At 36.9% G+C, this 72,089-nt stretch overlaps 6 protein-coding genes and 1 pseudogene across 9 annotated transcripts; 2 read left to right on the forward strand and 5 right to left on the reverse strand.

Annotated features, from left to right (window-relative positions):
• Positions 1-1,085: 1,085 nt before the first annotated feature.
• Positions 1,086-5,057, forward strand: LOC143537603 (polyadenylate-binding protein 2-like). The gene is made up of 8 exons (XM_077031342.1): positions 1,086-1,630; positions 2,413-2,531; positions 2,623-3,357; positions 3,453-3,542; positions 3,931-4,068; positions 4,166-4,339; positions 4,426-4,596; positions 4,676-5,057. The coding sequence occupies exons 1-8, from the start codon at positions 1,384-1,386 to the stop codon at positions 4,910-4,912; spliced, it is 1,911 nt and encodes a 636-aa protein (XP_076887457.1). The 5' UTR covers positions 1,086-1,383; the 3' UTR covers positions 4,913-5,057.
• A 1,831-nt stretch (positions 5,058-6,888) lies between these two features.
• On the reverse strand, positions 6,889-14,149 carry LOC143537623 (putative E3 ubiquitin ligase SUD1). Its single transcript, XM_077031354.1, has 8 exons — positions 13,660-14,149; positions 11,842-12,465; positions 10,429-11,169; positions 9,519-9,730; positions 9,115-9,429; positions 8,712-8,872; positions 8,174-8,337; positions 6,889-7,723 (listed from the first exon to the last, which is right to left on the reverse strand). The coding sequence occupies exons 1-8, from the start codon at positions 13,930-13,932 to the stop codon at positions 7,175-7,177; spliced, it is 3,039 nt and encodes a 1,012-aa protein (XP_076887469.1). The 5' UTR covers positions 13,933-14,149; the 3' UTR covers positions 6,889-7,174.
• A 1,909-nt stretch (positions 14,150-16,058) lies between these two features.
• Positions 16,059-20,596, forward strand: LOC143536300 (filament-like plant protein 4). 3 transcript variants are annotated; one of them, XM_077030339.1, is made up of 7 exons: positions 16,059-16,227; positions 16,315-16,411; positions 17,854-17,960; positions 18,070-18,208; positions 18,317-19,088; positions 19,169-19,232; positions 20,115-20,596. In XM_077030339.1, exons 3-7 carry the CDS (start codon positions 17,862-17,864, stop codon positions 20,412-20,414), a joined length of 1,374 nt encoding a protein of 457 aa, XP_076886454.1. In that variant the 5' UTR covers positions 16,059-16,227; positions 16,315-16,411; positions 17,854-17,861; the 3' UTR covers positions 20,415-20,596. The 3 variants fall into 3 exon arrangements, with proteins under 3 accessions (XP_076886454.1, XP_076886443.1, XP_076886449.1); XM_077030328.1 differs by having other exon boundaries at positions 18,067-18,208; positions 20,115-20,595; XM_077030334.1 differs by lacking the exon at positions 16,315-16,411 and having other exon boundaries at positions 18,067-18,208; positions 20,115-20,595.
• A 1,620-nt stretch (positions 20,597-22,216) lies between these two features.
• Positions 22,217-22,949, reverse strand: LOC143536325 (small ribosomal subunit protein uS9). Its single transcript, XM_077030347.1, has one exon. The coding sequence runs from the start codon at positions 22,869-22,871 to the stop codon at positions 22,434-22,436; it is 438 nt and encodes a 145-aa protein (XP_076886462.1). The 5' UTR covers positions 22,872-22,949; the 3' UTR covers positions 22,217-22,433.
• A 2,001-nt stretch (positions 22,950-24,950) lies between these two features.
• LOC143536333 (uncharacterized) lies at positions 24,951-25,927 on the reverse strand. Its single transcript, XM_077030356.1, has one exon. The coding sequence runs from the start codon at positions 25,906-25,908 to the stop codon at positions 25,117-25,119; it is 792 nt and encodes a 263-aa protein (XP_076886471.1). The 5' UTR covers positions 25,909-25,927; the 3' UTR covers positions 24,951-25,116.
• Positions 25,928-36,854: 10,927 nt separating this feature from the next.
• LOC143536345 (caffeoyl-CoA O-methyltransferase 5-like) lies at positions 36,855-38,276 on the reverse strand. Its single transcript, XM_077030359.1, has 5 exons — positions 37,960-38,276; positions 37,754-37,833; positions 37,508-37,652; positions 37,264-37,395; positions 36,855-37,177 (listed from the first exon to the last, which is right to left on the reverse strand). Exons 1-5 carry the CDS (start codon positions 38,092-38,094, stop codon positions 36,884-36,886), a joined length of 786 nt encoding a protein of 261 aa, XP_076886474.1. The 5' UTR covers positions 38,095-38,276; the 3' UTR covers positions 36,855-36,883.
• Positions 38,277-43,769: 5,493 nt separating this feature from the next.
• LOC143535311 (uncharacterized) lies at positions 43,770-45,361 on the reverse strand (annotated as a pseudogene). The gene is made up of 3 exons (XR_013135693.1): positions 45,292-45,361; positions 43,847-45,114; positions 43,770-43,813 (listed from the first exon to the last, which is right to left on the reverse strand). The product of XR_013135693.1 is annotated as an uncharacterized LOC143535311 (transcript).
• Positions 45,362-72,089: the final 26,728 nt, after the last annotated feature.

Consider the following 72,089-nt stretch of genomic DNA (forward strand, 5'->3'; position numbering starts at 1 on the left):
TGCGGTGAGATAAAACTCGTTCAGTTGAATGATCAAATTAGTGAACAACACCTACTCGGCTATTCTCTCATCATCACTTTGTGCCGCCGAAACTAAATGATGTGAGCAAAAATTGAACCTGGGTCACATGAAACACGAAATTTTTTCCTCCCCCCCAAACAAATTTACTGGCAAACACATATACCGAATGCAACTTAATTCATGATTAAATTTATATCAAAACATAGATAAAAAGTATTAAAATTACATAAAAATTATACTAATAGTTATAAAGATAAATAATTTAACCACTAGCTTAGTCTAATTATAAAATTGTATACCTTACAATCAGATAGTTATATCTTATAGTCTTATCTAATACTTGAGGTGGAATTATGCACATTTATCCGAAACTCAACCCGAGAAAACCCGTACCCGAACTATCCCGACCTGAAACCCGAACACGAGAAAAGGCAAACTTGAACCTGAACCGAAGTAATACGGGTTGGTTATTGGGTTCAAATTCTAGGTTTCGAGTCAACCTGAATAAACTTTTAGTTTTAAAACCATATACATAAGATAAGTCTTAGTCGCTGATGTTGTCAAAATTTAGTCCAAACTGATTGTTCTAATTTCACCTATTATAAACTGATTGTTAGTTGTTTATTAATGTTTCAATTAATGACTAAAAACAACTATAATACAACACCCTAATCAAGACATACTGAAAATGATTATGTCGATCTTGTCTGTTATGGTTGAAGAATATGTTACATTTAAATTTAGCAATGTAGTTTTTTTTCATAGGATACTCGAAACCCGATTAATCCAACCCGAATAAACCTGAATTACCCAAATAAAAAGAAACCGTGAAAAATTTGAGTAGAATTTCAAGTCCGAATTTAAAACTTTGAAATCTGAAAAACCCAACTCGATAGGAAACCAAAAAAAACATCCATAGGTGGAAACAAAATTAGTTATTTGAAAAAAATAACTTGATATTAAAAAAAGAAAGAAATAGGAGCATGTACACAACACATGACAGCTCACATCAGTGCACGTGCCGTGCACACAGTTTCATTTCATATGTAATAACCCTAGTAATCACCACCACCGTCATCTCCACTTCATTCACCCACTTTATTTTTCCTCCTTCACCGCCGTCATCCACCGGCGATCCAGTCGGAGCTCCGACTACTCTATCCATCTATCCATCACTCTTCCTCTACTATCCAAATCCCCCCAAAAAAAACCCAAAAAAATCATCAACAAATCAAAAAAATCAAATCTTTTTTATAAAAACTCAAATCTTTGAATACCCATTTCGATTTATTATCAAAAACAAGAGAGAGAGGTTAAGAAACCCAAAAAAAGTTAAAAAATATTGAAAATTTATTATTATTGATGGCGGCGCAAGTTACTCAGGCTACTCCTCAGGCGGTTAACGGCGGTGGTGTTGGTGGTGGTGGGGCCCAGCAGTTTGTGCCGACGTCACTGTACGTTGGTGATTTGGAGTTTAACGTGACGGATGCTCAGCTGTTTGAGATGTTTAACCAGTTGGGTCAAGTGGTGTCGGTTAGGGTTTGTAGAGATTTGTCTACTAGAAGGTCTCTTGGTTATGGTTATGTCAACTACATGAACCCTCAAGATGGTTAGTTTAGTTACTTACTTGTGTTCAAATTATTATTATTATTATTATTTTAGTTGTTTTTTTTATGTTGGTTGATTTAATGTGCAAATAAGTTGTTTGAAACAAGATAGTATGCATTGCATCTATAAGGGATAAGACATTTTTTTTACCAAATAATGATTGGTAGATTTTCATGTTTTCGGTATTGGTACTATTTGATTTCAGTAATTTTAATGGTATTGACCCCTGTTTGCTACTGAACCGAAGAAATGAGTGCGGTAATTGGTATCGGTAATTGATTTTTGTGTTTTGGTATCGGTACCATTTGATTTTGGTATTTTTTCGGTTTTTTTGAGTCGAAAAAGTTGGTACCATATTTAGTATATGTTTTCTCTCGTTTTCAGTATTGGTATATTTTTTGGTACCGTACCGAACTTGTTCTTAGTATTTTTAATGCTTGTCTGCAAAGTATAACAAGGGCTTATAGTTGGAAAAACCAGTTGATATCTAGTTAGCTAAGTAATTTTTTATAGATATGTATGTTGATATTACTATTAGTAAATGTTTGTTATAGTTGAAAAAATTGTTTAAATTATTTGAAAGTTAGTATTAGGCTTTTTTTAGTAATTTGGCTGCATTTAGAGCGTTGCTTACAACAATGATGTGTAAATAAAAAGTTAGTCTTTTATGTGAATTGTGGTTGTTATTAACTTATTCTGTTATGACTTATAATCATTGAGTGATTTGATTATTTTGAGGTGCTTCTTACCTTTTTTTTGTTAATTAATAATTAATAATAACAGCTGCAAGGGCTATCGAGGTGCTGAATTTCACTCCTCTCAATGGAAAGGCAATCAGGATAATGTACTCTCATCGGGATCCTAGTGTGCGCAAAAGTGGCTCTGGAAATATCTTTATCAAGGTATAAAATAAACATTGATAAATCTTAATATCTTTATGCAAATACAATGTCTTTTTTACTAATTAATCTATTTGTGTTTTTAATAATGTAGAATTTGGATAAAGCAATTGACCAAAAAGCACTACACGACACTTTCTCCACATTCGGAAACATTCTCTCATGCAAGATAGCTACCGATTCTACCGGTCAATCCAAGGGCTACGGGTTCGTGCAGTACGACAGTGAGGAATCTGCACAACAAGCAATCGAGAAGCTCAACGGCATGCTTCTGAACGACAAACAAGTATACGTGGGCCCCTTCTTACGCAAGCAAGAACGAGACTTGGCTGTTGACAAGACCAGATTCACTAACGTCTTTGTTAAAAACTTGTCTGAGTCAACAACCGACGAGGATTTAAGCAAGGCGTTCGGTGAGTACGGAACCATCACTAGTGCTGTTGTAATGCGGGATGCGGAAGGTAACTCGAAATGTTTCGGATTTGTTAATTTCGAGAATGCGGAAGATGCTGCTAGAGCGGTTGAAGGGCTTAACGGTCAGAAGTTTGATGATAAAGAATGGTATGTTGGTAAAGCGCAGAAAAAGAGTGAGAGAGAGCAGGAGTTGAAACAAAAGTTTGAGCAGAGTATGAAAGAGGCGGTTGACAAATCACAGGGGCTAAATTTGTATATTAAGAATTTAGACGATTCGGTTTCCGATGATGGTCTGAGGGAGTATTTTGCACCTTTTGGTACCATAACTTCGTGCAAGGTGATGCGAGATCCTAATGGGACTAGCAAGGGATCGGGGTTTGTTGCATTTTCTACTGCTGAGGAAGCTTCTAGAGCTGTAAGTTGACATATTTTGCGTTGGTTTCGTTTACTGTGGTTACATTTTGATTATTATTTTGGTGTAAATGGACTGGCATGTTTTGGTTTTTATAGCTTATGGAGATGAATGGAAAGATGATTGCTGGAAAGCCTCTTTATGTTGCACTTGCGCAGCGTAAGGAAGATAGAAAGGCTCGTTTGCAGGTTGGTTAATAATTTTTTTTGTTTAGTAGGGACTTCCTTACTGGTGGTGGGCTTGTAAACAAACTGAACGAGCACGAACAGAGCGTGTTTGTATTTGTTTGTTCAACTGTAATCGAACAAACAATTGAACGCGAATGACTGAGTGGACGGGGTTCTCTTGTTCGTGTTCACTAGTTAAGAAAATGAACGCAAATGAGACATGTGTTTATGTTTGTTTGTTTAACTAAATGAACAAATTTTTTGATCATGTTTGTTTATTTAATAAACAATTGTTCAATGAATGTTTGGTTCGTTTACAGACTTATCTACACTGACAACTACTTTTATGTTATCACCAGTGACGTATAATACAAGAAAAGGTTGATATATTTGTATTTTAAACATGCAGGCGCAGTTTTCACAGATTCGGCCACTTGCAATGGCACCTACTGGAGCTCCTCGAATGCCAATGTTCCCTCCTAGTGGTCCCGGTCTCGGTCAACAAATGTTTTATGGTCAAGCTCAACCGACTTTCATTCCTCCTCAAGTAACCTTCCTTTCTATTCATGATCAAAGTTTTATCACTTTATAACCTTTTACATTATTATTTATTCATTTGTAAATTTATGGTTGTATATGTATAGCCTGGTTTTGGGTACCAGCAGCAGCTTGTTCCAGGTATGAGGCCAGGTGGTGGTCCATTACCAAACTTTTTTATGCCAATGGTTCCGCCAGGTCAGCAAGGACAGCGTCCAGGTGGCAGACATGGCCCCGGACAGCAGAACCAGCAACAGTCAGTTCCTCTTATGCAGCCACCGGTATGTTGTAGTGTTGTACTCTTCACTTGCTATGTTTGTACGGTTTTACAAAACGCTAACCGAGCTTGAATTTTTCAAATCAATAGATGATGCCACGTGGCAGAGTGTACCGTTACCCTCCTGGACGTGATGTTTCTGCTCCGTATGATATGGGTAATCCCATGCAGATGCGTGACACTGCTGCAATCTCGCAGCCGATTCCTATTGGTGCTTTGGCTTCTGCGCTTGCAAATGCTTCTCCAAGCGAGCAAAGAACCGTAAAGCTCTTTGCATATTGTTAAATATATAGAAAACGAGATATTTGATATATTGACTATATATGTGTAAATATTGTAGATGTTGGGTGAGAATTTGTACCCGTTAGTGGAACAGCTGGAAGGCGAGTCAGCAGCAAAGGTGACGGGAATGCTGTTGGAGATGGATCAGACGGAGGTTCTGCACTTGTTGGAGTCACCGGAAGCGCTTAAGGCGAAGGTTGCAGAGGCGATGGAGGTTTTGAGGAACGTTGCTCAGCAGCAGCAGCAGCAGCCTGCTGATCAACTTGCTGCATTGTCCTTGAATGACCTTAACTAATCAAGGTGCTTAGTTTTTGGATGGTTTTATGTTATGCTAGTTTGGATTGTTTGGTTGGTTTTTATGATGGTTGACTTTGTTTGACTGGTATCTTGTGTTTTGAGATCTTTACTTTTGGTTTTGATGATCGTTGACATTATTATAATTTTCCTTGTGTGTTTATTTGGTGGTGATATGGTTGGTATTCTGGGGATTGTTTTGCTAAAAGCTTTATCGAACCTCCAATTCCGTGGCGACAAATTTGGAATTTGGGCAGTCGCAACACCATTATTCATCTTTTTCATATTCGTAGCCTAATTCTAGGGATAGTTTTTCTACTTTTTTTGCAAGTCGCAATCCAGGCTTCTGGTCGCAAAATATAAACAAAGCAGTGAAAGAATTATGGGCGATGGGAAAGAAGCTATGGAACTTGCAGTCACATTGGGAGTACCAATCTTGGAGGCGATGGAGGCATGTACTCGGGAGAAAACAATCAACGCTGAAGCGTATACTCCCTCGTGTTGAAACGCTAAAGATGACGAAAGCTAACAATTTGTTGAAACTCTACAACACTAAAGACGACGAAAGCTAACAATTTGTTGAAACTCTATCCGCTGCACAAAATCATAAATAGTTAATCTTAAAGTTAGACATGGAAAATAATATAAACTGCAATTTGTTGAAACTCTAAAAACATGTATGTTGCTATTGAAATGGTGAAGCAAGACAGATATGTGGATCATGGTGAAAGTTGATGAATAATATAAATTGTAAGAATAAAATTTTGGTTTTTGATATATATATAATGAGATGAAAACAACAGTTCTAAATTGAAGTTAAAAATATAATGCATAGAAAGATGTTTGTCACCTACAATCATACAAAGAAAGATGCATGCCATAACCCAGGATTATTGTTGTGTACTATGTTTGCCGTCCCTTAGAAACTTGAATTATTGTTATACGTCATGGCTTTCATCTTCTTATACAAATCTGTGTGTGTACTATCTATTGACTACGGTAACCAAGAGTTTGCATTAGTTCCCTCAATCCGCATGGTCTACTTGGTTGATAATGTGTTTTAACTCATTCTACAAACCACAAAAGACCTAAAAGTTAACGAAAGTATACAATTTTTCATAGTTGTGAGAATGTTGCAAGTCGAAATAATATTGTACGTGTTCCTTTCGTATTGGATTCCTTACGAGTTGTGATCAAACATCAGTTCACAACATGAAATCAACACAATGTAGCATAAATATAAAAATACAAAAAAGGGAGCTTAGTGTCACGACCCGCCTAAATTCTGATCGCAGGACTTCAAGACTTAGAAAATCTAAATATTTTCTATGGAATAAGCCTAGATTTGGAAAAATCTGGTTACAAGAATCTAGAAATCTCCTTGTAAATATCTTAGATATTCCATGTAAAATATCCTAGGCATTTTGTAATATTTTAATAATGAAAGAACCTAGAATGGAAGGTCCTAGAAGTAGGAGGGGAGTAGTATAAATAGATGTAATCAGCCCATTTGTAAATCATCTTTCAAGTTGTAATACAAAGTACTCTTTGTAAAACACTATTGAGTTATCTAAGTTCCCTTAAACAATCTTGTGTTCCCTTTTCAAGTCACTGAATCATTGCTACGTTTTGTTGTTCAAGGCTGATCTTAAAAGGTGTCTAAGAGCCGCATGTGAGTTTAAGGGTTAACTTCGTGATATTAAGGAGATAAGATGAAAAGTGACGACTTATTTGACTTGGTGGTTTTCATTATACACAGGTGTTGAAAATGCTCACTCGTTGAATGTAATAAATTTGGATCCCAAATTACATGTCAAACATGAAGTCATATATATATATATTTAAAACGGAATTAACAACCTTTAACTGAATTAACCGAGTCAAACCAAAATCGACAATGTAATTTAAATTTTCTGAAAACCGAAAATCATTGGCCGCTTTTGGTTACGAGGTTTCCATCCCCACCATAAACAAACTGACATTTCACATTTGGTAAATTCACAAAACCTGTTTTAAGTTGGAGGGACTTTCGATTACTGAATCAATCTATAAACCTAGACCCGATAAACTTCCTGATCAAAGTGTTACAACAACAACCAAAGGATATCATTAACCAACCAAACATTTTTCATAGTTCCAGGATCATTTCACAGTCACGTTTACACGAACTTTTAGATGAACTATAAGTTTCAATTGTAATACCGTTTTAACCGCCTGCTATCCAACACTACACATAATATTTACACATTTAAGAATCACCATACTACTCATCAGTATTATTATTGTTATTATTATTGTTATCCCCAAAGTTATGAAGCCTTCTGCCAATCAAATACCGGTCGTCTCTTATCGAGTTGTGAAGCTCGTTGAACCACACATAACACCTCTTTCCACAAAACCAAGCCATGCTAAAACTGAGACACCCGACCCATGCGAACCTGTAAACAGCCGAGTTAACTATTAACGGGTACCCAAATGCCGGAAATACCCCTCTGGCTAACACGTACGGGAAGCATAGAGCCGTTAGCAGCTTCATGCCAATAGGAACAATAATCTCTTTTAGCACCCAAAACCCTTGCAGCCTCGAGAACCCATCGTTTCTCACTCTCTCAAACTTCAATCGCCAACTATCGTCCACGAGAGGCGTCATCTGCTCCAGCATTACCAGTTGAGTCCAAAGCTTGAGGAAAATAAGCCCAAAAGCCCAATCCTGATACAAGAGAAATACCGGGCTTTCATCCACCGGGACCCGCATTGGTACAATTACTAAATGTTCAAACAGTAGTCCGATCAACAGTGGGATTGCGAAAATCTGCACACAAAACACGACTTTAAATGAAGCAATGAAAGAGGGAACAAATTATATATATATATATACTGTATTAGAATGCATATCAAGAGAATAAAAATGTAATTTTACATAATCTTTAGATATAAGTAATTACAACTTTTAAAACATATGGTACAGCCTTTAAAACATGTTGTTTACTTTTAAACCAACTTCCTCTGACGGATTTTAAACGGCCATAACTTTTTTATATGTGAATAATCTTTTATAAAAAGAGTTACACCTAAAAAACCAAGCATTTTATTCTCTTTAACTTAAGTAAGGTATTGCTATAGTTATTTTTTTATTCAAAAAAACATTAACATGTTACTTGATTTCTCGTGTCTGTGTTCCCCACCACATCCGTGGGCACCCTCTAGTGTGTGTGTATGTGTGTATATTTTAAAAAACAAGCAATGAGACATGATATCTTACCCATATTGACAATAATAAAGAACTCTTCACAATAATCGAACACCATTTCCAAATTTGGCCAAATAGAACCGTTGCTCGCTCGGTTTTGATTTGGTCAATGGAATATCTAACACCAGCCAGCAAAGTTGAGATGATATAACTTCCAATAATGAAGGCATATAGATCTGTAAAAAAATAATAAAATTTAGATAAGATGTGTTTACTGTCAAATTACCAATTTGACCTGAGCTTGTTTTGATATGTTACACAGCCCGACTAGGCCAGTAAATAGACCGAACGTTCAGTTAACCGTTCAGCCTGTTCAATTATGTTCGTGAACTGTTCGTTTATACTATTAACAAACAGACATCACGAACACGAACGTCTACATTTTCTTAACAAATGAACACGGACAAGAAAACTTTGCTACTTTAATGGTTTGTGTTCGATCATTTGTTTGGTTATAGTTAAACAAACAACATAAGAATAAGTTTCAAGTTTCAACATTCATGAAAACAAGTTTCAAAAAAGCAAACATAAGAATAATAAAACTTCTTACCATTGTTTTTCATGCCATGTGTGATTGGGTGAAATGGGGTTGCGTTAAACAACGCCCTTCCAAGCGAGACAGGCCCCACAATTAACGCAGAGTTTATAACGAGAAGTGTTATCCAAGCCGCCAACGGAAGCAAAACAATGCAAAACACAAATCCATACCTCCTAAAATAATATAAATATACTATAACATGTACCATAAAAGATCATCATCGTACTCAGTATATCCTGCCAATAGCAAAGCTATGGTAGGGTCTGAGGGGGGTAAGATGTAGACAGCCTTACCTCTACCCCATAGGGATAGAGAGGCTGCTTCCGGTGAGACCCCCGGCTCGATAGTAGTTTTGCATCAAGCCTTGTACCATAAAAGATAATTAGTTTAAATAAAATTTTATCACAAGTCTTACTCGGAATCAGATTGTTCATCACCATCAGCTTCTGCATTAATATCTTCGGGACCCACAAATCCATCTTGCTCCCCTAGTACAGCATGTAGCCGATCCTGCCTCACCAAATCCCGGTTTCCGTTTTCTTGTTCAACAGCATCCTCAGGCCGGGGCAACAAGAAATCAGTTAAACCAAGCGCCCAACCAACTGCAACAAACCAGCAATACAACAGTGACTTGATTGTGGCCCGCAATTTAAAGTGCTCGATAGCAAACGGGATGCATATTTGAAACAGAAGCATGTTGGCGGGGATCTCTGTAAACGGGTCAGATAATCTGCAATATACCAAATCATGAATCCATAAGCAAAAGAATCATCAAAAAGTGAAAACGTAAAAATAATAAGTTTTAAAAAAGAATCTTACGAGATATCAATAGGGAAAATGGATGGGGCGATTCGCATAGCAAGCTTAACAGGCAGAAATACAAGCATTACTATTAAGCTCCCGTACACAGCAACTGACAGCAGAACCCTACGGGCGTGTTTGTGCACAGGGTCATCGATTAGATCCCGAAAAGGATTGTAGTTAGGATCCGCTGGGTCCCGCAAGAAGTATAAAACACCCTTACGCAAAACCTGCAAGATGAAAAGTAATTCATGAATTAAGCAGCATGGTAATTAGAATATCAAAAATTCAAAACGTAAAGGTATCAATTTCAACCCAACCTATATAAAAAACCAAACCCATATAAAAACAGACGGCTTGGTTTTATATTCTCGTAATATTCGAACTATCGATTCGGTTTCGGTTTTGTACTCAATTAAAACTGGCAAAAACAAAACCAAACAGAATTTATAGATTTTTAGTTTTTATTTTGAAGTTTAAGTAACTTAAAAAAATTTAATAAATAGCGTCACACACATAAATTAGCCCAAATGTATAATAATCAATTAACTATTATTTGCTTAACATGTAACAAGATTTAGCCCAAATTCATTATTTTGGGCTAATAAAATTTTCGGCCAAAAATGTTAGACCGGAATCGCAATTTAAAAAAACAAAAACCGAACCGAAACTGAGAAAACCGAAACCAAACGGTTTCCAAAAACTGAAAAACTGAATTATCAGATTTTGGTTCGGTCTGAGCCCAAATAACTTGCTCTATAAGAATGCGTATTAGCGTGTTAATGATATAGCTTCTTAATCATCATAAATACATTAAAGAACTAAAAAGAGATGGATAAAATGGTTTGACCCGAACCACTATCCATTCTCACCCACTCATTTTGCCCCCTCTAGTAAAACGAAAGACTTAACATATGCATATACATACCCCTCTAAGAAGGCTGACAAATATGGATATTTGCAACATGTAAACAATCCCAATAGCCCAATGGATCAACGAGCTCGCCAACGGAGACACCGAAAAAAAGTCAACCCTTTGACCAATCGACTTCCCAAACATCCTTATAGTACAAATATCAAGCCACCATCCACACATAAGAGGAAAGACCCCTAATTCAACGACCAAAAGAAACGCAACTTTAATCATTGTCACTAAATGTTTCATAGCTGTCACAAACTGCTTAAAAAGAGACGGAATCGTTTCAGCAATTGAAGCAATGCCATAAAACCGTCCCAAAATCGGCTCTCCTTTCGTGTACCTAATAACTGTAATGGTTCCAAAGTAGAAAATCACAACCAAAAAGATGAGCATGTAGCCAACAGCAAGAGTTGTAGTATCCGACACCCATGATGCACCAATGGTAGATTCAATAATATTGTTAGATGACTCAATAAGTTCGGTAACGTTCGGTTTTAAAGCTTCTGAAGCATGGTCAACCATAGAGTTATCTGGGTTGTGTTCAGATGTCAGATTTGCAACAGCAGTCAACGTGTTTTTCAGTGTGATATTGGCTAGAGAAAGCGCGTGCTCTGTAAGTGGTACCATAGTTGATAACATAGGGTTTGTTGTTGAAGATAACAGCCATGATAAATGATGGAGTATAAACCGTCCAAGGTGAAATGGTACGAGTATAATAACGCCAATAAATATCATGTTGCTAGCAAGAACCTGCGGGATGGAAAAAAGTATAATAATTAGAAAAGGAAACACACACATGAACCTACATTGCATGAAGTATAATAGAGGTGTGCACGAAATTAAAATAACCGAGCTGCAACCGAAATAGCCAACGTAACCTAGCCAAAACGAACCTAAATAAAAAAACAACGAATTTAATATATGTTTTTTAAAAAACGATTTTTTGGTTGGATTTTGGTTTTGTAACCAATAACCGAAAAACCGAACCGATACCAAACACGCACACCCGAACCGATTAAAATTTTTTGGCCCAAATTGGTAATCATTAACATTTAATTGACAAACTGAACCCCAAAAAACTCATTACAAATGGTAAAACCAAAAAAACCAAATGACTAAAAGCTTTCAAGGCGAAATGGTAGAACCAAAAAAAACTGAAACCCAAACCAAACCCATTGTGAAATCCTTAACAAGATGTATGCCCAAACTCATTATTTTGGGCCCTTTTTTTTGGCTAAAAGCTTTCAAGCCCAAATGGTAAAACCAAGAAAACTGAAACCCAAACCAAACCCATTGTGAAATCCGAAAAGACCGAAACCGAATAGTATTCAAAATCCAAAAACCAATTTTTCGATTTTCCTTAGCTTGAGCCCAAAACCCACCCATGCACACCCCTGAAATAAAGGGTTCAGTGGTACTCACAGTAACCGCATTTTCCACCAAATGGAAAAGCGGGCCCTGCATGCCAACAAGCTCATCAAACGGGACATCCTCTGCACCATCACCACCATCCAACCCATCAAATATCTGTTCAACATGAGCTTCAAGACGAGCTGCTTGCATCTCCAACCTGGCTGCAACATCTTCTGCGTTTCTTCTAATAATATTCCCACCATTCTCACCACCATTTCTGTTCGCTGGTCTTCTGGCAACACGAGCACCATTTCTATCACCTTCCGCCCCCTCAACTTCTCTTAAATGATGTAAATAGTCCCTCAATGAAGTAGCTCCAAGAAATATGAACACAATGCTTGCAGATAGTAAGAACCCGTGAAGACAGTCGGTTAGAATAAGTGTAGAGGTGATGGGGCTCAGAAACAGTTTATGAGCTTCACTAAAACTCCTGATAAATGATAACCGCCATATCCAGAAAGTAATAAATGGTATGATTACAAGCCAAACTGAAAGTACAAAAGTGAGGCGAAGAATAAATTGCAACACGTGATAAGCTTTCAATGATATCCCGACTACAAACTCCTGAAATGGAAGCTTTGCAGGAGCGTTTTCCGCATACACAGGAGAAAATGAAAATGGATGCTTGCAAACCTGCAAATCATGTATTTCAGTTATTCAAGTTATCCAAGAATACTCCCATTTGCTAAACTAAAACTTTATTCATATGGCAATTCTAATAATTGAATCTGGGGTTGCAAACAAGCTGAGCCACTCGAGATCGGGTCAATAAAAAGCTCAAAACGAGCCAAGCCCGAGCCTCAAATAAAGTTTGTGTAGCTGTAGAACCCGAGCTTGAGCCTCAAATAAAGCTTGTTTAGTTATCAAGCCTGAGCTCAAGCCTTTTCAAGCAGAGTCAAGCCCGATTCTCAAATAAAGTTTGTTTAGTTATTGAACCCAAGCTCGAGCCTCAAATAAAACTTGTTTAGTTATCGAGCCTTAACAAGCCTTGTGTATTTTTAAGTTTCACCTCTTTTGAACTTCTATGTATTAGTTTCACACTTCACAGCTGAGCGTAAGCTCCTTTAGGGTACTACACGAACTCGAATCGAGCTCATGTTTAAGGTTTTTCTCAAAATATATAAAAATAACCAACAACATATAAAAAAACAATTAATATATAGCTTTATGGAAAGATAAAAAAACGAGCCAAGCTTGAGCTCTCGTAAGTCAAAATGAACCGAGCTCGTGCTCAGCTTCGTTTACACCCCTAACTGAATCAAAACACAATGAAGCCCTAAACAATAACCTCTCACTAATCAGGAGATCTATATCAGTAATAAGTTAATCATAAAGCTATGCAATAGTTAGCAGAAGGTTTCCTGATCATATCATAATCCACAACTAGACCTATAAACTATCTAATTAGGAATTATCAATCGCACATCAATTATAACCAATTAAACAAAAACCTAATATGAACCTAATAAAAATAATAATAATAATAAACAACCTCGCAGACAAAATGAGCTCAAAACGGCCGAGCTTGAGCTCTCATAAGTCAAAATGAGCCGAGCCTAATTGAATCAAAACACAATGTAGCCCTAAAAAATGGCCTCTCAATAATCAGAAGATCTATATCAATTAATCATATATAGTTATAACTTATAAGAGGTTTTCCTATCACAATCCACAATTAGACCTATAAACTATCAATTACATATCAAAGCTAACCAATTCATCAAAAACCTAATATAAACCTAATAGAGAATAATAATAATAATAATAATAATAATAATAATAATAATAATAATAATAATAATAATAATAATAATAAAGCAGTAGTACCTCACAGTTTCTGGCGTTGCTGTGATTAAGCCACTGAAGAAGACAATCCTGGTGAACAAACTTAATACTACCGCTACAAGCACACGGATACCGTAACGGATTATCCTCATCACCTGGATTCCGGCAGATCCGGCAAACGTCACCTTCGTCATCATTATCGTCATCATACACGCTCGTACTCGACATATTATTATTATTATTATCAGCCGAAGATGATGACGGCGCATTGACGGCGGCGGCGGCCAGAAGCGGTTGTTCGTTGTCGTTCACCATGTGTTGCGGCCGGAGATTGATTCCGTCAATCGGAATATTCTCCTCCGGTGGTGGTGGTGGACAATTGGAGATCGGTAAGAGAAGGTTACGAGGAAATTGTGTGCTAATTGTTAATTGTAAATTGATTGATTAAAGAGGGGCTTATCTTTGCATTTATGTACGATTCTGGTACCTTCTTTATTCGGTAGATATTTCTATCGTCTTTATGCGAGTCGGGTATGGGTTCGAGCTGATTGCACGACTCTATTTATTGCAGTGAAGTTTTAAATGTAAGTTAAATTGTCACGTCATTGTCATACAGACTCTGTGAGGTTTTAACTAACACATCTTGTTTCTTTTTATCGTCTGTTAACAAAATGCCATATACCCATTTACCGCCTGAGCCTTAACCACATCATTTTGTCGCCCTCATCTACTGCCCTACAACTAGTGGTCTTATTGTGGTTTATTGGTTTTTATTTCTTAGACAATAAATGTAACATAAAGTGTTGGAAAACTTGTATTATAATTAGTGCAGAACTGAAATAATAATAATAATCATTATGATACGCAGGCTCGGGTTTTCGGAGTTGCATTCGTGTCCGCGGGACGTGCGGCACGAGTTCGATGGATTTCTTGTCCTGAAACCCAAGTAATAGGTTTTTGGTTTGTGGCATAGCCACATGGGAGTTGTCACAGATTGGTTTGGACTAAAACAGGAAAGGAAAATTCCCATAATCCACTTTTTTTACAATATGTTTAAAAGGCTTTAGCTTTTTCATGATTAGGATATGTGGGTGCCGAATTGTTGCCGCTTAGACTCTATGTGTGTCGGAGCAAGGGCACTTAGGTTATGTGGGTGTCAGATTGCCAGCACGTACGTTATGTGAGTACCGGATCACCAATTTTAGGACGATGGTTTGTTCCACGTTGGTTTTTGTAAGTTATACTATTACGGCTTAAAAGGAATAGTTTGTTGAACTTATTGATGGGTCAGGATGAAATTTGCTGTTTTTGAATATGATTATCTTTTAGAAGTAAAAACTGTTTTACTATTTAGTAACTTTTTTTCAAACATGACTATTTTGGAAATCTTCTCAAATAAAAATATACGCGGATGTTTCTAAATGTTGTCTACTGTTAAATGTTTAGAGTGTGACGAGAGTACACCATTTTGAATTGATTTTACTATATGTTTAATCATATCCTTCGTTGTAAAACAAATATATGCTCGTATCTTTACTTTTAATATGTTCTAACATTTATACTCATATCAAAGTCTAGTAATCTGACAGACTCTTACTATGACAAGACTAACAATACATTATCCGTACATATACATCAAATTGTGCTGAACTAGAAACCACTACCCTTTGTGTGGGTCCGTTCGTGCCTAAAGAACTAGCCAAAATCCATAAGGACAAATGAGCTTACGGACACGATGTGGACTCCTTTAACTTTGTTTTCTTTTTTATGAACTTTGGATGTTCCTATTTCTATAGGTATATATAAAATCATTATTATTTTACAAAATAAACTTATAAATGCATATCTATAAATTCCAAGTTATGTTCACTTTTCAATAAAGTTTTGAATAAATATACACTTTTAAATTCTCAACGTATCCTCCATTGAAAATATCAAATTAAGGAGTACCTTTTGTGTCTTTTATTAAAGTGAAAATAATATAGAACATCATTAATGCACCAAGTTGAAGTAAAAAAGTAAAAGGACCTTTTAACCTTTATATACCATTAGTTTTTTTTAACATTATTTAAAATCACCCTTAAATAATATCCAAATGAGTCTTTTTAAGACGGGTTATATCCATAATTCTCTTGACGCTCAAAGTCTGACTCATATCATAAAGAAAAACCCACCAGGGTCAGGTTTAAAACCTAAATCCTCAAATATTTAGACACAGTTAGCTAAAGGCAATAATAAATATTTATGACATGATGAGATGTATTATTGTTTTGTTTGGTAATAATAAATTAGTACTACATGAGTACATGTTCGCACACGACAACAAGTCATTTGATACTGGCCAGTCGGTTCTGTCCCTTTCCATAATAATATCTGACATGATGCTCCCCAAATTCTATCACACTCACTCACCATCTCAACTTCAATGCCTTTATCTGCTTCTCTTTACCACTTTTCATTATCTGTCTTCAATACTATCACGCCCACCATGACCTGTTCAATATAACTCCTCAACCAACTTCTAGCTTAATTAATCATCTCATACTGATTCATACATTATGCTAGAGAGTGATAGAGATGATCAAAACCAATGGGTTTGTTTAATCTGAGGTGGGTTTCATTAGTTTTCACAGGTTACTTTGTATCTTCTTGTTTTCTGGCTTATTAATATTGTTTCACATGTTCTTTAATTCTCAGGTGATTTTTGAGTGACCACTAAGCTTTGTTTGCTTTGCTTTTTGGATGGATGTCAGTTCATCACTGATTCATATTAAGTTTTTGAGGTGATTTGAAGGTAAAGATGTTAATTTGGTTAAACTGGTAAAAATGTAACTAACTTCATGGGGGCAAAAGAGTTAAAAAAACATGACGCGTTTAACCTATTCGAGTGAAAAAGTCAACTATAACCCAAGCACTTAAAAGCACGACCCATTTAACCTATTTATCTAAACCCTGTCACTGGCGCGTGAATAGGTTTCAACCTCGTCTTGTTTTCCTCATCTAATTGGTCAATACTAGGGGTGGCAATTGTGACCGGTTGAATGTGTTGTATCAAAATGTATATGATGGGTCAGAAATCAGAATGGGTCAAACTAAAAAAAATTATTGAAACGGGTCAAAACGGGTTGACATTTCTCGGGTTTTTTTTTTGATGGAACGAGAAAAACGGGGGAAATTTTTTAGTATTTTACTTTTTAAGTTTTTTATTTATATTTCGAGTTATAAATTTTTAATTTTTTTTTTTGAATTTTTTGGTGAGGGGCTTTGAATGGGTCAAAATGGGTTGAGATTTCATAAACCCCTCACCAAAAATTCAAAAAAAATAATTAAAAAATTATAACTCGAAATATAAATTAAAATTTAAAAAGTAAAAATATTAAAAAGTTTCCTCTGTTTTTCTCGTTCCATAAAAAAAACCCAGAAATGTCAACTCGTTTTGACCCGTTTCAATCATTTTCCTTTTTTAGTTTGACCAATTCTGACCCATCATATACATTTTGATACAACCCATGGGTCACAATTGCCACCCCTAGTCAAAACATTGTTCATACATGACGTGCGATGTACTTCCCGTATCGAAGAAGACATACTGGGATCTGTAATGACCAATTAATGCCGTGATAATCAATGGGTATTTCATAAATGGACCCCCTTTAATTCTTGGAAAAACCACTAGCTCACTCTTCCATTCATCATACTCAACTTCTTGTCTCTTGTACCCGCAGAGTTTTCTTCCTTGGATCATATGAACATTTAAGTCTTTCACCTGCTTTTTTGGCGGGCCAGAATTAACCTGTGCGAGTGGTTTGCGGGACCCCTGCCTAACATATTTCAGCAAATGTTCTAGTTTTCTTCAATGTTGTTGGTTAATAATCGAGTGATAAACCTGGTGGATTATAAAAAACGAGTTAACGGTTCATAAACGGGTTAGTTTGTGATCTGTTTAATTAAACGGGTTAAACAATTTTTTTCTGTAACAATACAATATTTATTTATCAAGATTCAAAGAATTAGAGAAAAAAAATATTGGGTCAACCCGACCCGTTTTAATCAAATAAATCACAGTCCTTTTTGTAACAGACCTTAGATGTTGATCATGAAGAAACTTTAGTAGACAATCTTTGATAGTGTGGTGATCATGAAGAGTTCTTTATTGATTTAATTCCGTTCTTTTGTGCAGCGGAAGATGTTTTTTTTTCTTTTTTCGTTTGCTTAAACTTATCATGTGTTGGCCAGAATAAAATATGGACCAGAAAACACGGGTTCTAGGAAAAAGATCTCCAAATAAATCAAATGCTGTGAACGGTGAAGCTGAAATGTATATAAAAGGAACTAAAGAAGAGGTAGATTGAAAATTTCTTGTTCTTGGTTGTAATTACTGATTAGGAAAGTATTTGATCACTTACCTTGATGAATAAAATAGTAATTTCCCGTGCGTTTATCGTGCAGAAGGTTTCATATGGGAAACAGGTAGCTTTAGAGGAAACCGTAAAGAACCTCCATGAACAAGTAGCTTGTCTTCTCTGTGAATGCAATGCAAAAGATAGATTAATGGCTGAACATGCAAAAGCAGCACAAGAAGCCAACTCAGGTGACATATTATTATACTTATTATTAATCTTGCTAGTTTCTACCATTGTGTTTTCGTTTACGCCATCGTTTCTAAAGGGTATTTATGTCCTTTTTAAAATTCATTTAGGGCGAGAAAGAGCTGAAGCATTAGCCGCTATACAAAAGCAACAACTTGAAAACGTTCTACAACAAAAAGTAGCTGCAATCAAGAGACTGATACACATAAACGCTGCGCTAAAGAATTGCAAGCGGGAATTAAGTTCTAACAAAATATATCAAGATCAAAAGGCAACACTCGAGAAATCACACAAGAAACTAGAATCAAAGTACGTAGAAGCAAAGAAGAAACTTGCAAATCTAGCGGTTGAGAACGCTCGACTCACTAAATCCCTCGTTAACAAAGAGCAAATAATCAAAGATGTAAATAGTCAAATTTCCAAAGCAAGAGAGTTCAAGATCAAAAGCCGACACGCTGTCATGACAAACAAACAACAGTTGGAAACCGAACGTCAAAAGCTAAGGTTGTTAGTTAAGAAGAGGGCCCCAAGGAACCATTCCAAAGGTGTGGATAGACGAATGAGTTTAGTAATAAAACAGTTAAGTGAAGTGGAAGAAGAAAACCAGATGCTTAAAGAAAGCGCGTCTAAAAGAGAGATTGAAATTCAAAATCTGAAAGCGGAACTTAATAATGGGAACTCGGCTGTGAATGAAATGAGTGATCATTTTGAGAATTTGAAGTTAATTAACTATGATCTTGATCAACAACTTTCAGCTGCTAAAGTTGAGTTAAAAGAAGCTGTTCATAACATATCTTTTTTGGAAATGGAGTTGGAGGATAAGAATCATCATTGTAATGGACTAGAAGCAACATGTCTTGAGTTACAACTCCAACTAAGCAGGTTACCTTAAACTTTTATGTGTATTCTTATCCTAGTACTTTCTGAAATCAAAATGCTGTCTGATCTTATGTTGTGTGCAGTGTTTCCGGTAAAGATGTGGTAACCAAAGATCTTGAGGAAGAAGAAGAAAAGATGCTTCAGAATGTAAGTTAGTTACTATAATCAGGGATTTGCATGGGTCGGTTTGCATCGGTTTGAGTTTTTTTCGCTTTTTTGGTTTTCACTGTGTGTGTGGTTCGGTCTAGTTTTTTCGGTTTACTGTTTGGTCTTGAAAGTTTTTGCCTGAAAAAAAAGGCCCAAAATAATGAATTTGAATTAAATTTGTAAGTGAGGTCATTGTGTGTTTATAATTTATATGTTTACTATTTTTTGAACCAAGGGTATATTGGTCATTCACTTAATAGAAAAGTTTATGGCCATCCATTTAAGGGACCACTTGTGTTACATTCTGACAAACCGTTGGTCTATAGTTAAAATTTTTGAAACTTGGGGACCAAAGTTGGAATATGACCAAACCCCACATACTATCCACTTAATTAACTCTTTAATAAACAAACATGAATACGACTCGTTTAACTACTTTATTTCTCATGTCTATAATATAGTTGTATGTTTCATGTACCAAGGAGAAATGATGGAATCTAGACTAGTACGTTTCATATTTAAAAAATGAAGAATTACATAGTATACTTTTTATTAAACAGGTTAATCGTGTCTTAAACAAGTCAAAAATTGCCAGTTCTCGGGCATTTATTAACTTATTATAAATAACTTAAAATTGTCTTCCTGTTTTTTTTTTTTTGGTTCCAGTCGGTTCGGTTTTTTTCGATATTTGGTTGATAGCATAACTGAATCTGAACCAACAATTGTTTTTTTAACATTAATCCAAACCGTCATTTATTCCGGTTACGGTTTTGTTATTTCGGTTTTGTGCGAACTATAATCAATGGCTAATTACTTGTACCTTGAAGCCGTAAGTGTTCAACTTTGCAATGCTTAAATCGTTATAAACACATAATGTTGCAGGGAAAGAAGATTACAGAAGAGTTGACCGATAACAAGTTGACCCGTCATTCTTCTTTAAATGATCTTATGGCAGCAGATACTGGTGTTGACTGGGAGGTTGTTCTTAACCCTCCAAGGATCAAAGAGATCATAACCGCTACAGAAACCGAAGAACCGTACATACTTGTACCTCGTGCTTTATCTATCGTACCGGTTAAGAACCGAGGGAAACGCGCTGGATTATTAAAGAGTCTTCTGTTTAGAGGGAAGAAAGGAGGCAACAGGAAGAAGCTGCTTTGCTTTGCTGCATACAAGGTTTAGTAACAAACATATATGGGCTTTTAGGTTAGTTTTGTAACTGTTGTTATAGTTAGTTAAGATTACAATAACAATATTATTATTACAGTAACGGTTAGACACGAACATAATGCATGTACTATAAGTTATTATAGATCCGGCAAGCACTTTATAAGCCGATTTTGTATGATAGGAAAGTTTATGTAGAAAGTTTTTTCTTTTTGTGATTTCGTTATCGGACAAGCATTCATCTTATGGCCTTATGTGTGAATGTGTGATAAGATTCATCAGAACAGTAGGTTTTAAGAAAACAGAACATACAGCTTCTTTACAATGCTTCACTTGCCTCTAACCACATGCGGCACACGGACACAATTAAAGAAAGTTGAAATACTTGTTTAGAAAAATAGACCTATAGACGGAGGAGAAACGAGAAACCTTTCAAACTTATCATAGTATATACTATATACATATCAAATGTACTCTCCGGTATTTTTATTATTTCAAATTTTGTATGTGAAAGTACAGCATAAAGTTTAGACTTACATTTGCCATATGTTAATTTAACATAACTAGAGTGTAAAAACACAGGTTAATCTTGATTGTGTTTTGGTTAAAAACACACAATTTTAGTATAAACGCATAATTTGTGTAAATTTCAATTCTCAATATACGTGCCATAAAATGTTTGAAATTAATATACTCGATAAGAAATGATGAGAAAGCGATTTCGTCTTACAAAAACACACTTTTAATATACTTTGCATTGTCATGTAAACTACGAAGACCAGTTCACTAGTCCAGCCAAGCCAGGTTGTCTCAAGTACAACTTGATTTTTAAACAAGCCAACACTCTATAACACACAAGCTGAAATTTCAAAAGTACACGTGCAAATTATTAAGTCTTGTCCGATCGAAAAAATTAGATAACACATCATATTTAAGAACAAACTGGTTAAACATATAATTTAAAAAAATTTTGTAAAAAGCAGCAGCTTGGTCAGGGTGTGTTCGGAAAAAAGTCAGTAGCGAGTAGGCAGTTGCCGGTTGCTGTTCCAATTGTTGGTGAGGAATTGTGGTGGACAGCGGTCTGAAAAGCAAGGAGGTTACTGATACGTATAAGGTATACAAACTAAGATAGCGATAATACAGTGCTTCACTACGCTTTCGCAATAGCGCTAGCTATGAGCGTTTTCAACAACTATGATCAGTAAACCAAACATCTCTAATCTTACAAATGAGAACCCAATTTCTTTTCCAAGGCTAAACACACTCTATTCTTACAAGTAAATGAGTACCACATTTTTTAAACACACATTTCTAATATTGCACCATTAAAACTTGAACCATTTCACACATCCTGATAAAACTAGGCCTGTGTGAGACTTGGGATTGATCACCAATCACAGTAGTACCTAGGGCTGTTCACAAGTCAAGCCCGAGTCGAGCCAGAAAGGTTTCAAACTCGAGCTAGGCTTGAGCTCAATTTTGAATTTAGATAAGCCTAAGATCGAGCCAATGAGCCAAGCCATGTCCTAAACCATGGTCGATTTTGACGTGGTAACAAAAAAGAACTCAAGTTTCAAATCAAGTTTTTAGCTAGATTAATTTGAGCATTAATTGAGCAAGCCACAATCCCAAACTTCGAGCCGCGAGCTTTTTACACAGCCCTAATACCTACACTTAAACTAGTTTAATAATCAACTTTCATTATCTAAAACCAAGCATAATTCACCTAATGTGTAACAAAACCTATTCAAAATTTAACTATATGCAGCACATAAACATGTTTCATGAACCTTGCATCCCTAATTCCAAAAACTTAATTGAACCAAAAATAAACACATATCATAACAAACTCGCATTGTCACAAACTAAATTTTCTTCGTCCAAACCCGCAACATTAAACCGATACCAATTATAACAAAACTAAACAGCAACAAGCAAAATCAAGTCACATTACTCAAAACACCTATCAAAATCCAACAATAACACCAAAACATAAAAACACCGATAACCAAAAACCAACCGAACCCGAACCGCTTAACGATACGACTTCTGGAACCTGGCACGCGCACCACGCCCACCAAACTTCTTCGGCTCACACCTTCTCGGATCAGCCACCAGCAGAGTCCTATCATACCTCACAAGCACATCCTTAATCTCCTTCTTCTGCTCTTCATCCACAAACTTCTGGTAATAAGCAACCAACGCCTTTGATATACTCTGACGAATAGCGTACACCTGAGACGTGTGGCCTCCGCCTTTAACCCGGATCCGCATATCCACACCCGCGAACTTGTGGCGGCCGAGAAGGAGGATGGGTTCGAATACTTTGTACCGGAGGATTTCGGGCTGGACGAGTTCGATTGGGACGCCGTTGATTTTGATTAGGCCGCGGCCGGCTTTGCAGTGGGTTACGGCCACTGCGGTTTTCTTGCGGCCGAAGCATTGGACGGAGTTTGGGGGTGGTGTTGCCATGGTGGTTGTTGTTAGGGTTATTAGGGTTTTGCGTGAGTGAATGATGGTGGAAATGAGGCGGCTGGTTGTTGATTGATATACAGATGGTGTGGTTTTAGGGTTTTGAAGGTTATATGTAAATATGGTGTTTTTATGGGCCGGTTTTAGTGTGTTAGTTTGTGCTGATATGGCCTGGTTTTTGTTTGTCTCATGGTACTCACTAGTCACTACTGGTGGTGCAAATATCGGTTAACTGGTTTACGGGTAATGGGCTATCGGTTACTAACCAAACCGGGTTTTGGTTAAAGGGTGAAAACTGGTTATTAAGTTTACGTTAGTAATTGGATACTAACTTTTACCAACCTATTCGAATTAACTGGTTTGTGTTAATTGGTTTGTAATTGGTTTTAAACTGTATAACATGTCCCTAACCAGTCATCCTTATTGTTCACTGACCACCCACAACGGTTGTTATGTTGTCGGTTTAATCCTCTAAACATGACATGGTGGACGAACCAACCGCTTGCTGCAAACGAGCAGATGGCAACCCCAATCTCTCTCACACACACATATATAGTGGCGTACCCAGAAAATGTGTTCTTTGGTGAAGCGAAATTTTATTGGGGTTGGGTCATATTTTAAAAAAGTAATAAAAATAAATCATTATATATAACAAATTAAAAGTTTGGTGTTGTTGGATCTTGAATCTTGATTGATCCATGAGGCACCAATCCCGTGTGACCACTTCAGTGGTTTTTTCTATTTTTTAGTTTTGGTCTGTTACAACGTAACAAAAACGACCAAATGTCAATTGTTGTTTTGTTTTTGTTCTGGTATAGTAACGAACGTGAAGAAAACCGACCGAATTCGCATAGACTGACAACGTTTTGTTTTGAATACCAGTATCGTAACGATCGTGACGAAAACCAACGAATGCCGACTTTTTTAGTTACGGTACTTTAACGAACGTGACAAAAACCGACCGAATTTGCATAGACGTCGGGTTTTACCAACGCCCGCGTTTTACCGACCGACGCCCACACCATTGGTCCACCTCAATTTTATAATTTTTTGTTTTAGTTATGGTAGAATAACGCACGTAACCGAAATGACCGAATTCTCATCAACTTACTATCTCAACGCTTGAGTTTTACCACCATTCGGGTTTTACTGACCTGCCTCGGGGCCTTGCGCTGGGTAAAACTACTAGTTTTATATAATTAGCAAAAGTATGTCACACGTCATTAAAAGGAAAACAACTCAAGGACTTGATGACAAAAATAGAAAAGCCATGTGTGCTGAAAATGTGAAGGTAAAAAAAACAAAAGTTTATTAGTGAGTACCAAGATTTTCACCAAATCATATGAACTAAAACCGTAATTAACTCTAAAAGAAATTTTGACAATGGATTATGAATCCTCAATTTTGGTCACCTGTAAAAAAATGCATCTTGAAACCATCTGCATCATTCTGGAAGACCGTGCGTGCAGGAACTAAAGAAAGGCTATTTTGAGGAAATGTAGAAACTAAATTTAATTGCCAGGTGTAGAACATGTGTAGAATTCTTCATCAGAACAAGTGATGAAGTGATTGCAAGTATTATATGCAACCCTTTCTGAATTCCATCTGCACAACCACTTAATCAACAAGTTACACCAGCTCTAGCTGCTTCAAGGTGTTGCTTTTGATCCCTGAAGACATTTACAAAATACATTCTGTGCAAATTTTTGGGCTTTTAAAACAAATTATCATGTCATATATGATTAATCTTACATTTTCAAAATTTAAGTCTGTTATTCTACTGGTTTGTTTGTTTTTTTGAACGATGATCATCTTTGGTTAAATTCGACTATTCACGTTTTCACCAGATCAGCTTGTGCAACTGTTAACACTTTATCGAGCCAATCACATGACCAGAATATGTATTTAAACCAACTTACGCCCCAAAACTACTCACAAACAAATCATCTTTGCCAATTCATGAACAAAAAATGTTTGATCGTAAAACACAAAACCAACCAACAATACAACCAAGCTATTAGTAGAGTCTTTGAATATTATAATGAGAGCAAAGTTTTCCTGTATCCTACAACATAGAGAGACTAACAAATCTTTTCTTGTCGTATAAATTAGTATCCGAATAACATAAAACGTGACTTAATGAAACAAAACTAGAATGTTCAATATCACACTAACAAATCTACACACCAAGATCATAGTAACACAAAACTAAGGCTAACAAATACAAGTTTCAAGTTTCTTGGATTCAATCCCCAAACACAATACTCATAACCGAGCGAAAAACGTGACCTCTTTTACCCTTCAAGACCTCTCTAAACCCGTCTTTATCCGGCACAAATCCCATCTCTTTCATCTTCATTACAAGCTCTCTCCCTTCATCCTCTTTCCCACCCGTCACAAGCCCTTCAAAAACCGCCACACACGTCCCCACATTCGGCCTAATGTTCCGCCTCATCATCTCGACAAAACACCTCGTCCCTTCCCTAACCAACTTCTCATCCCCGGACCCCGCCAACGCCTTAATTAATATCGAATAAGTATACGCATTCGGCAGCACACCGGAGGCCAGCACCCGCGTGTACACCTTCAACGCCTCTTTCGGTTTGCCCGCGTCCGCGTACGCTTCAATGACAGCGGTGTGGGCCACCACATCGGGCATGTGGGCTTTGTCTTTGATCTGGGAAAAGAGTTCCAAGGCCTCGTGGGTGAGGCCGTCTTGGGATAAAGCGGTTAACATCTTGACTGCGTTGTTATGAAGGCCGTCTGTGCGGATGTTGTGGAAAACTTGTTGAAGGTTTGTGGGGTCGGTGGGGTGGGTGGTGGTTACTGGGGTTTTGTTGAATGGGTTGTAAGGTGGTGGTGGGTTTGGAGTGACTGGTGGTGGTGGGGCTGATTCGGAATCGGAATCGGAATCGGGTGTTGAGAAATTGACCTTGGTGTTGCGGGTTGGGGTAGGTGGAGTAGTGGTGCGGCTGCTGAAGAGTCGGAAAGGCCTGAGTTTGCAGGTGGAGAAGATGATGGAAGTGATTTTGGCCATGTGGGTATGAAAATGAAAAGGGTAACCGAGTTACTCAACTGAGATACTAAAATGGAGTTAAAACCCGGAAAGATCAACAAGAAAGTTCGCGATTCGGTTTTAAACTGTGAAACCAGTTAAACTAGTTGTTGGTTTGGTTTCGTGATTGGTTTTTGTTTTTAACTTTTGGTCGGTCAGTTTGAAAATTTTCAACCCGTAATAAACGGTTTGATTTACAGTTTATACAAAAAACTGTTCGAATAAACTGGACCGCACCATAAGATTTGATAATATATTTTAGGTTTAATTATATATTTCATAATACATATTTTTAGTTATCTATATTTAATATTTGATGATTTGATTAATTATTATGAACATAAGCTAAATCTATTTTTAGGCTTTAAGTGCATAGCAGACCACAATCTATAGTTATAAACTTAAGGTATGTGCTTTTAATTTATTTTATGAGATAGTTGTTTTTATATTTTATTTCTTTGAGTTAATAGCAATTTTCGTCCATGTGGTTTGCTACTTTCGCAACTTCAGTCCAAAATTTACAATTTTATCAATTTAGTCCTCATAGTTTTAAATATTAGCCAATTACGTCTCATTCGTCTAACGGCATCCAGCTATGTCGTTAATTTAAGGGTATTTTTGTCTTTCTCCATTTTATTTTGAGTTAATGGTCATTTTAGTCATTGTGGTTTGATATTTTTGCCACTTTAGTCCAAAGTTTGAAAATTTGTCAATTTAATGTTCGGTTTAATTCATTTTATTTTTTTATTTATTTTTTTTGTCTGTAACTCTGAAGAGCATAATCCAAACCCAAAACCATCGAGCAACCTCCAATACAGGTATGCATTTACTCTGTTGACAACTGTAATCGTACCCCCCTCGTATTTAGTTCCAGACATTTCCAAAACTATCCCCTATGGTGGAATTCAATGGTAAAGTGGTCAAGATAGATCCCTGAAACCGAGTTGTACAGAAAAAACTAAAAAACGTTTCTTTGATTAATGTATAATAGTTGATTTCGACCCAGATTTTCGTTACGATATGTTAGTCTCTAAACCCTAAGTATTATACATTTATCAAAGAAATGATTTTTAGTTTTTTCTGTACAATTCGGTTTCAGGGAATTGTTTTGACCACTTTACCATTGAATTCCACCATGAGTGAGAATTTATGAACCGTCTGGAAACTAAATACGAGGGGAGGGGACATGATTAATGTCTTCGACAGAGTAAATGCAGACCTGTTTAAGTTTATGCTCGATTGTTTTGGGCTTGGATTATGCTCTTCAGGGTTATAAACAAAAAAAAAAGAATTAAATTGAATATTAAATTGACAAATTTTCAAACTTTAGACTGAAGTGGCGAAAGTATCAAACCATAGGGACGAAAATGACCATTAACTCAAAATAAAAAGGAGAAAGTCAAAAATACCCTTAAACTAACGGCATAGCTGGATGCCGTTAGACAGATGGGACGTAATTGGCTAATATTTAAAACTATGAGGACTAAATTAACAAAATTGTAAATTTTGGACTGAAGTCGCGAAAGTAGCAAACCAAAGGGACGAAAATGACCATTAACTCTATTTCTTTTATTTTAATAATGTGATTCATATAATTATAAACTGGTAGTATGTTCATATAACAAGATTCTTCTATGCATTTTGGTTAATGCTTTATTTTATCTTTTGTGGGTTTTTATTATAAAGACATAACAAGTTTAAACCGTGAAACCGAACCGGACCAAACCGTAAGTAACGGTTAGGTTTGGTTCGGTTTTGATTGTTGACGGATCGGTTTCGGTTTTCAATTATCAAAAACCGTTACTAACGGTTTGGTTACGATTTAACTCAAAAACAGTTCAAACCGGATCGTGAACACCCCTAGTTGATATGAATTAGAAACGTTGGTTCGGTTTTGGACTAAGGACCAAGGGGTGTTAGGGATTCCTTATTTTACATTCTAATAACTTTTTAATAAGTTAAAAATGTATAACTACTTCCTAACCATTAGTTACTAACTGGTTTCTAGTTTAGCAGTTAATAACCGGTTCAGTTTTGGTAACCGGTTATGATTTGTACCTTTACTCACTGCTAGAGGTGCGAATATGGTTAACGGGTTTTTGTAATATCGGCTACTAACCGAAATTGGCTATTGGCCAAACGGTCAAAATTGGTTATGGCTATTAACCGATTTTTGAGTGGAAAACCTCTAATCTATGTAACCGGTTCCGTTGATAAGTAGTTAAACTTATTAACCTATTGAAATTAACCTTATTAATAAATCTATTACTGGTTACCCACATAATAGTTTTTGTGTGAAAATCGGTCTCTAACGTACGGTTAATATCGGTTACAAATCGGTTTATACTATACGGTTAGGATTTGTGCCTCTACTCATTGATCACTACCATTGGATTTTCTAAGTGTTTTAGGCTTTAACGTTCTTCTTGGTATGTTCTTAAACGTCTTTCGTATTTGAGTCTCACATTGAAACCATGTTTCAATATCTAAACTACAAAAGAACGAATTGATTAGTTCCTCGGGGACTCGGCATCATTATCACATCCCATGCCCTTACACCCTAACAAGTGTTAGACATGTATGTTAAAAAAACAACATATGATGATATGATCTCACCCTAAGCAATGTTAATTAATTAGGCGAGAGATTTGGACATATTTTGGATGTTGATATGTAATGTAACTCATTCAGATGTTGATATGTAATGTAACTCATTCACGTTGATTTATGTAAACACATGTGCGGAATTTCTGTGCAAAAATAATATTAATTTTTCTTTTGACAACTCGGTAGCAAAGTTAGGCTTCTAATGAACAAATATTTGATGGGTTTTTTAAATTACTATTAAAGCATAGGGATGAACAAAATAAATACGGGTATCGATTTGGTACCATGACGGTATTGGTATCAAGTTTTGAGCTTTGTATCGGTATGGTACCGGTATTCCTCAAATTTTGCATGAAATACCGGTATCAAATATTTTCAAATTTTGGGATCGGGATTGGTACCGGTATCATCCCAAGCTCACCCCTACATATGCTGTTTCTATAGTTTTCCAAAATAGACCAAATTAACGTTTGGGAAGAAAAAAAGTGATAAGTTCAGTGGCAGATTCAATTTTTTTTTTAACGGGTTCACTATTTAGATGCTCCGGTATATAAGTTTAATAATGAATGTTAAGTATAGATACCTAGCATTAACACAACAAAAGGTGAGATTGTAGATTGAGTAAAATCATCTTGTGACTAAAACTCCAAGGTTTAGTTTGTTTGGGATGTCTTGTTATAATGTATCAAAAACGTATGATGGGTTATGGGAATGCATAATCATTCACAAGAACGCATACATATCCCATTAAGTATGATCAATCCATACACCTTCTATCAAAACTAAACAACTACTTGCGTGAGCATATATTTAAACTGCTCACACTGATAAAAATTATGAATAATATCATGTCACCGATGTAATGATAACAAGCCAATGTACTACGGTACCTCATAGGTAGGGAATTTCGAGTATCATAGTCAAAATAGAATATAGGGGTGTTCTTCGGGTTCGTTTTTCGGGTTTTTCGGGTCGGGTTCTTCGGGTTTCAAAGTTATAAATCTTGACCCGAGACCCAACCCAAATCTTTCACATATAGTCTTATAACTTTGAAAGATTTGTTTTATCCGAACCCGAAACTAAATCTTTCACATATAGTTTTATCGGGTTCGGGTAATTCGGGTTCGAGTTTTTTCGGGTTGGGTTAATTTAAGACTACAATGCTAAAATTATAATAACATATTATTCTTTGCTCGTAACTCAAATAATCAAATAATAAACAAACATAACTTGATAAAACAATTCAAAAGAAGAGTAAAACTAACTCGAACCATAACCGTCTTTAATCGAGCGTGATTTGGTTGCTCAATTACGGTTACTATTAGTAATAAACGGAAAACATAAATTAACAATAACCAATCGATTCATAATAGTTGTAATGACAACAGTCAATTAGGACCGGATTCTAATAACTTTAGTGGCTAAGACTAAGCCATTATACCTAAAAATGTATTTAATTTTAAAACTAAAAGTTTATTCGGGTTGACCTAAAACTTATAAATCGAAGCCGAGAACCAACCCGAATTACTTCGGTTCGGGTTAGCCTTTTCTCGGGTTTGGGTTTTTTAGGTCGGGTTAGTTCGGGTTCGGGTACGAGTTTTCTCGGGTTGGGTTTCGGGTAAAAGTGACAGCCCTAATAGAATACCATACAAAGTTAGATACAAACTATATAATATATAACACTATCTTCCAAATAAGCTTCTAATCACATACTGCTAAATACTAACCTATTCGAATTAACTGGTTTGTGTTAATTGATTTGTAATTGGTTTTAGTTTTAAAATGTATATGAAACACCCATAATTTCAATTTGTGAAATATTAAAAAAAATACACCTTGCGGAAAATTGGCCCAGATTTTTTTAAAAAAACTCGCTAGACATGTATAATTTATATTGTTTTAACTTCTGTTTTCTATAAAATTTTGACTTGACCCATTCGTATAAAACTAATCCTTATGGAAAAGGATACCTGTTTAATCTCAAAATAATCATTTACCAAACATATACTTGACTTACAAATTTGTGACTCACGATCATTTAGGTGAAACATTACTGAAGGTATACTCCAAAACACGTTACATAAAAAAGCTCAACTTCATAAAGATAACTACATATTTGATGAGCATAAATGTTATATAGCGCCATTTCATTGACCCGCTCCCAAGACTTGATCACGCGTGCTAACTAATGGACCTCATTATTCCACATGACTTGACCGCTCTAATCATTAGTCTTGATAGTATTATCACGTACTTGCATGTTACCATCACAAAAAATTAGCAAAAGCTAAGTGAGAGCCCATTAACATGCATATTATTAACAAACAAAAAGGTAAGTATAGTCTACGAGGCATCACAGCTAGCCCCAAGCATCAATCCTGCTAACTTCAATACATGAAAGCCGAACACATAAGAATACACCTCGATGTATACGTCAATCACTTAGCATACACAAAGCGTAGCAATCGGTGTATTACAAACCCGATGGCACATAGCACACACCTTGCACAACTGACAATTTTTCCATCCTTTAACCAACCGCTTTCGATCCATTTCTCTTTATTAGCCTTGGGTAATGAAAGTCGTAAAGACTGGAAAAAAAACACTATTAGTATCTTATAAACATACTCGATCAAAATCACGTACACGAGGATTAATCATTCACAAGAACCATATGACAAAACCCACGTGGATTAATCATTCACAAGAACCATATGACGATTGACGAAACCCATGTATTCACGCATACGAGTATAATTTCTATATATTCTTTACTTTATAAAATTTTCATATGCATAACCGAGTTATACTTGCGACCATGGTTTACAAACACTAAACATAGACACTTTTAGATTTACAACGGTTCTTAGTCAATTTCCCTTCAACTTGTAATTACTATTAAGGTTTCTTTTTTTTTTAAAAAAAAACAAAAAACAGGTTTACGCAGCTGTAGTACATCACTGTTCTCCCCCAATTACAGTGGGTGTTTTACTTCAAAATAAAAATCCGAGAAAACTAGACTCGTAGAGCTTTCCGTCAATGTATTATACGCTCTGATCGGAGCTTCCATTGATTTACTATGAATTTTTAAACAGCGCTCAAAACAAAAGTAACTATAATTTAGAACTACTTACTATTTTTAACAAAACATGTTTAGAGTCTCTCACCTTTGCCCGTAGGAGCGTTGTCACCTTGTTATTTGTTTGACCAGTTGTCTTCCAAGCTATACCATGCCTATCTCAACAAGTCACTTTCTAAATCGATTAGGACACCAACTAGGTATATGATAATCTCACGCCCACTAGTATACTCTTAAAAGTTAAAACTAATTATGGCACACAAGTAATAGTTACATCTCATACGCGCTTCACTATTTAGTAATCTAGACATTTCATCAAACGCCTGTGGGCATGAACTACAATCCACCAATTTTAACATATATATAACTTCTATTATCAATTGTGTTTACTCTCTTTATTCACAAAGCAATTACTTAAAATCACACCTTCTTAGTCACTTTATCAAGTCCAAATTCATCATGTAAGAGTTGATTCACAAAAAATCCTAACATGGCTCATTCATGTATCCAGACCTTAATTCATATAATAACATCTAGTCCATAACATGCAATTAAACGTATCACTCAAAAGTTACATTCAATCAATTTAGCATAAGGTTTTAGGGCTTTCTACACAAGATCAAGCATCAATTTCCTCAAAATCCCATATTTTTAGAACCATAAACTCATGAATCCTAATCCATGAATTTGCTAACTCGAAAACTTGGGGGGTGTTTGGGATTGCTTATTTTCACCAACTTATAACTTATAAACTTTTTGAGAAATAATAAGGTGTTTGGGATTGCTTATGTTGTGAGAGGAAAAGTTTAACTTATTAACTTAATAAAAAGTGGGATTGCTTAGTTATAAAAGTGTAACTTATTAAGTTAATAAAAAGTTATAAGAAAGTAAAATAAGGAATCCCAAACAGGCAAACACCCCTTTAAACTTACTTACCAGGAACCTTAGAATACCCATTTTTACACTTGATCTTTGTAATTAATCAGGTTTAGTCCCTCCATAGTTCCATTGTAACACCATATATTTCTCAAACAAATTTTAATCCCAAACTTTCAATCTCACTGTAAATATTATGCTCTATTATTTCGTTAAACAGTGTCTCGCTTTGGAGTGTATATTTTTATAAAATAAAACATATATATTTTAAATCTCATTAATAGGGATGTTAAAGTATAACAAGTCCCTAACCATCTGTGACTAACTAGTTTCTAGTATAGTGGTTAATAACCGGTTCGGTTTTGGTAATCAGTTACGATTTGCACCGCTACTCACTAATAGAGGTGCAAATACAGTTCGACGGTTTTTTGTAACCGAAATCGGTTATTGGCCAAACGGTCAAAATCGATTTTTGCTAATAATCGATTTTTGGATGAAAAACCTCTAGCGTAACCGGTTAAACTTATTAACCTATTGAAATTAACCTTACTAACCTATTGTTGGTTAAAATAAAATGTTGAGGCTTAGGTGTCAAACCTACATTCATTCCTAGCATAATTTTCCCTCCTAATTCATAATCTCTCATCTCATTTATCCTAGATATCCATAAGTCATGTGTTAAAACCATTTTATCAATTGGGTTATAACATAGTTGGGTGGATTTAATTCATTATTCAAATGTGTGTAAATGACACCTTTATAATCATCCTTGAATAAATGTTGATGCTAAATAGAACCAATTATTGGGTTGGTGGTGGTTTTTCAACATTGCAAAAAATATATATTTAGTACATGGGGTAAAATTTGAAAAAGAAACATTTTATAAGTCATGAAACATGAAAAAAAAATATACAATTTATAATTCGCTTTCTTTGTTTAATACATTAATTTAAATACTAAATGAGACCTTAAAATGATGAGTTATAAATTTGAAAATACTTATTTGTATCAACATTTGTATCACATGTTGCGTTTATTGTTAAGACACATTTCGTACCTGCAATACTATTAACAGATTGTGTCTATCACATTTTAGGACTACAATTGCATCATTTGTTTCGTTTTGATCGAATACGTGTGGATCATTTTAAAAAATGGTGACTCTGGTTCAGGTCAAAACTACTTTATAAAAACTGATATAACTCACAACGGGTTATTTTATAAAGTTCCTAATGGGTCAAAATGGTTCGCGTCGGTAAGACAAAATTTAAAAAATGGTTCGATCCGGTTAACATGTTGGTTCATATTTTGACCTAACATAATTATCAGATCTGAATGGATGATTTTAAAAACTAATCTTGGTCCATGTCAAAACAAAACTAATAAAAATTTACACGAGTCACAACAGGCCGTTATCTAAGCTGGTAAAGTGTCAAAATGGTTTGAGTAAAAATAATAAATTTTAAAAATGGTTCAACCCGTTTAACACGTTTAAATGTTTATGATGTAAATGACTGGAGATTTAGATTTTTGGGGGAAATGAACGAATAACGCATTTTGAATAAAATGAGTGTTAACCACGTTTAATGCTTCTGACACAAACACATTCACCAACAGAGATATGCATTAGGGGTGAGCAATAACCGAATTGTTAACCGAAACCGAACCGAAAACCGACGAAACCGAACCGATATAACCGAAAACTGAATTAACCGAAATTAACCGAACCGAACTCTTCATTTTTTAATATTTTCAAGCCTTTTCCCCATTTATTTCATGTATTATATGTATTAATAGTTTAATACTATCATTTTCATGTATTTATATCTACATTTCATATACTAATATCTCAATTTCATGTCATGTGGTTATGCATTCATTTCATGTATTTAAACATTCATTTCATGTATTTTTAAGCAAAATTTTAACCCAAGTTTGAAACTGGTTATTTTTAAAAATTAGCCGAACCGAACCGATAACCGATCGGTTAGGTTGGGTTATTGCTAATAACCGAACCGAACCGTGCACACCCCTAATATGCATATTGAGATACGAGCTTTATCCTTTTAGAAAATTGACTTACTACAACATTCTTCTTAATTGTTCCTATAATACTTCTATTGAAATGGTTACTGATTACAAAATAGCTATGATTAAATAATCAACTATTAAAGATAAGTGTTGTAATAATAATGTTTGAAATATCTATATATATTATCATAATAGCACATGCAGTTAAATTTCTAATACTTAGAGGTCTACATATGAAAAACTATCTTTGATTTAAAATGCATATGGGTCAACCCCATTTGATTAATATTTATTATTGATTATGTTCACCTATTGTTTTCTTTTATACAGTAATGTGATAATTGTCTTCATAGATATCATTGTGATGGTTTAGATTCCCTCCAACAAGTACTCTAGCCCTAAAATTGGGATGTATGTTAGGTAAAAGCCTTGCATAGCTTTATCTACTTTTTAAAATTGAAATATTTAAAGTTTTAGGAGTATGAATATATACATATATTTAAATGTAGTGCACTTTTCTTTTATATGTTTATTCACAAGATATATAACTTGGGGAGAAAAATTGTCTCAAAGACCTGTAGAAGACCTTGCATTTGTAGTAATTCGGTTTTATCATTGTCAAAGAAGTTTATGGTTTTATTATATGGTATGCTAAGTTACACGTAAGTACAATCATAAGAAGTATATCAAGAATCACAACTGAAACAACGGACATTGTTCATTTAATTTATTCTTCATGACCTATAATTTCGTTCCTTTATTACAAATAACGAACATTATTTATTTTTATCATTTGACAAATACTGTGTAATACACGAATTCAAAAGCTAGTGATTTATATGTGAAAATCTCTAACCAGACCCTAACCTACTGTTAATGATTTTTTACTCTCGTATGAGATAATCATATAAAAGAAACAATTATAGTGTGATTTGTGTGTGGGTACTGGCGTGACATCAAAGCTAAAAAAGTGAGATGTTCCCATTAATTGTAAAGATATTGATATGCTTTTATAAATTTAATTCTAATGACTTTTTGTACATTCGTATGAAAATAATCAGATAAAAGAAACAGTTGAAGTGTGATTTGAGTGTGAGTATGGGTGTGACATTATTAAAGCAAAAAAAGTGAGACGTGCCCATTAATTATAAAGATATTGATATGATTTTATAAATTTAATGCTAATGATATTTTACATTCATATGAAAATAATCATATAAAAGGAACAATTATAGTGTGATTTGCGTGTAAGTATTGGCGTGACATCGAAGCTAAAAAAGTGAGATGTTACCATTAATTATAAAGATAATGATATGATTTTATAAATTTAATGCTAATGATTTTTATATTCGTATGAAAATAATCTTATGAAAGAAACAATTATAGTGTGATTACTGATTTGTGTGAGCATTGGCGTGACACAAAGCTATAAAGTGACACATTCCCATTAATTGTAAAGATATTGATATTATAAATTTAATGCTAACGAGCTTTTACATTCGTATGAAAATAATAATATAAAAGAAGCAATTATAGTATGATTTGTGTGAGTATTGTCGTGACATTCAAGCTAAACAAGTGAAACGGCCCGATTGATTGGATTAGTGTTTGTTTTTTTAATGTTTCAGGATAAGAATGATGATATAATATATTAAATTTTAGTCTAAAGAACTTTAGCATCTAGCATAAGTGCATTATTGCATAAATCCACTTATTTATGACTTTATTTTATCCTTAAGGTTCTAGAATGAAAACAAGAGACAGACAATATATTGATGTATAAATGATGTGTTTGAACTTTGAACTATAAATTGAAATTAGAAAGTGAGCAGATAAGTGTCCGACATAACTACATAAGTGGGTGAGCTAACATCATAACATGGTAGGATGGTTGTTAACCGATAAAAAAAAGTTATACTAACGAAATGAAAAAGAGTGATTATTTTTTTAGTGTTAACGAGGCCTTAACAGGTGTTATCTTATTTAAGCATTAGTAAAGGTAGGATGTCCATATAATAAGGATAACATTCAGTGCTTTCTTTAACATCAAACTTTTTATACTTTAGTTTTGTCTATGAGTAATTAGAAACTATTTTACATGTGAAATTACTCTCAAAAGCATATGAACATAACTAAAATCACTTTCATACAACATGTGACTCGACTGAACGGAAAATTCTATAGTCGAATGACTCATTCAAGTACCAAATATTAGCGAACCCACTATAAAAAGGTCATGGCTCCGACACGAAGCATAACAAGTTAATAATATATGCTACAATAGGACAACATTATAATTCATTTTATAAATATTATATCAAAAGCATAACATTAAAAAGAAACACATATTTCAATATGTAAAAATCACTTGATTCGACGACAGAGGGTGATTCCGTCACCAACAGGAAGCATGCATATTTCAATCCTTGGATCGGCAGATAAGGCTTTGTTAAACTCTAGCACGAAATCTCTGTAGTACCTAACATACTTTCTCATTGGCGCGTCTGGTGGGGCAGCCACGGAGCCATTCCACAGGGTGTTATCGTACCCGATTAACCCACCTACCTTAACCAAATCTATTATCCGTTTGTGGTAGTTGATATAATTGTCCTTATCCGCATCAACAAATATGAAATCAAATGACCCATGATATTTTTCCTAAATATTCATGAACATAACATATATGAGTATCAAATACAAGAAAATGATTGAAATGCAATCCGGATTAAATAATTTTATCTTACATCCGCAATCATTTGGTCGAGTATAGGCAAGGCAGGGCCTTCTTTAAACTCTATTTTGTGGGCAACTCCGGCCTTCTCGATGATAGGAAGTCCCAATTCATAGTTTTCGCGGTTTATATCCATAGCTAAGATCTACAACAACAATAAACTTAAAAGTTACCTATGTAATATGATTTTAGAGACAAACAAACCGTTATTTTTTAAACTAATGATAATGTATATAAATAAAAAGTCGTTACTATACCTTCCCATCATCGGGAAGAGCAAGAGCGGTAGCGAGAAGAGAGTAACCGGTGAAAACACCGATCTCCATGGTGTTCTTAGCATTCACTAGCTTCAATAACATGTTCAAAAACTGTCCTTCATCGGCCGTTGTTGTCATAATATTCCTTAACATATGAATTAGAGTAAACATAGATATAAGTGAAATGAGCTATGATAATCATGAAGGTCCAAATAACTTGTTTAAACGTGTCGAATAATAATATACCATGGATGTTTCGCGGTGACCTCTCTAAGCTCCTTCATGGGTTCGGGTTCTCTTGGATACACACTTGTTTCAAGTATATACTGCCAAACAACAAAAATTTATATCGGTTTGGTATATTATTTTCATAACGTCACGATATTTTTTTATATTGAAAGGCCCTTTTTAGATACTTTTTAGATAGTAAAACCAAGTCTTTTAATACATACCTGATAAAGAGCATCACTCTGCAAAAGACTCTTGTGACCAACCTCTTGATGCCCGCTCGCTTGCTCTTTGTTGGTTGACTCGGTTTTCGTCTCTGAGTTCGTCGACTCGGTTTTCGTTTCCGCAGTTACTACCATTTTCGGCTCCTTTTTTCCGTTAACTGAAAAGCGTTACGTTTGTTGGATGGGTTGAAAGTTGTCCAACCACTAATATGAGTTTTCAAGGCAAAGTAAAGTGGATATATATGTATGTGGATGTCCGGTTTAACCCGGTTGGACTAGACCGGCTAACAACCCGGTTGGGGGTTGGTAAGTTCTTGGTGGACCAACGTCTGGGACCCATTCAATCAATCGAAGAAACCATGTATTGGACGGTGCTTTTGAGTTTTTCTTTTTGGTACTTTAATTAATTACTTTTATTAATTTTCTTATTATGATTTGTATTTAAGTTAATACTTAATATAAAGAATGATTTAAATTTTGTTCAATTATTGCATGAGAGCTTGTCAACACGTGTTTATCCCCTTCGCCTTTGACACTTTTGGTTTCTTAGCTTCGGATGCCGTGGACCTTTTGAATAAGGTTCAGAAAGTTGTGTATAGTAACGTATCAGCCCATAAGAATCAAAACTTTGTTTTTAGTCGGATTGGGGTTGCTATCCAAAAGGGGGTTGCGGCGCAGCTTGTTGCCCGCTTACCTGCCACTTCATTGTAAATCGTTTGGATGTTTCTATGAAATACAAAATTATTGCTTTAAGTATATAACTTTTCTTAGCAGAGTTTAGGTAACGAGACCCGGCTAAGACAACATAGTCTGACAAAGTGAGACAACGGTGCTTTTCAAATTAAAAAAGACAATAGTCTAAATATAAAAAGAAAGTCGTTTCTAAAAAATAGCATGTTATTCCCTCCATCTCTCATGCAACAACTTAATATTTCTAATAAAAATAAATTTATTTTGTTATACATAATTTGCAACTTATCTACTGAATAATAAAAAAATTAATTATTTAAAATCATATTTGCTCCTTCCTACAAACATTTAGCGTGTTTCATGAATATAACTTTTGTTTCAGAACCAATAATATGTCGTAACGTGCCTTGTAAGTTTATTGAAACGTTTTCATGTGATGATATGAATTATAGAAATATAATCATAGTGTTTTGTACTTTTTTATGTTTAGTGTGACTTCAAAGCTAAAAATAAAGACGTGTCCGCAAGAATATGTGCTTTACTTGATTGAAGTTTTTTAATTTTTAGTTTGATTCAAAATATGAATGATGATATAATATATTATGTTTCATTTTAGAAGTCTTTCGAAGCTAACAATAGTACCATAAATGTTTTTTTAAAAGCTAGCATAACGGCATAATTGAATAATTAGAAATTCACAAGATAATTATCAGATTTTAGGATAAACTTTCTTTAAAAAGATATATTTTCTTTCAAATAATGATAAGGTTTATTTAATGAACAAAATTAAAACATGATAGCAGGTATTATATATTATTAATGAATATTAAAGTTAATTGCATCATGTTTTTCTCTAATACAGGCCCACTTTATAAAGCTACTCATGCAATGTAAAAATAGTTAAAATATTGTATTAACTTTAATTAGAAAAGATGATTGTTTAAAGTAGAATAGTCCGAAATAAATTATTTTAGTTTACAGTTTATCTTTATAATCATTTTAAAATTAAAATGATTAAAATCATATTTGGTTCGTCCTACAAACATTTGGTACGCTCCATAAACATTTGTGACCAATTTTGATCGTTTATCTTAGTTTAATATTGATTAATTATTTTTTGTGATATTTACGATTGAACTGCGATCAACGCTAGCTGGTTGGAACTTTTGCAATCGATTTGCAACCGCTATGTTTAATTAACTAATTAATTTTTGTGATATTTGCGACAGAATAACGACTAAAACTAGGTAGTCACCAGTTTTGTGACCGGTTCCTTCTCACTTCTCAGTTGCTAAATTTATGGCCGCTATGATTCCAGTCGCAAATCTCATCCGCAGTTGTCTAGTTTTCTAGCATTGATAATTGTGTCGGTGTCATAAACATTCGCTTATGTGTCATGTAGGTTCGACAAATTCTCAACTATACATCACACTTGTACCCGTGTAAGAGACATTTGGTTATACTTGTGATAGTTGTCACGTAAATTTTGTCCATAGCCATAAGTTATTACTGTACCTGAACAACAAACATCTACCAGAAGGTCAAAAATGTTGGTTTCAGAACTCACAAGTTAACATTCACGAGCAAAATATTGTACAAACATACCAAATGATCCAAAATGTTGGGGTCAGAAGGTAACAGTCACAAGCAAAATATTGTACAAGGAACTAACAAAAAGCCAAAGAAACAATAACCATGTAATTGAAGGGGAATATTTAAAAAATTCAGGACATGGGGCATGTAAAAAAATAAGCTCTAAAATACAAACCCAAAAACTCATATATATAATTTGCATGATTATGATAACAATAATCTGAAGAAATTATTTTAATAAAATAAATAGTTAAAGGAACCGTGAAGCTTTTCTAGTATTTTTAGCAAAATAATCGATGCTAATAACATGATCATCTTCTTCATAAACATGTACAGTTTCTTAACATTAGACCTTTCACCTTTGAGGTTGTTTTTGATAAAAAAAAAATATGTATCTTTACATTCTTCTCGATTTAAAACTTTTTTTAACTCTTATTTTGTTTTTCTCTTTTTATTTACGTTTTTGACCACCCGCTAGGTATTTAAGAGGCATAATTTTTGAAAATTAACATAGAAATTTTAAATTGAAACATGAAATTGAAAATAAAAATATGTGACATCAACAACCAGACAAATGCAATAGTCCTCAAAATCAAACAATCCTAAACGTGAAAGTTTAATACCTAGCTGATATAATAACCTACCTACACATATATATGTTATATACGTAGAATTTCATTAGAAATGAGTGCAAACATTACATTTATACAATTTTCTTTTATTCTTTTATTATTAAATCTTAAAAATAAAAGAAAACTAATGGTTAATTTTGTTTTGTGTGGTCTTGTAAAATACCATATTCTGATGAATCGCATATATGTAATGTTTGCACTCATGCATGATAAATTGAAACACAAATAATCAAATATTTATTAATCATGAAAAGCTATCTTATCCACATCTAAATATATATGTTTATATTATCTGTATACACGTAATTCAGTCATATGTGATTATGCATCATGCATGAGTGCACTATCTATAGATATGAATATATAAGTTAAAATAGTTGTTGACTAGTTGTTTAACTGATATCAGTATAGCTAATCTATAAAATTATTTTAATATAATCAGATATCAGTGACGTAGAAAAGACGCAAAAAGATTAACAAGTTGAAAGAAAGAAGGTTGAAGCGTTTGAGCTTTTGTAGTTCAACAGATGGAATAAGTGGAGCCCCAGTTCCACTACCACATACAAAATGTCATGATATGGTGGCCCGGGTCAAGTAGGAGTTGGTAAACTACACCATGAGCCACATATATAATAATAATTTATACAGGATAAGGGTTGGTGAGAGCACCATAATGTTGGATTTGTAGGCTGTACAGGTTTTTTTTTTTTGGTTGGGGGGTGTTACAGGTGAGGAACACCGTCCCGAGGCTCGATCGGTAGTATTCAAACAAAGGGTAGTATTGGGGAGGTGTGGTAGGGCCATGGGAACACACACATAAACATATACGTATGTATATATATATAATGGTACGGTAAGAGGACTTTAAACAACAACAAAGTTTTATGAAGGCTTTAAAATCCATTTCTAATGTGACAATGATGTGAAGGAGCCGTAAAGCCCCTCCACACATATAGTCTTACAAACTTTAGTTCCGTTTCAAATTGAAATTAGGGTAACACCTCATAAATATATACTTCTGCTCTTCTAGGGTGAATTTCATACATATAGTTGAATTATTGTTGTGTAATTCTTATCTTAGATATGTTCTTATTGTGTTTTAAAATATATATTTTTGTCTTAGGACTTAGAAATATTCATATGTAATTAAATAAATTTATTCCGGTTGAATCAGAATCTACAAGTGTTGTGTGATTTGTCCATACGGTCCTCTTATTCTTCTATAAATTCATTTAATCCTAAATACTAATAGTTTAGTAGGGTATTGTTATAGGAATATTGATTTTAAATAATTCCAATTATGTGTTATTGGCAGATAAAAATATAAAATTTAAACTTGGCTGATGGCGGTCTCAATTAAAAGTGTATTTGTTTTTAGCGACCCGCAACTAACGGATGTTAACTTTGTTAGTGATTCGTTGACGTTGACTTTTTTTACCGGTCGCATCACGCATGAAACCTGCAACTTGCCTCCATTCTCCCTAATATCGTTACACCGCCTCTTTCATAACAATATTCCATTGTTTTATTAGTAAAAGCTCGTTACTCGAATTCTAGAATTTCTTGTACGGAATAGAAAATACCAATTACAAATTACAATAAATAAACTACTCTAAAATAAATTGTAATACAAAAAGAAAACAAAGTACAAGTCACAACCGGAATAAACACTAAAGTGTTATTTTTGTCATGGTGGTTTGATAAATATTGTGAATTTAATAAAAAAAATATTTTTTTTATATATACCATCCACGTTTCCTAATTTTTAATAATTACATCAAAATCACTAACCTAATTAAATTTAATCGTTAATGAAGGGGTATACATGTCTTTTCACTCTTTCTTTATTGTAATACTTATTTCGGTGAATTGCGGTTTTCGTCATTGTGATTTTCCAAATCTGTGATTTAGTCCAATAGTTTCAAGTTTACAGTTTTCTTCCTTGTAGTTTTATTTCACTCGCAATTAAATCCAAATTTATAAACCTCGTTAAGTCTGGTCGTTAAAACATTTGCGTGCCCCTCATGTGATGACCGGTTTTGTCGTTTTTTACCCAAATTAACCTCATTCCTAATTCGCAAGCCCCATCACGTGAGGGGTTAGGGTGTATTTTGGGAAAAAAGGGAAAAAATGAACAAAATTGTCCCTCACGTGAACGGCACATTGATGGGTTTAACGACCATAATTAACGAGATTAGTGAATTCGGGTTTAACTGCAAATGAAATGAAACCATAGGAAAGAAAATTGCAAATTTGAAACTAATGGACTAAAACCGCATATTTGAACAAACCACAGTTCACTAAAATAAGTATTATAATAAAGAAAGAGTGAAAAGACCGTTTACTCTAGGCTTAATGATTAAATTTAACGGGATTAGTGATTTTGATGTAACTGGCAAGCACTGGGAAACGGAGATGATTCATATACAAAAAATAAACTTTTTTAACTAAATTTAGATTATTTGTCAAACCACAAAGACGAAAATGACATTTTACTTCTGGAATAAATGAAAGAACAAAAGAGAATAAAGTGTGATACACTATTAAAGTAGATATGTAACTGGGGTTTTAAATGAATACAAATCAAACCGAACAAGATCTTGTTTATATTCATTCGTTAAATGAAAGAACAAAAGAGAATAAAGTAGCATACACTATTAAAGAAGTTTCGTTCAGTTATGTCTTTGTAAATCGTTCGTTTTTTTTATACATGTTTAACGAATGAATATAAACATGATCTTATTCGGTTTGATTTGTATTCATTTAAAGCCCCAGTTACATATCTACTTTAATAGTGTATCCCACTTTACCGAGCATTCACAAACACAATAAAATGAACGCTACCTCTGTTCATGTTCTTTCATTAATCAAACAACATTAAGAACATAAAGACTTAAAACCAACAACTTAACAAAGAAATCATTAGCAATATAGTTCATCTCCAACGTCACAAGTCGCACGATAATTACAACCGTTATTCATACAAGTGGCACGATAATTACAGCCGTTATTCATACAAGTGAAACCGCACACCATGAACTCCCGACCCTTGTTACACAAAGCTTGACCGAAACGAACCAAGTCAAGATTTTTATTTTTAGTTTGATAATTCAATGAACAATTAACAAGATACACAACCACCACATTAGTTAAAAAAACATGTGGGGGGTAAAAAACACTTCACCAGTTGCATAAAACACGCATTGGTTTGATTCGAACAGCCACAAGGTATATCAAAACAAACCATGCAGCCATTCTTGCTCAAACCAACCACCAGTCCAACCCTAGCCGCGTCGGTTAATAACACATTACCACGGTCCATGGAGGCACGGACCACATGAACCGGCCCTACCGACCCGTAGCCACCAGGAACTTCTTCTTGGTCACTGGCTCTTCATGCAATGCTACAACATCATTCATCTTTTCAAGCAACTCCTCGAGAGTGTTCACGCCAAATCGTTTATATTCCAGTGGCCGCCTGTACCGTTGCAGATAAATCGCCTCGAAACAACTCAAGAAGACCCTACAAGAATAACTCACTAGTATATCCTGCAACTCATACCTGAACTGCTTAAAGTTTTCATTCAGTTCTTCGATAATTACTTTTTCGTCTTCCGAGAATTCATCCGACGATACTTCACGAACGGTTTTCCCTTTCCTACATTGCTCAATTACACCGTCCGTCGAGCATTTTTTCAGTAATACAAACTTATTCGGACCCTTGCCTTCGACCGAGATCACGTCACTAAATTTTGTCAAAAGCTTTAAGAGTTTCGAACTCCCGTAATCGGAAGCACAAAGAAATCGTCCAAAGGTTTTTTGATGTTCAAGAGGAAGACGCTGGAGCGGTAAACGCCCTTTAAAGCGGTCAAATCTCCGGGCTGTACGCATGTCGAATCGACTTCAGACGATGAGTGAGAAGTCAATGTCATCGAGACCCCTCTATATACAATCGTTTCTTCTTCGGTTTTAGTATCCGAGTTCTCAATATTATGAGCTCGCGACAGTGGCATGGGCACGAACCCTTCTCCGCGGACCACGGTTGACCAGTCCCAAACGTAACTACCCGCGTTACTCAAAGCGGACGACACACCGACACCAGACGGGACCACGAGAATGACGGTGTACCCGCGTTGACCGAGAACATGAAGCGCGGGAGAAAAGTCAACATCACCCGAGATTAAGGTTTGTTTTTTCAGAGGTAAAACATCTGCAGTCTGCGGACCATATCTGCAGGCATCTGCAGCAGAAGAGGTGGACCAAACATCTGCAGACTGTAAGAAGAAGACTGTTTATTTTTTAACTAAATGAGCAATTTTTTGTTCATTTGTTAAATAAACGAATATCCTAACAAAAGTTTCATCAAATGTTCGGTTCATATACAGGCCTACTTAAGTTGATTCTGGGATTAAATTGCCTGGTCTGTTTTCTACTACTACTACTAGAAGCTTGTGTTCATGAACCAAATATGTGTCTGCAATGAACATATTTAAAATCAATGATATATAAAAAGTGAGAGATTGACTGATACCATCAGCAACAGCCATCTCGATATCTTCCATGGTTATAAGCCCCTTTTCCATAGCTTCCTTCTGGTCCTGTTCAGTAGATTATTCAGTTCAACAAGCTAATTTAAACATGGTAATAATGAATTAATAATACATAAATAGTGAATGAAAGAATAATACCCGGCGCCATTTCTTCATGAGCTTACGCTTACGCTTGCCGGAAATAGTGGTGTTTTGGGGCTTATGTTTCAGCTTTCCGGTAAGAGGGTCACCGTGCGCCGCTCGCTTACGGTCGGCGATGGCGGCTCTCCGCCGCTTCTGTACCACGTTGAAGACGGCCATCCCGATATCTGCTTCTCGGTGACTAGGGTTTCAATTGGGCGTCCATGGTTCCTTATTTGTATTGTCGATGGAATAAGTTACACAATTTCCCCCTCATGTATTACGAGTGAAGTGTCTGATGATGAAGGAACAAAGAAGAAGAAGTGGAGAAGAGGTGAGAAGTCACATGTACAAGACTTCTGGGAGAAGAGGGCGCGCAGACGTTTTTTAATGAAACGTCTTCGGAAAAACAAACGCACTGCAGAGCCCAACGTCTGCGCGCCCTCTTCTCAGTGCAGACAAAAGTGGTCAGGAAGAGCTTTTGAGGAAAAACAAACAGCACCTAACATAATGGAAGACGGTGGAGGGTTATCGAGGGCGAATAAAAACATGTCGACTAATATTGCTTTATCGGCTGCGTCTTTTCTTCCGTTCGGTACGTCTATGAGCTTGACACCTGTCCGTTGACAGCCTTCTCGTAACCGCCTAGAAAACCCGTTAAAGTCTCCGTATGCGGAGAACATGTTAACCGCTCCGTTGATCACCGGGTGGACCCGTAAGGCCATTCGGACATTACCGGCCGCGTCTTCGGGACGCACGTCGTTTGGGACGGGACAGTTTTCCATGTCCCAAAGTATAGCAATTGGACCAGTTGATTTGTTGTGAGTTTCTTGAGGTGAGTTTGTTGTTTTTGTTAACGTATACGGCTGTTGTTCCGTTAATCCTGAAGGTAATAATAGCCGCGGTGTTGTTCCGTTCGCCATTAGTAGCTTGAAAAAAATTTAAAGATTCCTGTAAAAAGACAATTACATAAAAAAAATGCAAATGTATATAAAACAATTACATTAACAATTTAACATTTTAATTATATAGAATCTTATGCAAATTTCTCTTTTAAGTTATAAATTTTGATATACCGAACCGATTTATTGGTATAAATAATGACATAAAACACATTAAAAATACAGAATAAAAAAAATAAATGGGCCAAAATGCAAATTCATGGGGAACACAACCCGTTCAGACATACAGTTCGCGGGTTCAACCCGAAACTGACCCGGGCCTATTTTCAAACATAACTCACCAAAACAAATAACACACACAAACGAATATTGAATTAACTCTAAATATATTATAGAGAAAATATAACTCAAAAACCCTATTACAAATATCTCGGCCTCTCTTGATAAATCCAAGCTCGGTTACTTTTTAATGTCTAACCATAACTCGATTTATAACGAATAACCCTAACTTGCTAGCCAAGACAATTTCCATATTTAATTACAATGCATTTAGGAAACATATAATTATAATTATAATTAGAAAACATAACCAACTACGACTGACTTGTCAATACTAGTCCCTCAAATTAAAATTCACCGACTTGTGACTTGGAGTCCAAAATTACGCGAATTTCATGTCAGATTCGTGTCGTGTCAGAAACTCAAACCCCAAATCGGAACGGGATCAAACACCGATTCCAAAACCCAAATCCTTAAAAGTGAATAATAATATGCAAGATTCACAATTTTTGACACCTTTGGCGCTCTTGGCCCTGACGCGGTTCAGTTCCTTAAGCGGGTTCAGCAGATGGTCAGCAGTAACTCCGCCCATGCTAAAGGAAACGTTGTATTTAGTAGGGTAGGGTTTGCTATTCAGAAGGAGGTAGCGGCGCAGCTTGTTGCCCGTCTATCTGCTGTTAATCTGTAATTATCCCGATGTAAACATCATCTATTAATAATTAACCAATGAACATTGACCAAAAAAAATTAAGAATAATAACTAAATCATATTGTCCTAGCAAAGATGCCCTAAGCCCCCAACATATTATTTTAACCTTAAATGAATCAAAAACAATGTTTTCAAGTTGTTCAAATTACACAATTAACAAATCAGAAGATAACCCAATAAATCAAATTAAGACCAAACACCAAACACAATAAATCAGCTGATATAAGCTAAAATCTTGGTGTATAAAGTATACAAATTTAACATCGATTAGTTATATATAATACCTGATGAAGGTGGAAAGTAAGAGAATTGGAGAAGAACCCAGGTGGTAAATTATCGGTGTGAAGCGTTTACTTTAATCCGATGATGATGATGATAATGATTTAGGAACAGGAATGAAGTACTTTCGACGAAACGGTACTGAAATTTATTTGTTGTATTGTAGGGGTTATATTTGTGTGTATATTTCGCCGACACTGTAGGATTTATTTATATCCATAGACTGAGTTAAAACTTTTAACAAAAATAGTGATTTAGGGTTTCATAAAATAATTATTTATTCATCAAAATTTATATATTTTAACGGGTAACTCTTTACAATTTCTAACATGAATTAAGTATAACTAGAATTCTAAACCATTTGAAATAAACATACTACTAGATTATTTTTATTACGCAAATTAAGGGTTAATACTAGCAAGTTGCTGGTACAACCGAGTATACGTATTATTACGGAAAAATAGTGGTTTAGGTTTTTACTTCACTAACTGTTTCACGGATGTTGATCGAATTCCTTTAAAACGCCACCAAGTTTCTAGCATTCAAAATGCATCCAATCGTTGTGAGGCAAATTGCATGGAAAGCTTTTGCTTTTTTTTGTAGGAAATGACGAGTGATTATATAGTACTAACAAGTTTCGGGTTGGAATTGTTAAATCTAGTAAATTCTACACGATAAAGAGATTCTTAGTTATAGCACTCTAAAAAGGAAGGTGAGGAACTAGGAAGATACCATATTTTAGGAGTGAAGAGGTATGTACCCGCCTCAACACCAAGCAAGGCGGGTCAACCCACAAGATAAAGACATTATGAAGGCACAAAGCCAAAACCTATGCGCATGGCGCATACAAAACATGCTCAGGCATCATATGCCCAGGCACACATATGCTCGCGCATCACATATGCGCGCAGCGCATCAGCGCGCGGCGCATATCACATGCTCGTGCATATCACATCTGCGCATGAAATATCTACGCGTGAGAATAAAGAGAAGACCCCGCGCATCCTCAGGGTGAGCGCATATCATACGTGCACATAATCAACCTCGTCCTTATCCAAATCAGGATTAGGGCAACCTTGATTGTGCACATCAGACAACCTTCCAGAAGGTATCTTTTTAAGGAGAAAGAATATGCTGATGTTGATAGCTGCCGAATGAAAGGTCGACAACTCAGCATGACACATGTGTTACCACGTGATTACAACCAACGAGAAAGCGCCAGGTGTCCCAGAGGACACGTGGCGCAGTGCGATTGGAGGAAGCCAACGAGGTTGAGCCCAACCGGTGGTAACCCTAGCACTATAAATACAGCATCAACTCCACTTTTATGACACATTCACACTCAATCATTGACAGTTACAAGCAGTGATATCACATTCAATCATATTGAATTATATTCACTGACAGTCAGTTAGAGATTCACTGACTCACACTTTATTATCTTCTCCACAAAGATACTGATTCTCACGCCGGAGGGTTACCCCAAAGAGGACCCCTCTGTCCCTTTCTGAGGGGTAAGTAACGGCGTTGTTCATTTTGTAGGTGGAAGAACACGGATTCAGAGGAACCATCGGTGAAACAGTTTAATCATACCCGAGGAAAGTAGATCTGCTACCAGTGAGTAGATCCACGTTTCTTCATTGGCGCCATCCACTGTTACAAATGGCAATCAGATCTCATCCAGATCTACAAAAAAATCAATCACCATGGTTTCTGGAGTTCGTAACGTTAATCAAGCTCTGGAGGATATTGAACGTGAGGGTGTTAACGACGGACAGCAAGTTCTGAGGGTTCCGCGTGATTCTACGCGTACCACCAGCAACCGTCCCTTCGTCACAACCCCTCACGGCCAGACTGAAACTCCTCCAGACGATCACACGTTACAAAATATGGCCGGCGCGAAGCTGAAAGGACCAATGGGTCCAGAAGATGAAGCAAATGATCCGAATGAATGGCTCATAAACGAGCAGCGGCGTCTGATTGAAAAGTACAACGAAATGGTCAAGCAGAAGAAGCTAGCCGACCAAGCACAAAGGCAAGCTTTTGATAAGCAGACTACAAAGAGGCCGCGCGCGCCGGAAGAGGGACATTCTGTTCACACTGCACACACTGAGTTCAGTGATGAAGAAGTGCATAGCATGAGGAAGACACGGGATACTCATGCAGGAGGCTCACAGCTTCGCGCGCCTGTGAACATGGCGCCTGGAGCCAGAGCAGATCTGGATCTGCACATGCCGTACAGCCCACCGATCAGAGGGCAAGTGGACGTAACCACGCCCTATAGACCAGCCATCCTGGTAAAACACTTAAAGTTTACTGCGCGCATCGCGCAGGCTCCCATCCAGCACAAGACAAAGATGCCAAGTGGTCTGGGCAAATATGATGGCACAACAGATCCAGATGACTTTTTGCAAGGTTTCTATAACACGGGAAACCTAGAGAGCTGGACGATGCCAACATGGTGTCATATGTTTGCTCGCTGCCTCACGGGCGCAGCGCGGGTATGGTTCGAGAGCTTGCCGACAGGGCAAATTGATGGGTTCGAGGAACTATTAGAAAAGTTCCAAGCCCACTTCGTACAGCAGCGCAGGCACACGCGCGATCCTGATGACATCATGCACTGCATACGCAGGAATGATGAAACGATTGAAGATTACATCACTCGTTTCAATCAGGAATCCCTGGCAATCGGGGGTATAACTGAGCAGCTCCTGCGCGTGGCCTTTATACAAGGCGCGCGCAGTGATCAACTCCGCCGGGCTCTTGTAAGCAAAGATGGTATGCCCACCACGTGGGCCAAGTTAATGGAGGCATTGCGAGTTTTCGCGAGAAATGAGAAACAGATTGCCCAAGATAGGGCAAGAGAAAGAGCGCATCAGGCAGAGTCACCGCGCAGCAAAGATAAGAGGGCCAAACAGAACTCTGTATGGTCCAGGTTGCAGCCAACAAGTTTTTCTTCCGCGGAAAAACAAGCGCAACCAACCTCACCACAGCCCCAAAAAGAAGTTCGTAATCGCGGGGAGGGTGACAAGAGGGAGGGCGGCAGAGATCCTAGCAGACCTCTGCCAAGAATATGGACGCCCCTCACTAAAACACCTTCACAGGTGTTAAGTACTGAGAATGTCCAATTCAAGCCCCCCAAACAACTACACTACAAGGGACCGCAAAACAGTGGCAAATATTGTGAATTTCACAGGTCCCCGGGCCACAACACCGACGCATGCCATCATTTAAAGGATGCGATCGAGAAGGATGTAAAGTCGGGCAGGCTGGCTCACTTGGTAAAAAACCAAAGAATAGAAGATGAGCAACCGGAAGGAGCCTCTGCCAGCAAGAAGTACAAAAGAATCTGTGTGGCTGAGGGGGGACGACAAGGGCAGACGTCAAGAAAGAGAAGCGCGCAAATCCACTGAGATTGGCGCGAGCAGCAAGTCATCTTCCCAAGAATCAGGGGAGGCCCTTCAATAAGCAGTCCTCTCGTCATTACCACACACATTGCTCATTACGAAGTGTCAAAGGTCCTGGTGGACACTGGAAGCGAATCTGACATTATGTATGAGCAGTGTTTCAGAAAGTTAGACCCGGCAGACCAAGCGCGGCTCGAAATTGTGAACGCACAAATCTGTGGTGTCTCAAATGAAATCATACATCCCCTAGGCCAGATTCAGTTTGAACTAACTATGGGGGATGATGAGCACAAGCGAGCCGAAGTTGTCAACTTCTTGGTCTTGCCCACCACGTCATGCCACAATATGATCCTGGGTAGGGGAACGATTGCCCAATTTAATGCTGTACCGTCGCCAGCGCACGGCGCATTGGGGATCCCTACACCAACAGGCGTAGCATTTGTTTACCGCGATCATTTGTGCGCAGTGACAAGCACGCCGCGGGAAGGGAGAATGAAACTTACAATGGCTGACAATGCGCCAGAGAAGTGGATTTTAAACCCAAAATTCCCAGAGCAAACGGTCACAATTGGCGCTACCATTTCAGACGAAACGAGATTGAGAATGAAAAAGTTGCTCACAAAATACACGTCGGTTTTCGCGTGGCAACACTCCGATATGACGGGGGTCCCGCGAGACTTGGCGCAACATTCTCTTAACACGTTTAAGTCGGTGGAGCCAATTGCACAGAAAAAGAGAATCATGGGGGATGAAAAGGCGAAGGCCATGAATGAGCAAGTGGAGGACCTGTTGCGCGCAAACATCATCCGCCCGATTCGATACCAGACATGGGTAGCCAATCCTGTGATGGTAAAGAAAAGCAACGGGTCATGGAGAATGTGTATTGACTTCAAGGACCTCAACAAAGCATGTCCGAAAGATTGTTACCCCCTCCCAAACATCGACGCAAAGGTGGACTCCGTGGCGCCATTCAAGCTCAAATGTTTCCTGGATGCCTACAAAGGCTATCACCAGATTCAAATGGCACCACAGGATGAAGACAAGACGGCCTTCAGAACCGACAAGGGTGTTTTTTGTTACACAAAAATGCCCTTTGGTTTAAAGAATGCGGGCGCAACCTATCAGAGACTTATGGATTCGGTTTTCAGTGAACAAATCGGAAGAAATCTAGAAGTCTACGTCGATGATTTGGTGATCAAGAGCAGGGAGGAGAGACAAATGCTCAAAGACATCGAGGAAACTCTTCAGCGCCTAACGGAGGTTAACATGAAGCTCAACCCGAGCAAATGTACTTTCGGCGCAGAAGAGGGGAAATTTCTTGGTGTAATGGTCACTAAGGATGGTTTCAAGGTGAACCCTGAAAAGGTGGAAGCCATCCTTGAAATGCCTTCACCATCCACCATGAAAGAGGTTCAGAAGCTGAATGGTAGATTGGTGTCAATCAACAGGTTCCTAGCGAACCACGCCAGCAAATCTACTCCATTCGTTAACACCTTGAGGAACTGTTTGAAGAAGAGCCAATTCAAGTGGACGCCTGAGGCCGAGCAAGCTTTCACTGAGATAAAAGAATGTCTCATAAAGTTACCAGCGCTCACAGCTCCACTTCCTGGCGAAACCCTTACATTGTACCTGTCAGCTGGAGACCGCGCGATCGGCGCAGTATTATTGGTGGATCGCAAGGGGATACAAACGCCAATATACTATGTGAGTCGGGTGCTCACAGACCCTGAGACACGCTATTCCATCATGGAAAAGTTAGTTTTGTCACTAACACACGCGTCGCGCAAGCTCCATAGATACTTCAATGGTCATCCTATTGAAGTTCTGACTGGTTACAACATCCAGCAAGTCTTGCGACGCCCTGCGCTCTCCGGAAGGCTGACAAAGTGGGCGCTGGAATTAGGTGAACACACGATCACTTATAAGCCCCGTCCAGCGATAAAGGGTCAAGTTTTGGCGGATTTCATCACGGAAATCCCAGAGGGAAAGATTGAAGAAGCTCAGCGCGAGGTAGACCCTCCGCGAGCAAATGATGAAGAAGATGTTTGGAGGCTATTCACTGATGGAGCCTCCAACAGCGAAGGGTCCGGCGCAGGCCTCAAACTGGTGGACCCTGATAATCATGAATATACTTATGCTATCAGGTTGGACTTCAAGAGTACCAACAATGAGGCTGAGTATGAAGCCCTGCTGGCTGGTCTGCGCATCGCGCGCAAGTTTGGGGTTAAAAGACTAGAGGCGCATGTTGATTCTTACTTGGTAGCTGCTCAGGTCAACGGCCTATATGACGCCAAGGAGAACACAATGCCTCTGTATCTAGAGCAGGCAAAAAAGCTCGTTGAGCAGTTTGACTTCTTCAGAATCATACACATCTCGCGCAGCGAAAACAAGTCCGCTGACGCGTTGAGTAAAATGGCATCAACTAATTTTGATCACTTTGGCAAAGATGTCAGGGTGGAAGTAATGAGCAGCCCGTCAGTGCAAACGCAATCGGTCCTTGTAATTCATACAACCCCTTCATCCTGGATAACTCCAATAATGGAATTCCTGAAGGAGGGGAAGTTACCGGACGATCGCGCACAGGCGAGAAAGATAAGACACAAGGCACAGAACTATGAATTACTTGATGGTACATTATATCGGCGCTCTTATCTTGGACCGCTCATGAAATGCCTGGATGCTGAAGAAGCAACCTATGTGATTAGGGAGATTCATGAAGGAATCTGTGGAATTCACGCTGGTCCGCGCATGGTGGTTGCCAAGGCGATGAGCTCAGGCTACTATTGGCCAGGCATGTACTTGGATGCGCTAAAAGAAATCCAAAGATGCAAGGCATGTCAGAGCTACGCGCCAAACACCATGCGTCCAAAGAACAACTTGATTCCAGTCACCTCCGCATGGCCTTTCCACAAATGGGCCATTGATATTGTGGGGCCCCTGCCGCAAGCGCAAGGGCGAGTGAAATTTTTGGTAGTGGCGATAGACTATTTCACAAAATGGGTTGAGGCCAAGCCACTAGCAAAAATCACAGCTGAGGCGATGAAGCAATTTATCTGGAGCCACATCATTTGCCGTTTTGGCCTTCCTATGGAAATTGTGAGCGACAATGGCAAACAATTCACTGACAGGAAGATATCAAGCTGGCTCAAAGAATTGCACATCAACCAAATCTTCACGTCCGTCTACCACCCTCAGGGGAATGGCCAAGTGGAGCGCGCGAATCAAAGTTTGCTAAATGGGCTGAAGAAAAGGTTGGAGGGAGAATCCCATTCTTGGGTCGAAGAGTTACCTAATGTCCTGTGGGCGCACAGGACATTAAGCAAAACTAGCAATGGCGAATCCCCGTTCAGCCTAACCTATGGGACAGAGGCTATGATCCCAGCAGAAATTGGATGCCCATCCCATAGGGTACTCATGATGAGCAAAACTGATAACGAGCGCGAAAGAAGATTGGACCTTAACTTGCTTGAAGGGCGCAGAGAAGCGGCTATCATTAATGAAGCCAGATACAAGAAAAAGCTGGAAAAATATTATAATCAGCGCGTTAAAGAGTGCCACTTCAAGAAAAATGATTTTGTCCTTCGAAACAATGAAGCTAGTCGCGCGATACCCCCAGGAAAAATGTCCCCCAATTGGGAGGGACCTTATCAAATTTCAGAAGATTTGGGGAAAGGCGCGTACACTTTAAAAGATTTGAATGGAAAAAAGATACCGCGCGCGTGGAACGCGGCACAACTTAGAAAATGCTTCATGTAAAAAGTTCAAATATGTAATCAAGGCTTTTAAGCCATCATGAATGATGATTCGCGCAATCTTTCAATATTTGTCGCGCTATCTTTCAATATTTGTTCTATTACCTTTGCATACGTGTTTCACACTTCCTTTATTAATTTGGAACAATATGACAACACTATATTGACTTCAAAGCAACATAAAGCGAAGTAAAACATACATGCGCGAGCCTTAGCTCAAACGCGTTAACGAGTCTTAACTCTAAAACGCCAGGGCCTTAGCCCAAACCTACGAGCCTTAGCTCAAACACGTTAATGAGTCTTAACTCTAAATACGTCAGGGCCTTAGCCCAAAACAAAGAGCCTTAGCTCAAAACACTCACAAACACCCATCTTATATCCCGCGCAGCCTGATCATAAAAATCCTTAAACACAACTAAGGCAGAGTACATGCCATAACATAGTTGTTAAGGTCTCAGGTCGAGATCGCGCGAGGAATCAAAGTGGATATCTGACTAACGCATGCTGACATGTAATGGCTAAAACTCATACTTCCATGTAAAAACAGCGCGACTATGACGCGCGAAAAAGGAATTGTGAAAAGTTATCGCGCATGTCAGCATAAACAAGATACTGCGAAACCACTTACAAAATAGGACTATGGTTAAGTGAATAATTTCCTTACAACCTTGTTCTTATTTTAACGTGCAACCATATCTTATATCTATACAAGCAAACATGAAGAGATGAATGGAAATGCGCAAGATGAAAGAAGGAGAAAACAAGTTTCATTCCACTGCATTTAAATTTACAAGTATGATGAGTTACAAATTACAAGTACAAAAAAAAAAATAAATAAATATACAAAATTTGATGAAGGGCTTCTCAAGTCTCCACGTCGACGTCAGCCGCTTCATCACCCTCATCATCTCCCGCAGCATCTGGCGCGGTCTGCTCCTCATCCCCGAACTGACCATAGTCAAGTTCTTCCTCCTCATTGGAGTCTTCGATCACAACGGTGTCAGGAGCAGATTCTTTCGCCGCGCCAAAGCCGCTGGCAGGGGCAACATCCCACGCGCCACCATCATCGCCACCAGCCCTCTCGCAATCATCAAGCAACTTCTTTAGCGCGCCGAGGTCAGGCTGGTCAGCAAGCGCAGCTATCTGTAAATCATTAGAAAAGTAATGAGTACAAAACACTTAGAAAAGTTAGTCAAGTAAAACTCATTAAGATCAAGGTACCTGCATAAGGATGGGGATGGGAGTATTCATATACTTTTCCCCCACCGCGGCCATGTCCGCGCAGGCCGCATCGCTCTTGTAAGGGTACTCGGATGGGTTCTTCCTCAACATGCCATACTCATACCCATCCGTAAACCCTTCAGCTCGGCCCACCAAACGCGCGGCGGCATTGCAGTCCATCACAAGGGCTTGAAACTCGGCGGAATATTTCATCGCCAAAGCGCAGCGAGCCATGCCCTGTGACACCAGCCATTGGCGATCCTGCGCGAGGCCAGCAACAGACGTCTCGAGGGCAGGAACCTGAGAGTTTAATAACTCAACAGTTTCCTTAGTCTTTTTTAGTTCCTCCTTATCAGACGCTGCTGCCGCCAAAATTTTTTCTTTCTCCGCCTGCGCAGCACCAAGTGCTTCCTGGCTAGACGCCGCCGTCGCCAAGGCCTCATCTCTATCGGCCTGCGCGGCCGCCAAATCCCTTTTCAGGCGCGCAACCTCGCTCTCCAGTGATGATTTCTCAGTGATACTCTGGACGATAGCTTGGTCACGCGCCTCGGCTTGCTGTTCCAAGACACGCACTCTGCGCGCGTACTTGGCAACTTCGGCCTCCGCCAACTGCTGCTTCTCCCGCGCAGCTTGGAGCTCATGCCCGCGCTTGATGTATGCGGTGTTGGCACTTGCTCGGTTTTCACTGAGCTCCGCCTGGAGTTTCTCAGCTCGCGCGCGAGCATCAGACAGGTTCCAGGCGGCCACCTTAGCCTCTCGCTGGGCTTCCACAAGAGCGTCGCGTACTTTAATATAATCACGACGAAGCTCTTGGGAAGCAGCGAAGAAAGCCGACCCAGCGAAAACATGGTCGTTCAGCAAGTCCGCGCGGGTGCGCTCCTCCTGATACCTCCTTTCAGTAGGAGGCACGGCATGAGCCCAGAAGTCCTCGCATACGCCCATGGATTGAAAGGAACTCTCTTCATTAATATTCCATCTCGGGCGGTAAACGTGGTCACCTTCCTGCAAAAACACAAGAAAAGTTCTAAGTCATAAAACATACTTATATGGAGGTACGCGCAGCGGACCAACAAATCAATACATACCTGCGGGGATGAAGCAGGAAAGTCAGCGCCAGCCCCACCAGAAGTCTGCGCTGCGAACACTTGCGGCATCGCAGGGCTGGCGCGGTCTCCCAAGGAGTCTTCAACTTGAACCCCCTCGTCCTCCTCGTCTTCTTCAACAGGCCTCTTATCCTGCGACCTGGAAGGCTCCAAACCAACCTCGCGGGGAGGGCTGCGTGCAGGAGGAGGCGAGGGAGGTCTCGACGCCGCCAGTTCGGCGCGCAATACGGTTTCCTGCTCCTTGGTAATCCCAATAAGGGGAGACTCAGCACTAGCAGGAGCAGGACCAGAACCAGCGGCGCCGGCAGCGGCGCCAGGAGTATCACCAGCAACTGTTGCGCCAGCTACAACTCCTATGAACAAATAAACAAGGAAAAATTGTTTATGACTGACTCCAAAGGGAAAAATTCAGAAGACATATGTGCAAAACTTACCTTGGCGCAATTCTGTTCGCGCATCGAACATCGCCATAAAATCCATTCTACCCTTTTCAGAGGGTAGAACAGGGGATTTCGATGGAGTCCCCGGCGCAGCCGTGGCACCTTGTGGCGCCTGCGGCTGATCTGTTACCGTCCCTGCCTCTGCAAACATTTAAAGGAGCAAAGGTTTAATAACAATTCAGCCAGATGAAGATAAATAAAGTATACCTGTTGCAGGCGCGGCACTGCTTCTCTCTTCAGCCGCGCGAAAGGAGGAGGCGACGCCACCATACCTCAAGTGGACAGGAGGTCTGCCCACTCTCACAGGCAGAGAAGCTAAAGAAACCTTTGTGGTAAACACCTGGGTTTCCTTAGGTCCCTTCGTTTGAGCATGGGGATGAGCGACAGGGGTGTCATCTTTCTTCTGTTTCTTACTGGCCCCTGCGCCAGATTTCCCCTTAGCTTTGCGCTTTAGTAGGGGCGCCTCCTCTTCCTCCTCTTCCTCTTCCGCGAGCTCTAGCTCGTAGTTTTCAAGCGCATCTACAAAAACAAGCGACAGAACTGTTAATAAACTTGGGTATTCTAAAGGAATGAGCAGAAGTGCGAAGGCTTACCAGGCGCGTCACCGTCAAAGTCAAAATCCAGATCTACTGGGATGAACATGTCATCGAAGCGATCCGGGAAACCAACCTCCCCAGCGCCAAGTTCGACGGAGCCGCCCTCCACATGTTCATCATAAGCGGCAAGGATGTAATCCTTGGTGACTGCGCAAAGACAAGTTAAATGATATCAGCAAAAGAACGATGTTCGCGCAAAAAAAAAAAAAAAAAAAAAAAAAAAAAAAAAAAAAAAAAAAAAAACTTACACAACCCGTCGACTTGGATAACGGGCTCAAGCGCGCTGTCGGCCCAGAGCCTGCTCATGCCGACCCCAACCAGCGCCTCCTCGCAAATTTTCTTCGCGGGGGATGGTTCGGCGGTCAGTTTCTTAACCCATGCGCCAGTTGGGTTCTTGAGGACACCCTCATCCGCAGGCGCAGAAGTGATAGAGCGCATGGTCATACGGATGGGGATCACACCGGCCTTAATGTAAAAAAACCTCTCAGACCAGTCATGAAGGCTCTTGAATGAAACAGTGGAGCACTTCACCTTCTGACTGCGAGGAATAAAAGAGATCCAATTGTCTTGGATCTTGGCCTTATAAAAATACTGAAAGCGCCGAGGAGTGGGTTCCTCGCGCTGGGATTTGCACATGAACTCAAAGTGAGTCACGCGCACGAGTCCAAACGGATGGACTTGGGATATGTGAATCCCATAGAACTTCAGCAGTGCACCCACAAACCTTGTCATCGGGAGACGAAGGTTGCAGTGGGTAAAAAAGTGGCTATATAGGGATATATAGCCGGCAGGCGGGTCCGCCGCCATTTGCCCGGACCTAGGCAACATGCAGCCAAACAGGGTGGGAAAGCCCTGAGAGGTGATGAGGTTGTCGAGATCTGCCTGCTTCAATTTGCAGGGGATTTCATTCCACCTTTTGGTGGCCTTGGTCCTCCCTACTTCCTCCGATGTGGTCTCAACAACCTTCTTCCCCTTTCCCTTTTGCTTCAATGTCGACATCACGACAGATTTCACACGGCGTCTGCGAGAGGCAACGGAGGTGATTGAAGGGCTAGACGAGTACGAACTATCAGACATACAACTGTAATAGCCGATAGTCGAGGATTCGAATCGATGTAAGCACTCAAATCAGAATGTGAAAGCAGAAACTGGAATTTTAGCAACAATGAAGATGAAGATAAAAATTTCCTAAGGGCCTGCTTTTATAGGCCCAGGAGAGAGAAATGTGGCAGCTGATCGGATTTCACGCGCCCCCACTCGCAGGGGCAAGCCAACGAAGGCGCGACACGTGTCCCTAACAGCTGTGTGAGGGGACAAAAAGATGTAACCGACCTGCCACGGAACAGAGACGCGCCCCCACTCGCAGGTACTAACCAATGCGAGTGCGACACGTGTTCAAGACAGCTGTGTGAGGGGACATGAAAGGCAACTGTAGCACCTCGAGCACACGAAACGTCTGACACGTTTACGGCGCACGTCATCACCAACCAACCACGTGTTTGGACCCTTCGTTTTCAACCAAATGGATAGAACTTCGCGCAACGATGGAAGCAACAAGGAAAACGACAAAACCCCATTAAAAGACAAAAATCAGTAAGTCTAATATCCATCTTACCGCGCTCGCGCGAGATAAGACACACATTAGACTGGGGGGGCTTGAAGAGGTATGTACCCGCCTCAACACCAAGCAAGGCGGGTCAACCCACAAGATAAAGACATTATGAAGGCACAAAGCCAAAACCTATGCGCATGGCGCATACAAAACATGCTCAGGCATCATATGCCCAGGCACACATATGCTCGCGCATCACATATGCGCGCAGCGCATCAGCGCGCGGCGCATATCACATGCTCGTGCATATCACATCTGCGCATGAAATATCTGCGCGTGAGAATAAAGAGAAGACCCCGCGCATCCTCAGGGTGAGCGCATATCATACGTGCACATAATCAACCTCGTCCTTATCCAAATCAGGATTAGGGCAACCTTGATTGTGCACATCAGACAACCTTCCAGAAGGTATCTTTTTAAGGAGAAAGAATATGCTGATGTTGATAGCTGCCGAATGAAAGGTCGACAACTCAGCATGACACATGTGTTACCACGTGATTACAACCAACGAGAAAGCGCCAGGTGTCCCAGAGGACACGTGGCGCAGTGCGATTGGAGGAAGCCAACGAGGTTGAGCCCAACCGGTGGTAACCCTAGCACTATAAATACAGCATCAACTCCACTTTTATGACACATTCACACTCAATCATTGACAGTTACAAGCAGTGATATCACATTCAATCATATTGAATTATATTCACTGACAGTCAGTTAGAGATTCACTGACTCACACTTTATTATCTTCTCCACAAAGATACTGATTCTCACGCCGGAGGGTTACCCCAAAGAGGACCCCTCTGTCCCTTTCTGAGGGGTAAGTAACGGCGTTGTTCATTTTGTAGGTGGAAGAACACGGATTCAGAGGAACCATCGGTGAAACAGTTTAATCATACCCGAGGAAAGTAGATCTGCTACCAGTGAGTAGATCCACGTTTCTTCAAGGAGGAAGTGTGACTAGAGGATGTCAAGCTTCAGGATAAATTCCCGAGATTATTTTGGTTGGATAGGGATCAGAGATGTTTTATTGTGAATAAATGAGGGCGAGACGATTGGGTATGGTCTTGGCAGGACCGCTAAGGGGAGGAGTAGAAAAAGAACAATTTTATCTTTTAATGGTGAATATTTCTCTGTTCCAGATCAATAATAACTGAGATTCGTGAGTGTGGGATTTTGATGTGGATGATGATGATGAGTTTTTTCTGAAGAATATCAGGAAGCACGTTGATTGTATGTGTTTACCGGATTGGGGCGAATCAATTAGTTGGAATAGGTTGGTTTATGTTAAGATAAATATTTTGAGTTTGGGAACTTCTCATAATCGGTTCCCTCTTCGAACTAGTTTAGCAAATAAGGGCATTGATGATTTTGTGCCCTTTTTGTTTGGATAATCTAATTGGAGAGTGTGGGATAACGAGTAGAGTTTGGAATGCAGTCTGTAGAAAGTTGACTTACCACATTTGCAAGTTTTTTTTATATGTTTTAGGTATTTTGATATGGATGGATATACTTTCAGTTACAAGCAACAAAAGGAAATTTATTTATGGTATTATTCTTTCAACGTGGCAGATTATTCACTTATTTGGCGAACTCATAATGAAGCGAATTTTCGGACGAAGATAGTAGGAAATATCTCATTTCCGCTTTTATTATTGCTTGTACGTTTTTATGGATAAAAACAAAGATATAAAATGTAGTGTTAGTTGGACTGAGTGGATAAAAAACATGCTTCTTGTCATGTAACTATACGTTTTTCTTTTTCTAGCTCTTACTAGCTTGTAGTATATAAAAGTCGTTAAAAACGAAATTACGATGAATTGAATTCGATTGTAATAATAAATTCAAAAAATGAAGGATATACACTTAAAATGTATTGATCTAGTTAATTTGAATTTCTAGGTAACCAATTTAGCGGCCTCACATGATGATATTTTCCTCTCTTTTCAAGTTTTCCTCTCTTTTCATGTTGCATCAGTGTCATTCGTACTCCATAACTTACGGACGAGATTTTTGTAGTCAACATAATGACCCTTATCATATATCAACCACAATATATACGTCAAATACTCTAGTTATAGCTCACACATTCCTTTCTCTGTTATTTGCTTGCTGCTATGCCAATCGGTGTCGACTAAATTCAAGCCTAAACAAAAAACCGCCTAAACTTACAATCCCATAATTAGATATGAGGCACGGTAAACCATCGTGGCTCCCGGTACGATTTTCCAATCAAGTAGATGGCTTCTAACTTGTTGCTAACACAAATCCTTTATTGCAAACTCTTTAGGTAACTAGTCTTCGTCGTCCTGTATATATTAATGTTCTATGTGACCTTCAACTTTTCCAATCATTTACATTTAAAAAGGAGAAGGTGTAAGTTAGTTGTCAGAAATTAAATCCTTCAAAAACAAAATAGAACCATGCAATGTACCTTCGGTCAATGGTCCCTATGGGCACATGATAAGACACTCATAACCTTTGGTCATGTGGGTATTTCACTATTTCCTACTTATTTGATATTTTCAACTGATCCATTTCTATTGGTACAAATTTTTGGGCCATCTGCTTAAACTTTTTCGTAGCCCAACTTCTTAAGCATTTTTTTTAATTTTTTATAGTTTAATCTACATCTACATATTCTAATAAAGTAAAATAATTATAAACACTTTTCGGTTTATGGTTAATCCTCACAATTTCTTTCCTCCAAAACTTATATATGTCTTAGATCTATAATTATTCACTTTTCTTTCACACTCCATTTATATTATATCTATAACATGATAAAATTATTCAGTTTTCTTTAAACTTTATTTATATTATATCTATACAATTTAATAAAAATAAATGTTTACATATGATACTACTATACATTGTTAGAATATATTTCACAACATACTTGGTGAAATCCAAAAATCAACAACAAACCGTTGATAAGAATATAATTTTAAATGTTATCATTAACATATTATATTATGTATATTGTTGAAGATTGTAAATAAAATAAAAACTCTAATATTCTTTCAATTTACGAAGTAATTTTTCTTAATCATAAAAGTATAAATTTATGCTTAAAAGTTAATCCATTTTTTAAAAGCAATCCATTTATCTATCGGTTTTTTTGTACATTGTCATATAAATTTATAAATTATAAATATATGATTTAAATTTATCTATTTGTTTTTTCGGTTAATAGCAAACTATACATATATGTGTTAAATTGTAAGGATAGTATATACCAATCACTTACAAATATAATAAAAGTTTATCATATTTAGTTTCTTGGGTTTTTTTTATCAAGAATTGCTTCGGGTTTTTGTGACACTTAAAATTGATTGCTACGGGTTAAAAGTTGGTAAATAGATCGTTTGGTACAATATATATGTATTGTTTTACAAACACAGATGTAATACAATTTTCTATATATATATATATATGCATTGTTTTATTTTTAAGTTAATTATTTAGATCATCCCGTGTGTTACATAGGCTCTAAAACCAGTATTATATATACTAGCTTTAGAGCCGGGGTCATACACGGGATGATCCATATTATAAAATTACAAGTATAACAAATTATTGCCTATATGTTTGTATCTATGTCATGTGTACATGAATTGGTTTATTTATATTACTAAATGATTTTTTAAATGAACTTAATAAAAAATGTAGGTGCAAAAACGTACCCAAGTAGAACGCCCTTTAGACTGAAAGTTTCATTCTTAGTGTCATATAAGTATAATTGAAATAATTTTGATTATGAACCAATTTCGGGAATAGGAGATCTTATACAATAGTAGTTCTAACAACTCAACCTAAATACAAATGTAGCACCATCTTTATTGATATATTTACCAATTTACCACCCATCGAGTGAAATAAGAGCATTAAATTGTAACTATAGATGTTCTTCAAGAACTATCTTTTTCTAAGCTACACCATGAAAAAAGTTTTTGATAAGTTTCAGGGTGCTTCTCGACTTTGCCATAATGACAACATAAAAAATTAACATGTTAACTCATTTAATTTTGTGAATATTTTGCTTCATTTGAGCATAATTTTGCATGACATGCTTCCCATACAACTCCCTTATCACTATTGAAGGAATAGTTTGTTGACACAAATACTTCAAATATGATAAAAGTTAAAAGCATTGAGGCATGTTGAAAGTGTTCGCAATCTTTTCTTAGCTTTTAAAACTCGAGGGAAAAACAGTTAATTTGTCAAATACCGAACATTTTGATTATTTTCAAAAATGCCCTTGAAAATAAATTTGAAACCCGAATCATGTTTAAAATTCTAACTTTCATCCGTTTGACATCAAGCCAACACTTTGAACCCGTAACAAATTTAATGATAAATCTATTTGCATTCTCAAATTTTTAAAAATACTCAGAATTTTCATTTTTGACCCGTAACAAATTTTGACCTAAATGTAGTTAACTTGTAACTAACAATCTATTTACCAACTTTTAACTCATAAATCAAATTTAAGTTCTACGAAAAACCTGAAACAATCCTTGATAAAAAAACTAAGAAATTAAATATGATAAACTTGGTTATGTCTAAAAGGGATTGGCAAGTATATACTATCTTTACATTTTAACATATATATAGTTTACTAAGTTAACCGAAAAAATAAATGAATAGATTAAATCATATATTTATAATTTAAACATTTATATGATAATTTACAACAATAATAATAATAAAAATAATAATAGATAAAAGAATTGATTTTTAAAAAATGTATCGACTTTTAAGCATATATTTATATTTAATGATTAAAAACTATTTTGTAAAATGAAAGCATATTCAAATTTTGTTTTTCTTTACAAGCTTTTACAATATACATAGTACAATATGTTAATGATAACATTTGAAATTATATTCATTTCAGTCTTTGGCAAACATGGTTTGTTGTTGATTTTTGGATTTTATCAAGTATTTTGAAATATATAGTAAAATAACATGTTAATATATATTTTTATAAAAATGTATAGATAAAATATAAATAGAGTGTAAAAGGAAAGTGAATAATTATTGATATATTACATATTTTAGGGTCGATTAAGATATTAGTTTTGGAGGGAAAATAATTGTAAGAATTAACCAAAAGATAACAAGTGTCAACAATTATTTTACTTTATTAGAATAAAGAGATTAAGTCTTACAAATTTTTATATTTATATAACCTTACAATAGTTTACATTTTATATACATATATATATATATATATATATAACCATGAGAAAAAATTATTCTTATAAATGAATTTCTTTAAAAGTGTTTATGTTATTAAATGGCAATCCTATTAAATTCATATAATACCACTCAAGGTGAAGGGTGTGGGCGACGGGTACCCCTCAAGGGGTACTATAAAAACAGTCAATTAAATATCAACTAAATTAAACAAGTAATAAAAACTAGATCTAAGACTCAACAACGCAAAACACCGGCAAGTGAACCAGTCAATTGTATTAAAGCTAAGTAAGTCCGGAATATCGAACCCACAGGACTCTATAAATTACGTTAATTAACTAATTAGACTTGACTTAAGACACGACTATTTATTATTAATGTTTAAAGGGGGATTTTAAACTAATTTTAAACTAATATTAAACTAAGAAAGTAAATAAACAAGCAAACGAGAAACAACCAATTAAACACAAGATCGAAACCAATAATAGAAGGAATCTACCTAGGTAAAAATCCCATGTATCAACAATCATAAAGCAATGGACAAATAACATGATTATGGAAACTGATTTCTAAACATATTCATCTAACAAACCCTAAAGACCTTTGACTGAATCAAATGAAATCCCAAGGTACAATTATTAGATTATTAAGCAATCAGTATTATTGATTTCCGCAAAGTCATCAATTAGGGTTAATTAATAGTATCTAAAGCAAGCAATCTTACGAAATACAAAACTCTAGATAACTTGATAAGCTAACATGACATCATGAACATGGATCAACACAATAAGCAAGAATATTGTCACTACTATCCTAGCATGTAATTGACCAAGACACATGAACAACTCCTCACCTTACAACTTTTGGAATTTAGCAAAACATTTAAAACCCTAACTAACTATCAACAAGCTTCTATGATCTAATGGGCCCATTTAATCACAATAATCAAAACACCAAGTAATGATTTAAACAAAAACCCTAAATCTAAAGAACACAATCAAAAGATAAAAGATCTATGTGAAGCAATAGTTAATAATCAATCAAGATAATAAACACTTATACACATCATGAAAACAAAACCAAGTATTTACTATTAAATAACGAAATCCATAATCAAACAATTATCCAAAGCAAGAATCAAGTCTCAAACATGTTCATCAAACCTAGGTAGACATTAAGTCTAGCCTAGCATCTTAAAGTCTAAATCAAACAAAACAAATAATAATGAAAACATGGTGAAATAATGAAGAAAGAAAGATTAAAGGCGATAAAACCCGTATTCTTCGATCTTAAACGTCTAGCTCTTCACCGGATGTTCTCTTGCCTTCAAAATCACCACAAGACTCATAAGATGGCTCCAAAAACTCTCTAATTCGGCTGGTGCCAGGTTCTCCTTAGGTTTTAAGTTAAAGATGTTTAAATAGTGATTAAGGCTTTAAAAACCCGTCCACACGTCAGAATCTTCCAGAAAAAGGTGCTCGTCGCGCCACGCGACGAGATAAAGGAGTTTGGCCGCGTTACGTGGCGACACAATATATCCTCGTCGCGTCACGCGGCGAGGTTCCTTCTCCTGGTCGCGTTACGCGACACGCGACCCGGTCCCTCTAGTCCGGTTCCTCTAGTCCGGTTCTTCTACTGGTTCATTCCGGTTCAACCCTCATTTGTCCTGGTTCTTCGTTTTAACTCGTTTAAACTCCTCTTTGACTGTTTATCGCACCAGAGACCTACAAAACTTCATTTAGTTAGTGATATATCAATTCTAAGCGAAAATGAATCATAAATCATCGAATACGGTATAAAATTATCATGGGAAACATATATAAATATCTGTATATCATTTAATTATTATGCATTTTTAGTTAATAATGTATGTATTTTTATTTGTTTTTGAGTTTTTAAATTTATAATTTGTTAGTCATTTTTAGTTAAAAATTATTTCTCTCAAGAGTAGTTCGGGTACACCATAGCCAGCCCTTAGAGTAGTCCAAGGTAAAAATGAGGTGTCCTATAGGAGTTTAGATATTGGGTGCCGCAAAGCCTCCATTAAGCCTTTTTGACACCTTATTGGTGTTTCTTTTGTTTTCCTTTTATTCTGGTCTGTAACGAACATAAATAAAATCTATCGAATGCAAATTTTGTTTTTGTTTTCCTTTACTTTAGTTCCGTTGCCGTAACGAACGTAACAGAAATCGACGGGATTCGGGTAGCGTTTTGTTTTAGTTCCACGTACGAACGTAATGAAAATTGACTAAATGCTAATTTTGTTTCTTTTGTCATAGTTTTGGTGTCATAACCAGCGTAATGAAAAACGGTTGAATTCGCGTAGAATAACCGCTTCAACGCCTGGGAATGACAACGGTTGAGTTTTACCAACCAACGTCACCTCATTGCGGTCCACCTCAAATTTTATAACGTTTTGTTTTATTTTAGGTTTTAGTTTTAATACAATAACACATGTAACAAAAAACCGACTGTATTCGCGTCGATTTACCGTCTCAACACTCCGACCGAAAATGTTTGAGTTTCACAATCACTTGGTTTTACTGACCTGCCCTGGCGCAAACTTAAGACCTTACAACCTCTAATCCAAATCTTCATTTCCCCTCGAATGCCAGTTAAGTACCTACGCCGTGCCTTAGGCCACAAAATGTAGCATTCAAAATCTTTTAACAAATTATAAAAATCGTATATACAAACTTAAAAAAACAAAATGTTAGATTTTAAAGTACTTTTCTCATATTAGAAATTACTTACGTTTAGAGCTTATAAGAACAAGCATTTCCGTCGGTGTGTGGCGGTGGACCACATTAAACGCATTGCATGCTCAAACGTTATCACATGTCGCGGTGTGCACGTGGCGAGAAATTGAATAACATCTTATCAATGTTGAAAGGTCAATAAAAAACGTTTATAAAAAATATCTTAACTAGCTATGGCTAATAAAGTGTCGAATCCATAGAGTATTAGTGGAAAATACTAATCAAGTTTAATGCTTTCTAGTTAATTATACTATGGTGGACAAGTAATGTCAAACAGTTTTAATATTGATTTGTTTGTAAAATGATAATGAGAAAAAAGGAACCACCCAAGGTTTTAGATTCAACAATTAACTATAACTAAAACTTGTCTGTTTGGACATCCTTAACGGGGTATCTATACGTGAATTGATTTTAAGCGATGATTAAAAATCGAACTTAATAGATTTTATTAACATAATCACAGGTCTAATCAAGTTGTGTCAAGCAAATACCTGGTCATGAAGTACTAATTATGAATGCTAAACGTTGTGATATTAAAAACACGAGACAAATAATAACCAGACTGTTTAACTTACAATTGCACAAAATAAGTTTAACACAGCCAAATATTACATAAAGCTTACTCCCAAGCATTGTTATCGTGGATTCTTCAATGGTTGAGAGAATTGATGAGCACATGAAGAGATAAGCTTGGAGAATGATTGGAACATTCAAATTTACTCTCTAGTGATGGAAAACCGTTGGGGGAAGCCTCTATTTCTTAACCCTAGTGTTTTATTTATATGTGGGGTCAAAACCCCAATTTCCACGTCTTTTTACAAACTAGGCCTTAACTTGAAATCATGGGACCGCAAGTTGCGGTCCCATTGAAAAATTGTTCGATCTGTGCGTCTGCTTGCGGCCCATTTTATCAAACAGGACCACAAATTGTGGCCTTGACAGCGCAACATGCGGCTTGTATGGTCTTCTTCATTTTTCCTTCATATCTTACCAACGACCTCGTCTATATTTGTTTTAACTTTCGAGTATCATCCCATAGCTTCCATTAAGCTCTGTTTAGCTCCTTTAAACACAAACACCTACATTCATAAAAGATCTCAAAGTAATCGTGTTTGATATATATATATCACATCTTTTTCCCATCCATTAGTATAAGTTTGATTCGTCACGGTAAAAATTTTGTGCATAAAGTTGAAAGTCCAAGAGTTTATAAAAGTGAAAAATTTTTGTGGCCAAATTTAAAACACTAAAAGTTTTATGGCAAAAGTTTTGTGGCTAAATTTGTAAAGCTAAAATAATTATGACAAAAGTTGAGTAACCAAGAAGTAAATACATCAAATTTTGGTGACAAAAAAGTTGCATAGTTTTGTTTCTGAAAATTTTGCCAATAAACTTTTATAATTTTGCATGTTTGCCCTTCAAAGTTAAAAACTCATATTCAAAACTTTTGATTTTATACTTTGGTTACTAAACTTTTAAGATTTGTCACAATAATATTTTTTTTGATGGTTCAATAACGAACTGAAACCGATACACATCGCGTCTCCACCGCGTCGCGCTTGTTTAAAGCAACCACAGAGAAAGAATTTGAATCCCTTCGGGTTCCAGCATGATAACCGGCAGAGATGTTAGGGTCCCTCGCAAATCAAATTCGAATTTCCGCAAAGTGTGGGGTCTTCAATTTGTCATATTATAAATATCGAATATTTTATTATTTTAATATGAATATGATATTCTATATATTTTTAAAAATAATAAGTTAAAAGTAATATAACTGTGCATGATTATTATATGACTATGTTACTATATACAGGTAGAGGTGTACCCTCTACAAAACAGGTTATGGGTTCAAAAAGGTTCGGGTTATAAACTACATTGGTTTTGTTAAATTTGGTCAAAATCAGTTCGACGAGAAACCGATTCCAGTCATAAACCGGTTTTGGTACAAAATATATGACAGTATGCTAATCAATTGTGTGTCGGGTTAAAAATCGGTTCGGGTATTCAAATTGACGCTTTGAAACATGTTTTCGGATAGCTGGTCGGGTTATGAACCAATATCCAAACTGCCGATTTGGATCAAGTTGGAATTTGTTTGGCTCAAACCTATGTTATTTTTTTGTGTGTTACCGAGTCGGGTTAGAAACCATTTACCGAGCCCAAACCGATATTTTTGTCCATCTTTTATATGTCGGGCTGTGCATTGGGAACCATTTGGTTTACGAAATAATAAAAAGTGCCACAATCGAACACGAGGACCATTTAGACCAAACCAATTAGAGTTTGGGTTTGTCCAGGTTTTCAAATTAGGTTAGTCAGGCTAACAATGTCTCTGGTGAGATATAAATCATTATAAATCATTTTGGGCTACCCAGTTGGCCTGAGCTGGTTGTGGTTTTGGGCGGGACCAAAATCTTTTTGGTAGTTATGCATGAATAGAGGTGCACAAAAAACCCGAATATGGAACCGGATCCGAAAAAAATACCCAGAATCAGTTTTGTTTATACCTGAGCTTTTAATACTCGAACCCGTACCTAAACCTACCCGTAGTAGGGTATGCATTTCAGCACTAAAACCCGTACCCGGAACCGCACTTGCTTTATACCCGGGAATACCCGAAAACTGGAACCGGGTTTTTCAATACCCGATACCGGCGAAAAATACCTGAAAAATACCCGAAAACACCCCTAAAGAGTGCAACTCTTTAAAATATCCAATCTATACCCGATAAATACAAGAAAAAAACCCGAAAAAAAATCCCAAAAATAAGGTTTTCTCAATACCAGGAAATAGGGTATTCAAATACCCTGTTTTAGAATAACCAGTTATATACCCGAAATCGAACCCAATGCATAGGATTTGGTTTTAGAGACAGTACCCGGACCTGACCCGGGTATTGCCAATACCCGATTATACGCGAACCCGGTTCCATATCCGGAACCAGGTATTTGAAAAACCCGATTTGTGCATATCTATGCATCAATTTAACACTTGGGCTAGTTATAAACTTGATAAGTTAGCTTGTTTATTTTTCATACAAAAACTCTTATATAACAAGTTAATAACAATCTCAGAATGGATTCTTGAACTCAAAATCAATTCATGAATTTATATGGGTGAGCTTCCTTTAGCTTGAATATATGCTCTAGCCAAACTACTCAAGTGAGGGACTTTACCCTAGAAAAAGCACATGTTGATGTTGATTGAGTTAGGGGGACTTATAATTATGAAGTAGATTTTTGCAGTTCTTATTGATCTTGAACTCGTAATTAATTATAGGGGAAATGTGGGAGAGCAATTACCTAGGCAACAAGCTATTTCTAAGATGAAATTATTATCAGCCAACTGTAAAAGACGGGATTATTAAAATCCAATTTGCCTTATTTTTTACTTTGAATAAAAATAACTTTGGGATAGGATGGTCACTTCCCCTTTTGAGATTGAATAGGATGAAAGGGTGAAAATCATATGCAGAGCAGAGAGGGTACTCTAGATGGTTTGGAATGGGATGCCGAGTCTCACCACCCTTAAGATTTAGGTTAAATAACTATTTTTTTTTTCCAATAGTAGTATAATATATTTCTCTTTTTTCAGATTTCGAGGCCGAATGTTTTGGGCCTTGACAAATATATTGTCTTTTCATGAACATGGGCTTTCGTGGGTAGTTATAGAAAAATTTGGATTAGGGTTACACCAATTTTCTATATAATGAATGAAACTTAAGTTTCATCATAATCACTTAGTCGCCGCACCCTTGTTTTTCTCACCCATTCAGATCCCGCCCCCAAAGACTCCATCTCTTACTTAGTGAGCGATGTAAGCGCTTTTAATTCTGTTTTACCTAATCTTATTTGTCTCATAATCATTTTTTACATATTTCAAAATCATAGCTTGTTTTTAAAAGCACGGATAGGAGAACTTTTAGTTTTGGTACTTTTATGAATATGTATCTATAGATTTCGTTATTGTTAATGTAACATATTCAAATCTGCTTGAGAAATGAAGGAAATCGATATCAATTACATTTTCTTGAACATTTTGGGAATTTGTTTTACTACATGCATGTTTTGACATATAACGCAAACAAATGGAAAATTATTTGTAATGAAAATATCTTTTTTGCTACAATATTTGGAATGTTTAAAGAATTTGGGATTTAACATTTTGTACTTGTTTTGTCAGTTTTAAATGTTAGGTTTGATATTACGCATCTCATTACACGGAGATTTGGCTAATCAACTTGGAGGAGAAGAATACAACATGTTGAATATTCATAGCGTCTTAACTGTT

Source organism: Bidens hawaiensis, unplaced genomic scaffold (assembly GCF_021521415.1).
Source record: "Bidens hawaiensis isolate Kalapana, Puna unplaced genomic scaffold, B.hawaiensis_p1.1 tig00000780_1, whole genome shotgun sequence".
Classification (NCBI taxonomy): domain Eukaryota; kingdom Viridiplantae; phylum Streptophyta; class Magnoliopsida; order Asterales; family Asteraceae; genus Bidens; species Bidens hawaiensis.

Bases quoted from the DNA above. Each gene is read 5' to 3' on its own strand.
- LOC143537603 (XM_077031342.1), top strand. From the start codon at position 1,384: ATGGCGGCGCAAGTTACTCAGGCTACTCCTCAGGCGGTTAACGGCGGT. The intron at 2,532-2,622 runs GTATAAAATAAA...TTAATAATGTAG, and splicing joins CTGGAAATATCTTTATCAAG to AATTTGGATAAAGCAATTGA. The intron at 3,543-3,930 runs GTTGGTTAATAA...TTAAACATGCAG, and splicing joins ATAGAAAGGCTCGTTTGCAG to GCGCAGTTTTCACAGATTCG.
- LOC143537623 (XM_077031354.1), bottom strand. From the start codon at position 13,932: ATGGTGAACGACAACGAACAACCGCTTCTGGCCGCCGCCGCCGTCAAT. The intron at 11,170-11,841 runs GTGAGTACCACT...TCCATCCCGCAG, and splicing joins TGGTGGAAAATGCGGTTACT to GTTCTTGCTAGCAACATGAT. The intron at 8,338-8,711 runs GTAAGAAGTTTT...ATTTTTTTACAG, and splicing joins ACATGGCATGAAAAACAATG to ATCTATATGCCTTCATTATT.
- LOC143536300 (XM_077030328.1), top strand. From the start codon at position 17,862: ATGGACCAGAAAACACGGGTTCTAGGAAAAAGATCTCCAAATAAATCA. The intron at 18,209-18,316 runs GTGACATATTAT...AAATTCATTTAG, and splicing joins AGCACAAGAAGCCAACTCAG to GGCGAGAAAGAGCTGAAGCA. The intron at 19,089-19,168 runs GTTACCTTAAAC...TGTTGTGTGCAG, and splicing joins TTACAACTCCAACTAAGCAG to TGTTTCCGGTAAAGATGTGG.
- LOC143536325 (XM_077030347.1), bottom strand. From the start codon at position 22,871: ATGGCAACACCACCCCCAAACTCCGTCCAATGCTTCGGCCGCAAGAAA.
- LOC143536333 (XM_077030356.1), bottom strand. From the start codon at position 25,908: ATGGCCAAAATCACTTCCATCATCTTCTCCACCTGCAAACTCAGGCCT.
- LOC143536345 (XM_077030359.1), bottom strand. From the start codon at position 38,094: ATGGTAGTAACTGCGGAAACGAAAACCGAGTCGACGAACTCAGAGACG. The intron at 37,834-37,959 runs GTATGTATTAAA...GTTGTTTGGCAG, and splicing joins AGAGTGATGCTCTTTATCAG to TATATACTTGAAACAAGTGT. The intron at 37,653-37,753 runs GTATATTATTAT...TCATATGTTAAG, and splicing joins GTCACCGCGAAACATCCATG to GAATATTATGACAACAACGG.